The sequence below is a fragment of the Dermacentor variabilis genome, chromosome 11 (assembly GCF_050947875.1).
Source record: "Dermacentor variabilis isolate Ectoservices chromosome 11, ASM5094787v1, whole genome shotgun sequence".
Lineage (NCBI taxonomy): Eukaryota > Metazoa > Arthropoda > Arachnida > Ixodida > Ixodidae > Dermacentor > Dermacentor variabilis.
In genome coordinates, this window is record NC_134578.1 from 61,370,398 (window position 1) to 61,442,213 (window position 71,816).

Consider the following 71,816-nt stretch of genomic DNA (forward strand, 5'->3'; position numbering starts at 1 on the left):
TCGTCGTCACTACGTCGCCGTCATACAGTGGTCGTCATGTATTCGTTGTCATACTATCGTCAGGTTCCTTCGCGGCCATTTAATTGTCATCACTGTAACTTCGACATCCGGCTCTCGTCATGCCGCCGTCGTTCTATCATTGTCGTCGTGCCATCGCCATCATTGCGCCTCGTCCTGCCTTCGCCATGTCATCGTCGTCCTTCTAGCACCTTCATCCGGTCGCTGTCATAAAGCCGTCGTCACGACAGTGTCACCGTGCAGTCGTCATGTCGTTGCCACCATCTCGTCGCCGTAACGTTGCCATCTTTATGCCATCGTTGTAATTTAAATAAGGACATGTCATTTTCATCATGCCGTCGTCGCCCTACGCTTTTGTCGCTAGACCTAATTTCTTTTTCGCCATTCATTCCTCACAGCGTCGGCGCCGCACAGTCATCAGGCCTCCATCCTCATGGAGTACCTTGGCAAGCGACTGCCCTAGCAGATTAGGGTTATATCGCAGTATGGTGTCACATGGCTGAAGGGACAAACGTCCTGTAAATACCACTGCGCGTGATACATTAACGGGACTTCGGGAATATGATATTTAGATACATTGCTCGATTGCTACTCCCATTACTACCGACAGACACCTTGAGGTGAGGTCTACCGTAATTATTTTTATTGCATTGTGTTGCTATTTTTTAGACCACCAGGATGGCTACCATTTTTCCGCAGTACATGTGACGCATAAGTGGCGATCACCCAGGAGCATTGTAGGCACTTCATACTCACTCTGCTGCGTTGCTTAGATGGTTGGGCCACTGCTTCACATCCCATCTCTCGTGCTTTCTCATAGGTTGTATAAGATATCTCTACTACAAGTACAAAACACAGAAATTTTCTTCTGTAGATAGGTCTAAATCGCGAGTGGTGGTTTATAATGTCTTTCATACAGCAGCACATTTTTTATTCGCTCATTTTTCCATAGTAAAACCAGTTTATTCTGCACTGCCTTCCTCAGTACATAGCTTATCAAGCAGAATACCTGCTCTTTTGGTTGCCTTGATACATAAAATGTAAAATACCTTTTTATTTCTATTTATAGAAATGGTAAAACGAACGGCTCAACTTCCGAACAAAGGTGAAAAACAAAAACGTCAATGTACATTTGCTTATGGTATACCATATATTCTTGGAAGAACGAGACAATTTTATTTACGCTACTCAAATCGACCTTGTTGCTCGCAGCCCTGAAATCAGAGCCCTAACGGGGAGTTCTACCGTTGCCCCTTTTTGCACTGAGGAGTCGCGGCGGATGCTTTATGTTGGTGGCCTAATAAATTATGGGACCCTGCTTTACGTTCGCCTATGTGGCCTCTTGCTGTTTCTTTCTCATTTACTTCCCTTGCAATCTTCAACTGTCTTTTCTATCCCCTCCTTCGTAAAGAATAGGCAGGCTTTGGGTACTCTCGGTAGCAGTCGCCGGCTTGCTCATTCCATATTTCCCTCTCTTTGCGTGTGCATGTGTGTTTTGATATATGATGTTTATGATAATGATAATTCGGCTCGTTATGACTGGTCCTGATCTTCGAAAGCATTAGCTTGCAAATAATTGCGTGGTGCGTGCAACATCCGATATTCCGCAGCTGAGACGATTGCGTCTTCCTCCACTGGCAGGTACTCCGCTGGATTCTCCCTCTTCATGGTTTGACTGGGTTTCTAGGTGCACGATAAAGCACTTCTGCAAAACATAGAATAAGGAAATTGTCCAACGGTGAAAAGTTAAACACGTGTACAAGAATAATATTGCAAAGTCATAATACACATTCTATACTATCTGATATAAGCAGCGGTAATGTTATATTTGTACAGGATTTAGGAGGTCTATTGCATTCGTATGGTTGTAACCGACAACAATGGTTTGGTCCTCCCTATCGCATCCGCCACTCACGCTGCAGACAAATTTTCTTTCTTTTCAGCTATCAAAATGAGGCGCAATACTTTTACGGCAATATTTATTTAGTACTAAATATCACAATTTTAACCAAATTAATGTCGGTATGGGCTTGTTATTCGTCTTTTCAACAAAGAAGACAAGCTTTATTGAACTGAGATTCACTGTAAATGAGGATATCGTCTACCGGGAAATAATTTCAATGCGTTCAGCGTTTCGTATAGTATATTCAGCGCAGAAAGTAAAATATTCCTCTACGCAACGCACAGTGAACCTATCTTAATAACTTTTCATATTTCTTTCCAGTGCTAGTATTCGTCTTGATTTAGTACTCAGTTCAACGTTTTATTACAATTTTATTACAATTCTTAGGCTTTTAATTGCTGCTGCAAACGAGATTGGCACATATTTACAGTGGATGTAAGGGTTGAATATCTCTAGAGAGCTCTCGGTATTAAAGTGACGACCTTCTTCAGCTACTTCGGCCACTTTTTATGAACGTTGGCCGTTCTTGCGGAATAAAATTTAGGGAGAAATGATCCATTGACAATGACTGTCAATGGTAAAACAAATAGCCTCTAAACGACGTAACGACACAGCATATTGCTAAAGAAACGTTTATGTGAAGTTTCTAGTAGTCATTATGAAATATTAATTGCTTTGGCTTTTTGATGCATACAAGCTCTTTGGAATCGGCCGAACTTGCTATGACAGTCACTCGAAAGGGTCGGCCTTAAATATCACAATTTGAAGTAGACTCCATGATGACGGCATATTGACGACCATGGAATGACGACAGCAGGATGACGATATTGACTTAATGATTATGCATGGTTTAACGACAAAAGGGTGACTAGGATCACATAGCAATGGAATAATGCGGAGTGCATGACCACGATGGAGTGGCGGTGGCAGTACGACACCGACGATACGACGAGAACCGTATGAAAAAGTTAGTGACATTTCACTTAGTGGACGCAGGTTACGCGCAAGCACATAGCTGCTATTCCCTTTTTTCGCACTGCTCGCATAAATGCTTTCCTTGTGCGTAAGGGTGGTGGGTCTTTCAATACGGTTGAGCATTGGGCGAATGGTATTGCTTTCTAAAACTGGTAGACCGCAACATAGAAAGGAAAAAAAATAGCAACATAGATAGTGGAGGAGGAGCAAATATTGTTTCTTCGCTCGTTTCCATAATCAATGCAAAGGCTCTTGTCTAGTTCACCTGACTTCGCAAGTCGTGCGCAGTGGAGTTAGACAAACAACTGGTGGTTCTTCCTGGTAGTCCCACTACGGGCTTGCGGTTAAGAAGTGCAATAGCGTTAGAACCTCTGCATCCTAAGTTTTCGGGCAGTTCTGCGCTAGACGGCGGCAGTTTATAACCATTTCTATCTCAACCACCACTGTGAGTAGTTCTTCATAACACAGGCTGCTTCGTCTAAGGCAGCGCTTCAGCGCCTCCCTAATTGTCCCTATGACATGCTCCCAGAAGCCGCACCACCACGGAGCTCGTACCGCGATGAAGTTCCACCTGATGAGGTAAGCAGATGCGTGGTCGTGGATGGTATCGCTGAAGAGAAATTTCTGTTGTTTGGAACAGGTGCAGAATGTCATGGCCTTACAGAAAAAACTCTAGACTGTAAAACGACGAAAGCCAAGGATGAAAGATCGCGCTGTCGTGTCCAAGTTTATTTTTAGGTGTATTGCTCATCTCACTGCAAAGGAGAAAATGGCAACATCAAGGTTCGCGGACTTGCATAGAGCGGCAGTAAAGCGGGCCACAAAAATCTACTGCCTCGACGTCGGACGGTGATGCTTTTACCACGCGGTCTTTCGGTAATGGTGCCAACGAGATCGATGCTGGAAACAAACGTATACGACGACTCAGCAAGCACACTTGACGCACCTTCTTAACGCCTCGTCTTGACCTTAGGATCCAAAATCACGACCAGAGGTTTAGAAGCGTAACTTGAACTCCGGCATGTAAAAGTAGGACATGTGCTGCAGATGCAAACAACCATGTAAACACGCGGTCCCTTGGTAACAGGATTGGGTGTTAAGTTCCTCTGGCCCATCGAGTTCCTGAAAGCTGTCTTTATCTCTAAGCAGCTCGTCCTGGTCAATATCCGGCGCTAAGGTCAGCAGGATGGAATTTATTGTCAACGGCTGGTCAGCGTGATGGGAGGCAACCTCGGCTGAGAATGCGGTTTTTTGACCCAACTTGAGCCTATACCACTCCACGTGCTTCATTTCCAGTGACGCAAGAGGCAGAGACAAGCACGGCTGGTTTCGGGAAGCATTGTAAATATACCTCAAAATCCAGCCGGTTACTCTGAGAAGTCTGGAGAATGAGTTGTAGTTTTCTTAGTCCAGCAGTCATATCGGTGGACGTATGGCTTGCGGTGAGACTGCGGTTGGGCACCCGGACGCAAATTCGCGGTTCAGATCATGCATCGTCTGCGTAGCGCTATGTTTTATAGAGCAGTTGCCTTCTAGTTTGGCCAACCACAGACGTCGAGTCCTCCACTTAGTTTCTCGTATTTGAACCGCTACTGCCACTCCGTGCGCCAAAGATCTGCCGGGTTGTCTGCACTCACGCAGTGGCACCAAGTGTAGTTTTGGGTTGAAGTCTCAACGTCACAAGCACGTTTCCTTAGGAAGGTCTCCAAGCGGTTAGCCTCACCATAGACACAGTCTAATGCTGTCGTTGAAGGAGTCCTGGAGAATGCGACAGGTGATGATGCCTCGGGCATTTTCGGGATGTAATGCCATAATTTATCCGCTAAAAGACACGCAAGAAGCTCCAAACGTGGTAGAGAAATCTTGTTCAGCAGTGCATGGTGATACTTGCTATAAGGATCCTTACAGTAAAACTGCCATCGGCTAGTGGCTGGCGTACAAACACTTCAACTCCATACGCATGAGGGCTGGCGTCAGCGATCAAGTGTATTGTCGCGTCTCCATAATCTTGCGATGCCATTGAGATAGTGAAATGTAACGTTGAATGTGGCAGGAAGACAGGACAGACAGTTCCGATACCCATTTCGTCCGCAAGTCCTCAACGTCAACTGGTAGTCTCGTCCCAATCGATGCCCTGCGGCCGTAGACATTGGAACAGGAGTTGAGCTCTTATGTGAAATGGAGCGATGAAGCACGATGAATCGAATAACCTGGCGAATGCCTGTAAGACGGTTCTCTTCGTCAGTGATTCAGTTTAAATGTATGAAAGCACGGCTTGAGTGGCGACGATGATGTCTCATGAGCGGTCGCAAAGCAGATCAAGCACATCGGACTTATAGCTTTGCTCACTAACATTCTCAAGTGAGAGGTCGTAGTTCGGGAACTGGGTGGAGAGCAGGCGGGAATTCGGGCAACAGATTCTCAGTTACAATTCTGCATCGGTAAAAATGGCATTCGCTTGCCGATAAATTTTCAATGCCTCCTCTTCGGAAGACGCACGTATGGCGAAGTCGTCCACGTAAAATGACCGACGTAGGCGGGCTGCAAAGACCGGGTGCGTCGTCTTTCATTTTTCGAGGTGTAGCTGTAGGGTTGCTGGCAGCAAGAATGGGCTTAAAGACACCTCGAAAAGGACCTGTGTCAAGCGCCACTCGAAGATTGGCGGGACGGGATTCCGACTTGTCGGTATCATCATAATCATAATCATCATCATCATCATCATCATCATCATCATCATCATCATCATCATCAGCCTGGTTACGCCCACTGCAGGGCAAAGGCCTCTCCCATACTACTCCAACAACCCCGGTCGTGTAATAAGTGTGGCCATGCCGTTCCTGCAAACTTCTTAATCTCATCCGCCCACCTAACTTTCTGCCGCCCCCTGCTACGCTTCTCTTCCCTTGGGATCCAGTCCGTAACCCTTAATGACCATCAGTTATCTTCCCTCCTCATTACATGTCCTGCCCATGCCAATTTCTTTTTCTTGATTTCAACTAAGATGTCATTACCTCGCGTTTGTTCCCTCACCCAATCTGCTCTTTTCTTATCTCTTAACGTTACACCTATCATTCTTCTTTCCATAGCTCGTTGCGTCGTCCTCAATTTCAGTAGAACCCTTTTCGTAAGCCTCCAGGTTTCTGCCCCGTAGACGACTACTGGTAAGACACAGCTGTTATATACTTTTCTCTTGAGGGATAATGGCAATCTGCTGTTCATGATCTGAGAATGCCTGCCAAACGCAAACCAGCCCATTCTTATTCTTCTGATTATTTCTGTCTCATGATCCGGATCCGCCGTCACTACCTGCCCTAAGTAGATGTATTCTCTTGCGACTTCCAGTGCCTCGCTACCTATTGTAAATTGCTGTTCTCTTCCGAGACTGTTAAGCATTACTTTAGTTTTCTGCAGATTAATTTTCAGACCCACTCTTCTGCTTTGCCTCTCCAGGTCAGTGAGCATGCATTGCAATTGGTCCCCTGAGTTACTAAGCAAGGCAATATGATCAGCGAATCGCAAGTTACTAAGTTATTCTCCATTACCATTTATCCCCAATTCTTCCCACTCCAGGTCTCTGAATACCTCCTGTAAACACGCTGTGAATAGCGTCGGAGATATTGTATCTCCCTGTCTGACGCCTTTCTTTATTGGGATTCTGTTGCTTGATTTATGGAGGACTACGGTGGCTGTGGAGCCGCTATATATATCTCTCAGTATTTTACATACGGCTCGTCTACACCCTGATTCCGTAACGCATCCATGACTGCTGAGGTTTCGACAGAATCAAACGCTTTCTCGTAATCAATGAAAGCTATATATAAGGGTTGGTTATATTCCACACATTTCTCTATCACCTGATTGATAGTGTGAATATGATCTATTGTTGAGTAGCCTTTACGGAATCCTGCCTGGTCCTTTGCTTGACAGAAGTCTAGGGTGTTCCTGATTCTATTTGGGATTACCTTAGTAAATAGTTCGTAGGTAACGGACTGTAAGCTGATCGGTCTATAATTTTTCAAGTCTTTGGTGTCCCCTTTCTTATGGATTAGGATTATGTTAGCGTTCTTCCAAAATTCCGGTACGCTCGAGGTCATGAGGCATTGCGTATACAGAGTGGCCAGTTTCTCTAGAACAATCTGTCCACCATCCTTCAACAAATCTGCTGTTACCTGATCCTCCCCAGCTGCCTTCTCCCTTTGCATATCTCCCAAGGCTTTCTTTACTTCTTCCGGCGTTACCTTTGGGATTTCGAATTCCTCTAGACTACTTTCTCTTCCATTGTCGTCGTGGGTGCCACTGGTACTGTATAAATCTCTATAGAACTGCTCAGCCACTTGAACTATCTCATCCATATTAGTAATGATATTGCCGGCTTTGTCTCTTAGCGCATACATCTGATTCTTGCCAATTCCTAGTTTCTTCTTCACTGTCTTTAGGCTTCCTCCATTCCTGAGAGCATGTTCAATTCTATCCATAATATACTTCCTTATGTCAGCTGTCTTACGCTTGTTGATTAACTTCGAAAGTTCTGCCAGTTCTATTCTAGCTGCAGGGTTAGATGCTTCCATACATTGTCGTTTCTTGATCAGATCTTTAGTCCCCTACGATAGTTTGCTGGTATCCTGCCTAACGGAGTTACCACCGACTTCCATTGTACACTCCTTAATGATGCCCACAAGATTGTCGTTCATTGTTTCAACACTAAGGTCCTCTTCCTCAGTTAAAGCCGAATACCTGTTCTGTAGCTTGATCAGGAATTCCTCTATTTTCCGTCTTACCGCTAGCTCATTAATCGGCTTCTTATGTACCAGTTTCTTCCGTTCCCTCCTCAGGTCTAGGCTAATTCGAGTTCTTGCCATCCTGTGGTCACTGCAGCGCACCTTGCCTAGCACGCCCACATCTTGTATAATGCCAGGGTTAGCGCAGAGTATGAAGTCTATTTCATTTCTAGTCTCGCCGTTCGGGCTCCTCCACGTCCACTTTCGGCAATCCCGCTTGCGGAAGAAGGTATTCATTATGCTCATATTATTCTGTTCCGCAAACTTTACTAATAACTCTCCCCTGCTATTCCTAGTGCCTATGCCATATTCCCCCACTGCCTTGTTTCCAGCCTGCTTCTTGCCAACCTTGGCATTAAAGTCGCCCATTAGTATACTGTATTTTGTTTTCACTCTACCCATCGCCGATTCCACGTCTTCATAGAAGCTTTCGACTTCCTGGTCATCATGATTGGATGTAGGGGCGTAGACCTGTACAACCTTCATTTTGTACCTCTTAGTAAGTTTCACAACAAGACCTGCCACCCTCTCGTTAGTGCTATAGAATTCCTGTATGTTACCAGCTATATTCTTATTAATTAGAAATCCGACTCCTAGTTCTCGCCTCTCCGCTAAGCCCCGGTAGCACAGGACATGCCCGCTTTTTAGCACTGTATATGCTTCTTTTGGCCTCCTAACTTCACTGAGGCCTATCATATCCCATTTACTGCCCTCTAATTCCTCCAATAGCACTGCTAGACTCGCCTCACTCGATAACGTTCTAGCGTTAAACGTTGCGAGGTTCATATTCCAATGGCGGCCTGTCCGGAGCCAGTGATTCTTAGCACCCTCTGCTGCGTCGCAGGTCTGACCGCCGCCGTGGTCAGTTGCTTCGCAGCTGCTGGGGACTGAGGGCCCAGGTTTGATTGTTGTGTTCATATAGGAAGTTATGGCGGAGTACTGCACCAGGGTGGCCAATCCTGCTCTGGCGAGGGAGTGCGTCACCGGTTCTGGTCACCGGGATCAGGCCACACTCCAGGCCTGTTTGTGCAATTTTATCAACAGGCGGATTTTTTTTAATCGGGTGGAAAATTGCCGGCACCGGGATTCGAACCACGGACCTCTTGCACGCGAGGCGGGTGTTGTACCTCTACGCCACCGCTGCACTTGTCGGTAGTCGGTCAGTAAATGGAGACCGCCTCTATTCTGACGGGATGCATATCTGGAGGAACGCCTGCCGGGTGTCAGCAGTGGGAATGAACTTGCTGCATCTAAACTGCAGGCTCAGCTGCAGGGTTTTGGCATCAAGCTTGATGTACTTATCGACCATGCCTTTCAAAGACGGTTCGCTGTATTCATGCGTTGAGACATCAATCACGGCGCAGACGTTTGTAGTCACGGCTTCGCGTCAGACTGCTGCATAATGACGTAGGTAGTACATCATCTGCCCGAGTGTTTTAAGATGGCACTATTCTCCCCAAGTAGGTTTGCCTAAAGTACTTACTGATGGCGGCACTGTATTCCTATTTAAGTGCTGGGTGACGTTCGGACCACTGACGCTGACGCCTCAGCCTGCCTTCAGCTACAGTCTAGTTCGTACATGACCTCAGACCTCTCGTTTTGACCATCAGCGGCTCCACCTAGCTCGCTGCACTATTGTGTACTGCGCTGCGAAAGTGGATGAGCAACGGGTGCTTGTTGAGCTCGTGGCCCTCCTGTCTGTTGGTTATACGAATGCCATCCAGCCGTCACATGTCTGATGGGTCTGCAGGTCGGGTCTCCATTTGCATTGGCGGTACGTGGTGAAAGAGGGTGGCAGACAGCGTATGTTTAATGAGCCAGCTAGATACAGTGCTTACTGCACAAAGGTTGTCGGTGAAACGTTCGACGCATCCGGTCGCTACCTTCCAATAAAAGTCTGAGCCGATTAAAGCGCTCATGCGGCCACAGAGTGTGACGTTTACCCTCTGGCATTGGTAATGCCGGGGGGTTGCAACCGCCGAATGTAAACACGTCCAGTTCTTCATTCCCAGTACTAGGCAGAGATACCTGCTGCGACAAGTATTTATCGAAAAAGTTCCGTTGGCTGCAGCTGTGAAGCTGCAGCCTTACTTCTATGCGGCCACGCTTTCCGGACGCTCATACTTTGGCTGTTTGGGGCAGCACAGATGGCGTGCTGCTAGTAGGAGCAGTGCTTTTCTCGTTTTGTGACCGCCTCTCGGTTTTGAGCTCCAAGAGGAGTAGTTGATGGTGGACTGTGGGTATCTAGTCGTCCCCAAATATCGCACAGTGCAGAAATGTGTCCATCAGTCACACTTGAGCCGCGCTGCCGTTCAGCAACAGTGAGCAATGTATCCCTGCTTCCCGCATCTAAAGCAGCAATTGTTTCCAGATAGCCGTGGGCGCTTTTTCTCTGTTGATAGCACGGCCTGGAAGTCACGCATCACGTGTCCTGTGACAATTCAGAGGGGACACGTAGTCTGTCCAGGCATTCAAGTGGCAACTTGCAATGAAGACCGTTTTACGAGTGCTAGGGTGCATGGTCTATGAGGTCGTAAGCAAACCTTGAGGTTTGCTGACGACCTCCCTGGAGTGGGTTTCTCGCCTCACACTCGACTCCCCTCAATACTATCGACTTCAGCTTGAAGATACTTCTTAATTGCGATTCGCTGATGATATTGCCTTGCTTAGTAACTCAGGGGACCAATTGCAATGCATGCTCACTGACCTGGAGAGGCAAAGCAGAGGAGTGGGTCTAAAAATTAATCTGCAGAAAACTAAAGTGTTGTTTAACAGTCTTGGAAGAGAAGAGCAATTTACAATAGGTAGCGAGGCACTGGAAGTGGTCAGGGAATACATCTACTTAGGGCAGGTAGTGACGGCGATCCGAATCATGAGACGGAAATAATCAAAAGAATAAGAATGGGCTGGGGTGCATTTGGAAGGCATTCTCAGATCATGAACAGCTGGTTGCCACTATCCCTCAAGAGAAAAGTGTATAATAGCTGTCTTACCAGTACTCACCTACGGGGCAGAAACCTGGAGGCTTACGAAAAGGGTTCTACTTAAATTGAGGACTACGCAACGAGCTATGGAAAGAAGAATGATGGGTGTAACGTTAAGGGATAAGAAAAGATCAGATTGGGTGAGGGAACAAACGCGAGTTAATGACACCTTAGTTGAAATCAAGAAAGAGAAATGGGGGCATGGGCAGGACATGTAAGGCGGAGGGAAGATAACCGATGGTCATTAAGGGTTACGGACTCGATTCCAAGGGAAGGGAAGCGTAGCAGGGGGCGGCAGAAAGTTGGGTGGGCGGATGAGATTAAGAAATTTACAGGGACGACATGGCGACAATTAGTACATGACTAGGGTTGTTGGAGAAGTATGGGAGAGGCCTTTGCCCTACAGTGGGCGTAACCAGGCTGATGACGAAAATGAATTGCCTTCACCTGCCCTTCTCTCGAGTGAACTGCAGAGTCCGTCACGTAATGTCCGTCTTCGTGCACTTACGGTACAGGATAACCAAGTGCTCTGGCAATGACCCCTTCAGCACTTGCTGCAAAACAACCGCGTACTCTGCCAACGGCTTGCCAAGGCTGTCCAAACGACCGGTCCTGAATTGGATCTGCTCATGCAGGTCCTGCAGCCTTGATACTCGTGAGGATGACTCGATCGTTTCAATGGCAAGCAGGTTGCTTATGTGGCCACTGACGAGTACATCCTTTCGATTATAGCGTTGGGTGAGCACTTTGACGGCAATATCGTGCTTCGCTTCAGTCAGGCGCACTCCTTCGACGGCCCACTTCGCAGTGCCGGCCAAGTATGTCTTCAAGTAATTAAATATTTCAATGTCGTCGATGTCGGGATGCATGTGAATGGTCGCCTCATAATGTTCCAAAACTCCTGCCAGTCACGGTTCTCAGCGCTAAAGAAGGTTATATGAAGCTTCGGCAAGGCGACTCGCAGGTCTGGTGATCGAGACCTAGTGTGATTATCGAGGGCTTGACCGATGACCTCCAAGTGAGCAGCTCCCATGGCAATGATGGATCCGTTATCAGGCCCCGCATGTGTTGGCTGGTTGTGTGCGACGATTGCAGGACCGGCGGATGCACGTGAGTTCAGCGCGGCCGAAGCCTACTGACGGAGCTCATGATCTTCTCGTGGTAATCCGTAGCGCCCTAAAGTATTCGTCAAACTCCTCACCTTCAAGGACGTCGGTGATCTGTTTGCCCAGTTCAGTGAGAGCAGAGTCTTTGTAGCGAAGCCCGTCGATTTTTTTCTACAAATCGGCGGATGGCGGCTGAGTGCCTTGCAACTGGATCTCGCTGGTCACGGAAGTGGGTCGAGTAGTAAAACCACGAAGTACGCCTCGATGCCTGCGCAACTTCTCCATCCTCGCTGCGGCATCGGCGTGTAGGATGCTGGCCTTCTCCAGTGCTTCAGCACAAATAATGTAGCAACAGAGAGGATACCGACCACCGCGTTGCGCTGATCTGAAATTTATTTCTTTCTTTATTGCGCGTTCACGAGCAGCCCCGCTCACCGCCCGCTTAGGCTTCGTCCTCCCTGGTTGTTTTGTGCTACGCATGGCGCTTCCTGGCACTGCTTTCCCCCGGTATACTCAACAATCACAACGAATGTATAAATATAACTTTACAACCACACAATAATGCCAATGTAATGGAAATGGCGCCGTAGTCATGACGAAAATTATTACTATAAAATGACGTAGCAATGACGTGATAAAAGGAAGACGGCAATATGACAACAACGCCGAGATGACAATTCGATGACGCTTCGCAGATGAGGACGACGTTACGATGACAGCGTGAAGATGACAATGCAGCCATGGCATGACGACGCTGGTGCCTCGACGGTGACACGATGATTATGTCGAGATGATTGTGGCTTGGCATCGACTAAAAGAGGAGAATCGGACGACTAAGCAGGAATGACGGCGATGGAATTACCGATATAGCATCACTACATGGTGATGATGTATGCAAGACGATGGAATGACAAGAGCAGAATAATCAGAATTGAATGACGATGTCATCATTCACTTCTATGAAGGAAAATGAATGACACCGATGGAACGAGAATGATGGGGCCACACTGAAGGACAACGTTACATGATTATTACTGTTGGACGAGGATGCAGTGCTGACAATGGCGTGCCAATGATGATATAATTACAATTTTAATTAGCTCAGAATCTTTCGAACGGAATTAAAAGAATAAAGGTGTGACGTCGATGAATGGACGAAGATACTATGGCGATGACAGCATGACCAAAGCTTAACAATGACGACATGATGACAACGGGATGACGACGACTGCATTATGGCAATGGCGTGACAACAACCGTGTCATGAAAGTCGCATGACGAAGTGGGAATGGGGATGGAATGACCACAGTGCCATCATGAAAACGAGCAAATACGGTTTCGTCTAACACAGAATGGGTGTCACTGTTGGCGTAAACCGACCGACCGGCCGACACACACACATACACACACACACACAATATATATATATATATATATATATATATATATATATATATATATATATATATATATATATATATATATATATATATATATATATATATTGCCTGAAGCAGACAAATAGCGATAATCGTAACGAAATGGGAAGAAAAAATCAACTTCTGTCATTGAGCATACTCCGCGTGGTGCATTTTCAAACGAACAGGCTAACGGCAATGGTGGTGAAATGGTGAAGCATCCGTCTCGTGTTAGGGAAGTAGTGGGCTCGAATCCGGGTGCCGCCAGAAACCAACCGGTTTTTTGTAAAGGTTGGAAGCATATCAACACCTGGCGTTTGGTTGTTTGGTATGAGTTCCCCTCTGGGAGACCAGCCCTATAGAGGTTTGCATGCCTCTCTGGGCATCGCTTCTCCCCGACACAGCTTTGCTAAAATAGTTGAGAATCTGCCACGGCTGTGGGAGCAGACGACTGCTGCCGGCGGGTACCTACTGGTAAATTAGGTAAAAGTGCGATCCTGGCCGAGTGCTCGGCTACTACGAGAGTTCGAGACACTTCGAAATACAGCCGCCTATAAGGAAGTTGGTGGGCTGGGATTGCCAGACTCCCCAACTTTTCCACTGGCGATGTTATATTAGCGTGCTCACATTCTTGATCAATCATACTGTTTGAGCCCTGCTACTTCATAGATAGCCACTGCAACACAATGACATCCAAGATACTAGGAATAGGGGAGTTTCTACGGAGTTTCGAATGAAGCGCTACGATTGCAATACCATATATTGCGCTATGGCATCATTTGGCATTGTGGCTGACCACGATATTAAAAGCTAGCGTGCCTTCTGATGGGCCCATAAAATTTTTGTGGTTCGAAGGAGGCAAATGGATATGCAGGAGGTTCCACAAGAAGGCTATCTTTGACTTTGACGCTCATCTTAGAATGCTTCTGCCCCAACATTTTGTAGGCACATGGCCAACCAGATTTTGGCTGCCCTAATTGTGGAAAGAAATCAGAATTGACCTTTTTTACCTGAAGGTATATCCTGCATAGCAAATCCAGTGTTGAAAAGAAAGCGTGGGTTGCTTGAAATGTGTCTTTCTTTGATAATAATATGCCCTAATATGGTGCCTTGAGATACTCTACTTCTACAGGATGCCGAAAGAATAGGCGAAAACTCTATATTACGATATTATGTCTTCTACAAAGCTTATCAATTGAACTCCTATCTGAAATTCAATTGAGACCTAGTGTTGTAAACTATATAGCAGGGAAAATAGCTGTTTCTCAGACGTTTAGTGTTACACAGCCATAATCTTGCGGTTCTGTATTTCTGGAGAGCCGGAAAAAATTTTAACCGCTACCAGTCTTGTCGATTTGCACACCTATGACGAGGAAAATGTTACGTGGTAGTGATCCGCTCTTTCTTGCCTAATAATAATAAAGCAGAAAATAGGCGCACAAGTAAAGGTTGCATAATGGATTTTCAATTGCCAGCGCGAATTTCCACCACCATCCAACAACCCAGGATGATATTATAGCAGACCTGACAGATGGCGAAACGTGACGTTTTAAGCCTTTCTAGGTACGGAATGGTTATGGTGAATAGAAATTCACAGGAGTGAAATTTCTTTAGACCGATCGCTTTATTTAGCGGCTCTACCCCCCTCCCCGTCACCCCCGTTCCCACGCTATAATTTGTACGTTGCTGGCCATTTAGATGACATTGAGGATTTATTTCACACATGCTCTTATTATTATATGACACGCGCATTCAGCATCTCTCTCATCTGCTTTTTTCATTTCCATCGCGTGACGCATTGCTCTACCTGTGCTTGCAAGTTCACAGCATTAAAATTGTTCTGAAAATGTTCAACTCGAGGATACCGCGGTCAAACGTTTTCATTTCAACGAAGGGCTATCTTATAGATTTTATAAATTATTCAAAGAGACTTCGCTATACTTACGATGACATTTCCTCCGGGAATAGCTGTATTCATATAACTTTTTCTTTTCTGGTCCACAGCCGGTGAAAAGCAGTATTAGATCCATTTTTCCTGCCTTTGTCATCCTTTCTTCAAACCATTTATCTTGACATCTTGCCCCCCATGACATCCAATATCTGCAGTTTCTTTTGTTGCGTCTAGGTTTTCTTGCTTGTACTGCGAGAGAAAATCAAAAGCGCATGCCCGTTCACTAAAAACCATCTGCTCACTACAGGACACACGAACTACCTAAGTGAACGTTTTCGTACAAGAAGCAGGACAGACAAGAACCCGAAACAGACAGGAGCTACCAATAACTGCTTTTTGATTATTCTGGTTTGGCCCTTTTGGGAAAATTTAATTTTAGAAATCAAGCCATATTACACCATAGCTAGATCATTCTACTTTATGTGACTGCATGTAAAGTGCGCGTAGTTCGGCTAAGGTTGTATTATTGTCTTATTGCGGGAAGTTTACGTCAGCTAGGACAAACACTGATGATAGTCACTCTACATAATAAAGAAAGGGCGCAAAGTTGGTAAAAAAATAACGGGATGCTCAACAGTGAAGCTGGCTTCCAGCTATATCTCTTTCGGCCTATAAATTTTGCCACTACTCCATAAAGATGATGATGATATTTGATGTTTTATGGCGCAAGGGCCAGTCTGGCCAAAGAGCGCCATGTCCTTGGTAATGAGTTCGCAGTGTAATTATGAGTTCTATGAAGTTGGTGCGACGTGGCTCTAGAGGGGCCTTAAAAATGGTCGCGCTAAAGTGCGTAAAATCTGTATAATAAGATTATGGCGATGACTTATGACGTGTACTATGAACATTAAGACGCATATAGAAATAATGATATGATGTCTAAAAATATATCACGTTATATAACATATGCTAGAGCACTACTGCCTCCTTAGAGCCCTTGAAACCCAAGGGCCTGGAGGCATGTGCTATTCAAAACAATTATGGCAGCGGCATCCTCTGGAGCGAGGACGCTCTACGAATTTAATGGGCTTATAACGTGCAGAACGACATAATATAAGAAGTTGAGGACTGCCTTGGTGTTAAAAAGCGGTTCTTTACCCAGAAACATAGACGGGTGTAGAGGTATGCAATAACGATATGCAAGAGGAAAATGCTTCTTTCTTTCAGGTTCGGCTTTGCGACTCTCGAAGAGGACGTGGAGGACGGTCAGCCTCTCACCACATCGACCACAGGTTGGCGGTTCATTTGCAGTAAGCAGAAAATTGTGGGTACCAAATGTGTGCCCTATTCTGAGGAGACAGAATAAGACATCTGTTCGCCGAGATTTTGTCGGAGAGGGCCGAAAACCTAACTGTGGCTTTATAACGTGCACTTTATAATTTCTTTCTGCGTTCCACATGCGCTGCCAGTGTTGTCGCAGTTTCCTTCTTAACAAAGGCCTCAGACCTGTGACAGGGACAGCAGCTGTAGGAAAAGTGGTTAGTGATGTGAGTGATGTGGCCATTTTGTCAGCTAGCACATTACCCTCGATGCCCCTATGGCCAGGCACCCAGCATATTATTAAGTGTCTATGTGATAGATAAATATTGCATAAGAGCGAGTAGAGTTCAATGAAAACAGGATTTGTATGCTTTTGTAAAGAGTTCAGCGCTTTTACAAGGCTGAACGAGTCTGTAGATACTATTGCTCTGTCGAGTTTTAATTTATTTATATGTTTTACTGCAGACAGTACGGCATAGGTTTCTGCAGTGAAGATGCTCATTAAGGGGTTCAATAAATCAGATTTAGAAAAAGAGGGACCAACAGCAGCATAAGATACACCAGAATGTCATTTTGATGCATCTGTGTAGAATTCGGAACAGCAGTATTTCGATTGAAGTTCACAGAAATGCATAGCGATTTCGAGGTCAGGAGCATGCTTTGTGACCTCCACAAAGGATACATCACAGTCTATCACCTGCCACTCCCAGGGCGGTACTAGCTTAGCTGGAAGCATTAGGTGATGTTCGAGAACTGGAACATCCATTTCCTTGCTAAGTTCTATTGCACGCAGTGAGAAAGGAAATCTTATAGAGGGTCTATTATGAAAAAGTGTTTCACACGTCAAGTCGTTAACGGTTGTGAAACATGGATGTTCCTTATTAGAGCGAACCTTGAGAAGATACGTTAAGCTGATGTTTGTTCTCTGAAGATGCAGTGGCCACTTATCTGACTCTACATATAGACTTTCAACAGGGCTTCTCCTAAATGCGCCAGTGGCCAGACGGATACCCAGATGGTGAACGGGATCTAACATCTTAAGCGCGCTCGGTGCGGCAGAGTGGTATACTACGGCACCATAATCGAACCGTGATCGAACTAGGCTCCTGTAAATATTCAATAAACACTTTCTGTCGCTACCCCACGTTGTGTGGCATAGGATTTTGGGTAAGTTCATTGTTCTGAGACATTCTTCTTTAAGATGTTTAATGTGAGAAATGAAAGTAAGCCTGGAGTCAAGCATAACACCAAGAAATTTGTGATCTTTGTTTACAGGAATTTGTTGTCCGCCCAGTTCTACGCAAAGATCTGGCACCAGGCCTCTCTTTCTTGTGATGAGAACACAATAACTTTTGTGGGGGTTGACTTAAAATCCATTTTGGTCTGCCTATTTGGACACCTTCTTTAAGCCCTGCTGGACCTGTATTTCGCATACTGTGAGGTTGCAGGATTTGAAGCCTATTTGTATATCGTCTACGTATACGGAATAAAAAATGGCAGGTGGTAGTGAAGCACGTAGTGTGTTCATCTTAACGATAAAGAGAGTGCAGCTGACCACGCCTCCCTGGGGTACACCAGTTTCCTGCGTGAAAGGACGTGATAGTGCATTGCCGACATTTACACGGAAGGTGCGATTGGACAAATAGCTTTCAATTATTTTCAACATATTTCCACAGATGCCCATTCCCGACAAGTCTCGCAAGATCCCGTAACGCTATGTTTTATCATATGCCTTCTCCATATCGAGGAATATCGAGAGGAAATCCTGTTTGTGTATAAAGGCATCGCGAATGTATCCTTCAATGCGCACAAGATGATCGGTTGTTGACCGCCCTTGTCTGAAGCCACACTGATAGGGATCGAGTATATTGTTGAGTTCAAGGAAGTGTATGAATCTGTGATTAATTATTTTTTCAAAGAGCTTACACAGACAATTTGTAAGAGCTATCGGACGATAACTTGCTGCCAAGGAGGGGTCTTTTCCCTGCTTCAGGACAGGAACCACAATCGCCTCTTTCCATGTAGATGGGAGGTATCCCGCAGCCCACAGAGTGTTGAAAAGTGTAAGCAGTGTAGCTTGTGTGTCAGTATGTAGGTTTCTGATCATGTCATACATGACTCTGTCAGGTCCCGGTGCAGTGCTTTTGCATGTGTTCAAGACAGCTCTGAACTCGGCAATACTGAAAGGCCGGTTATAGGGTTCATTCTGTCTGCATTTTCTAATTAGTGGCTTACATTCTTCTGTTTGCTTATATTTGAGGAAGGACTGAGAATAATGGGTTGAGCTCGACACGCTCCCAAAGTGCTCCCCAAGTGAGTCCGCCTGATCTTGTAGGGTATCGCCTTGTGTGTTTACCAAAGGAAGTGAATATGCTTGTCGCCCTCTTATACTCTTCACCCTGTACCAGGCTTTGGCCTCATCTGTAAACGAGTTGATACGCGATAGAAACTTCTGCCAACTTTCTCGTCTGGCCTGTCGGCAGGTTCGCGTGCCTTGGGATTTTACTTTTTAATGTTGCTAAGATGCTCCGTAGTGGGAGAAGCGCGTAGCAACCCCCATGCTTCGTTCTGTTTCTTACGGGCGATCCTACAATCATCGTTCCACCACGGGACTCGTCGTCTGCATGCCAAGCCACTTACTTCAGATATGCATTTAGATGCGGCATGTATAATGAAGGCTGTAAAATACTGCACAGCAGCATTAATTTCTAACGAAGACGTCATCCCATGATATACTAGTTAAGTTTCGGAATTTCTCCCAGTCTCCTGTGTCAATCTTCCACCTGGGAGCCTGTGGTGGATATTCGTTTTCTTTAAGTCTTCTTAACAGTATGGGGAAGTGGTCGCTTCCGTAAGGATTGTTCGTAACTTTCCATTCGAGTTCAGGAAGTATGGACGGGGAAACTATGATCAGATCAATTGAAGAAAAAGTATTGTTTGCAATACAGCAATAAGTGCGTTTCTTCTTATTCAGAAGGCACGCACCGGAAGAAAAAAGGAACTGTTCAACAAGACGACATCGCGCATATATACGAGAGTCGCCCCACAGGGTGCTGTGCGCATTGAAATCACCAAGAACAACAGAAGGTTCTGGCAATTGATCTATAAAAGATTGGAATTCGTGTTTCGTTAATTTGTAATGTGGGGGTATGTAAAGAGAGCTAATGGTGATGAGTTTGTTTAGGAGAACAGCTCGAACCGCCACTGCTTCAAGGGGCGTTTGTAGCTGCAAAGCTACAAACGTTTGTAGCGTTTGTAGCTCACAGGAAATACTTTTATGAATAAAAATGGCAACACCACCTGATCATACGACAGCGTCATCGCGATCTTTGCGGAACTTGACATACGGTCGGAGAAAGTTTCTGTGTTGTGGTTTTAAGTGTGTTTCCAGTAGACACCGTACTTTTGGATTGTGTTTTCGGGTAAGCTCTTGCACGTCATCAGGGTTCCTAAGAAGACCTCTGACGTTCCATTGAATAATTTGTGTATCCACATTGAAAGTAAATAAGTGCTGTGTGTATGGAAACGGAGGTGATGCCTTAGGTTACGTACCTCTTTGGAGGCCCTGTAACGGGGGTTCTGCCTTTTCTGGAGCGTTCGAGGGAGCCTTGCCTCTCCTTAGGCGTTTGGTGCGCCTTGAGGACAGGTGAAGTGTCCATTGCCTCTTGTGAGGCGCCGGACACGTGCTCTTGCGAGCGAGAAGTTGCAAGAGAGAGTCCCGCCTTGGAGGGCAAGACCCCTGCGCCCACCAGCCCGGAGGTCGATGGGGCTCCCTGTGGGATTTGGCTGCACCGGCTGTTGCCAGCGCTGGAAGGGGCCGGGGAGGTTGGCGCAGCCTCGGCTGCGCCCACCTTCGGGGTCGATGGCCCCGTTTGCTGTGTTGGCGTAGCAGCGTTAGCTGCAGCCGCCGCGGGGGCCGATAGCGTCACTGCCGCCTCACTGGGTGTGGTACGGACAGCCGCCGGAGACCGTTGCGGCGCTGGTCCCTGGCGCGTCACATCGGCAAAACTTTTCTTGGGCAGGTATGAAACCCGCCTGCGTGCCTCCTTGAATGAGATATTTTTTTTACTTTGATAGTTACGATTTCTTTTTCTTTCTTTTAGGATGGACACGACCGCGATTACGCGGCGTGCTCCCCATCACAATTTACACAGTGGAGAGATTTCTCACAAGCTTCAGAGGAGTGTTAATGCGCGCTGCATTTCGCAAAAGTTTGGCGGCCTCGGCAGCTCTGCGAACTGTGGCCAAAACGCTGGAACTTGAAACATCGGAGGGGATTCGGCACATAGGTCTTACACGGAGCTTGATGTACCCGGCCTCGATTGACTCGGGAAGGACACTTGAATTGAAGGTGAGTATTAGATGTTTGGTCGCAATTTCTTGACCATCTCACCTCATCTTAATTCTTTTGACATTTATAACATTCTGTTCACTGAAGCCCTCCAAGAGCTCAGCCTCAGTGAGCTCCAGCAAATCAACGTCCGAGACAACGCCGCGTGAGGTATTCATTGTGCGGTGCGGGGTTACTACTACTTGGGTCTCCCCAAATGATACTAGCTGAGGCCGTTTCTCAAATTGCTTCTGATCGCGGAGCTCCAAGAGGAGGTCACCGCTAGCCATCCTCGACACCTTATATCCTGGACCAAAAACTTCGGTAAGAGAGATACAAGGAACGGGGAGATTGTTCGCACTTGTTTAGCAGGTTTTTCTGCGTGGATCACATGGATACGAGGAAAATTGTGGACTTGGCGTCCGAAAAACTGAAAGACCTCTTCGGTGCGCCCTCGTTTCTGAGGGCGATCAGGGAGTTTAGGAAAAGTGTTTTCCATAAGTACAGTTGGGTTTTCAGCTGCGATGCCGACCACCTACCATGGCGCCCAACAGGGGGACGTGACAGAAGTTCCTGCTAGAGAAACCCTGCCGACGCCAGCCCTACATCGCTGCTATAACCAAATACAGCATAACCAAGGCTGGCTAGCTACACAAGGTTAACCCTTGCCGCCGGGAAACTAGGAAGTGAGGAGAAGTGACGAGAAGAGAGGAAAGATGAAAAAGGCGACAGAGAAAGACGAAGATTGGAGAGGAGGACAGGAAAAGGAGACTGCCGATTTCTCCCAGGTGGGTCAGTCCGCGGGTGCCATCCACGTAAAGCAGAGGCCAAAGAGGTGTGTGCCTCCACCGGGGGGCCTTAAAGTTGTGAACACCCGGCATCGGATCAACCTCCAGGATCCCCCTTTCCCCGGACACGGCTAAGCCGAGCACGGCTACACGCGGGCGGGTCCAACCCTCGTGTGCTCGGGTATGTAGTGTCGCAACACGCTCCGTTAAGATGGCTCGGAAATCAGTGCCTATGTGATCTATTCCCTTAACTTTTCTCCCCTGTTTCCTTTGCTTGATGTCACACGTCGTCACCGCTACCGGCCCAGCTAACAACCAATTTCTAGTATATCCTAATGATTTCCACTGTGCTCATCAGATTTGTTTGTTGCAGCAGCGCCAGAATTATGAGCCCAATGTAAGAATAAAAAAAATTACCGATGATTACGATACTCCCTAAAGCAAAATTTGAGGCTTGCTGTATACGTGTTTTCCCTGTGCTATATAGTGGCAGTCGCTGACAATCTGTCTCGTGGGGCACGTTGCAAACTGAGCTCAGTGTGGCGCGTATGCCTCACTACTCGGCAGATCACAAGAGGAAGCGCGTGGTAGGCGCGTGGTCGCCAGTCACAGCAGCCGCCGCAAACGACCTCCGCCGATCGCTTTGTTTCCGTACTGACGAGGGGCGCAACCCTGGCGCCATCTCGTAGCCATTGTCGGCGCACAGCCCCTGGTGCGCGGTACTTCGCTTTTCTTCTCTCTCTTTCGCCATAACGTCCTCCTCCGCTTTCCTTCTCGCGCTCTCTCCGCTCTCGCCGCTTTTTTCATACCCTGCTGCGGTCCACGTTCGCTCTCATCTTTCGCTCTGCTCTTTCGCTAGGTTACCGACTATGACTGTGAAGCAGACACTCGCCACAGGAATGGGCGCCCAAGAGTTGCGGTCTAAAAACTGTGTGAATAATTTATTGTGAACTGCTGTTAAATATTTCTTGAGAATGAGCTTTTGTTTCTGTTCATGCAAGTTGTCCAATCCTTCATTAGTTAGTTGATAATCTTCTTAAGATATTAGCTACGCCACTTTAGAGCCATTTTGAGTCCCCTTCATTTTTCACGATGGTTAAATGCTTTGCGTCAGGTTTTGATGTAATGTACATCATGTGGCTAAAGGTTTGTGTGTATTTGAGGCTGAGCACTCTAGCATGTACTTTCTCACAACTTTCCGTAGCAATGAAAGGAAAGCAATGAAAGGAAAAGGCATTTAAGAACGCTCCTGAAAAAATCTACATTCTCATCCGCGTCAGTTTAAGATGGGTAACAGCAAACATTAATATCCTATTTACAACATGGACATGAATATAGAGTGAATTACAATAAAGTGTTCAATCTTAAATTACTTTATTGCTTTGTCTTCTGTGCTTGAACTAATTAGGTAACATTGCATGTGGAGTGTGTCAACATTCAGAGAATGGTTCAAATACCCTAAAACTATCAAATGCTACCGGAATACTTGGAGCACTAATATGTGCCGAATCTTGGCCCATGTTGCTTTCCCTACATTTCCGTAGAAAACTACCCGCAATTTTAATTGAATTCTCCTTCCACGGCAGCGACATTGTAAGAAGTCGGGTTAATGTAGGAGAAACCTTTAATCAACTCAAGGTTTGGAATGAAACTGATAAACTTTTTGCTGCAATACCTTTACAGCGAAGGTGTGGTTTTAGGGCTTATTATGCGAGAGGCCAACTCCTATAGTATGGTTGCTGCTCACAAGCCGAAAAATGCAAGCAACCAATGTTAGCCCCCCTCGCGTGTCCAGGAGCCCGGGTTTATCAACGCCTTCGTAATGTTGATGCAAGTTTTAAGGTTCCGTGGTGCATAGTTAAAAGTTCCCTGAATAAAATATTTAAGACCATGCGAAACCCCCAAACGGACAGACAAAGCAATGCATACGTGCACTGATCCTTGTCAAAGATACATTTGCCATTGTTCGCGTTTAAGGTTGACCGCTACAGATGTCATGCAGTGTCGTTAGAGAACGGGGTAATATGCAGAATAAAAGCGATGCACAATACATCAATACATCAACATTGCTTGCTTAAGACGCCCTGTTAGACACAATATACAGAGGTGTCGCATCATTAGTTATTGCTAACTTAGAGAGCTGCCCACTTGATAGTTCCGTTTTCAAAAATCTTGCGGTTTTCAACTGCGCTCGTTAAAAATTTCGCGACATAAACAGAAACTTCGCAGCAACAGTGAACAGAACTTTACACTTTTTAACTTCAACAAGCTTCATTCATGGATGCGGGTGCGTTGGTTGCCGAGAAAGAAGGATTTCTTCTTTCTCATGTATTTATATTGGAAACCATGAACCAAAGCTCCCTCTTGGCGAGAAATGTCGGACGTGCATCCGTAAAAACAATGCCATATCCATCTAACATACCTCTAAAAAGAATTTGGTAGCGACGCGACTATCGCCTACAGAGCCGGTGAAGAAGAAGATCACGGCTCACGTGCAGGTCACAGGAAAAAAATAATACGCTAGCGCGCTAGACCTGAGCAGCCGTGGTACGTGCCTCTCCCGAAATGCCACGGCACCCTGGCTGGCCCTCCTAAATAAACCGTGGCTACGGCGGCTACATGTTCGAGCCATCACTAACAAATTGGTGACACCGGACAGCCGAGCCCAGCCATGCCAGCGTCAACGCAGTGACACTAACAAGGCGAGAGGGACGTGGCCTCACGCGTTCCCGCAGACCCCACGCGGTTGTAGGGCGTCCTGGAATTGTACATCGACATGCCGGACATCTGGTTCATCCAGCTGTACAGTCGTTTCCGTCTCAAGAAGGTTTCGGGCCCCGTCTGCGTTCCAGGCTCCGGCTGCCACCCCCGGCCCCGACCTTCACGAGGACTTGCGGGTAGCCGTCCTTGCTCACGAAACCATCTCGAGTGCTTAGTCACAAGGTCTCTGGCCATTTTAGCCGTTGCATAAATCCGCGTCTTCTCGCTCTCTATCACCTGCGTCCACCCCTGCCATTCGTCAGCACGCAGGGGCCCCAGCACCAGATCACTAATGGGACCATGGGCCTCCTATCGAGCTCAAAGGCAGCTGCGCAACGACCATTCCAAAGGAATCCACTGGGCCATACCCAAACACTTTAGGCTATTCCTTGTACGTTCCCGCAATCTGTTCGCTTTCCGTACGGGGGTGCCTCACCAATCACCAATACAGAGGCCCTCCCGACGGCTCTAATAAATGAAAATTTCATTCTCGAAGGGCCACCGAAGCCACAAGCACCACCTTCGTGATGCCTTCAGCGACAAACGTCACCCTGATACTATCGTCATTCGAGATTTCACGGCAAGCGGCAGCAGGCGAGCCTAGCGATGCTCTGTGCTTGATCTTTCCGCGGATGCATGGCCTACCGAAGTTTTACAGGAGCAGCACTGCGATCTGGTTTCCTCAGCTCGTGAATCACTTTTGCGTCAAAAACGTGATTGACCAACTCTTGCGCTATCAGCACACAAGTCGCGAGCTGCCAAACTGTATTGTTACAGAATTCCGAATTCTACAGACAAGGGCCTCTACCAGATCTTGGGGCAAGTCGCAAGACCGCACTACGGCATCACTGTGGAGGCGCCTCGCTTACAACTTACACTACCAACCACGTCGTCTATACATGAAACAATGCGATCTGTGTCCGAACGTGGTGTTACTACGGCGCCGTCTGCACATTTTACCTGCACTTTTTTACCGGAACTTCACCTGGATCCCTAATGGACGCTACTCAGTTATGAGGAATCGCACTTCGCACTATTAAAGGCCGCGCTACAGCGGCGTGACTATCGCCTCCGGAGTGGGTGAAGAAGACGGCTCACGTGCGGGTAGCTCGTCAACAAGAAAACGCTGGCGTGCTCGACCTCAGCGGCCCCCGTATCGGCTGCTCCAGAGATCCCGTGACACCATGTTCCCGCTGGCTATGCCTGGCCAGCCTAAACAGCCGAGGCTACGACGGCTATGTCTTTTGCTGTCTCTCACAATTTGAAAGGAGTCGTGGGATGCACGTTTAGTCACAGCCAATAAATAAACCCCAGACGTTCGAAACCAGACGTGGGCAGTACAGCAAGCCCGTGAGGTGACGTTCAGACAGGCCTTTGAGGTTCCCCCGTGGGAGACATGAGCCCGTGTCGCGTTAAACCTTACCGGACGTACAAGACAGTTGTATTCATCTATCGATCCGAAAAAGCAGTGCTTCGTCATGGCTGCACACCACGTTGAAGCATTGCGTAATTTTGCATCCTTATTGTGAAATATGCTTATGTTTATCGAACACATCGAGTCCAAGTTTTGCATTAAACCAGTTCCACAGGTTTTATTGAGCGGTGCACAGACCTTGGAAGAGCTAGGTCACTTAACCTGATCCATTGGCAGTATCTTTGCGCCACTAACGCATAAAACTAACTCCTTTCGACACTTTCCAAAGATTTAGGCGTATTCAGCATTCTTAAAAAAATAAATTTCTTATTCTTGTCTAGCAATGAGTTTCAAGCTAAAGTTAGACTTGTATTTCGGGCGTACTTACCCATTGAGCAGATTTTTGTACAGTCATTTTGATTTTCAAATCTGTTCACACAGTCCATGCAAACAAAGCCTTTCTCGCATGTTTTGTTTTCACTGTTATAGCTCCAGCTTAGTAGAATGGTATCGCAGTCTTCTACTGTAGGTTCCTTTAGGCACTTTGAGTTTAACGTCGGGGCACCTGGGTAGAGTTTAGAGGCAAGAAACATTTGAAATATTCTTAGCAAGGCACAACCAGCCGCTCACTATAATAAATTAAAATAATTAAACTGTGGGGTTTAACGTGCCAAAACCATTTCCTTATTATGAGGCACGCCGTAGTGGAGGACTCCGGAAATTTCGACTACCTGGTGTTCTTTAACCTGCACGTAAATCTAAGTGCACGGGTGTGTTCGTGTTTCGCCCCCATCGAACAGCAGCTGTCAAGGCCGGGATTTGATCCCGTGACCTTCTGCTCAGCGGCCCAACACCATAGCCCCTGAGCAAGTACGGCGGGTTAGCTGCTTGCTAAACCACCGCCATTAATTTTACAGCTAATTCACGTCATCAGCATTTCTTGGGGCAAAATAGGTCTGATTATACACCAGGACACTGTCTAATGTTAATTTCATTTCGATGAAAGTTGTTTTGAAGGGATGTGGAGCAATATCTTCAATACCTTCCGACCAACCCCTTTTGATTGAAGAAGCCTTTTAATCAATCCTAACACATCTAACTACAATTAACGGCACGTTCCGTCTTTCACACACACTCCTGTGGTACTTAAGAGCATGGCCGCTTCTAGCAAGCAAAATTTAGCACGAATGAAATGCCACTACAAGCCTGTCACTAGGTTAGAAGACGACCGTTCTCACCTTTTGCGTCGACGTTTGCGCAGTGGGATTGGGCGACAAAAGCAAATAGGAAAAGATACGCTACTTGGGCGAGAATCATTCCAGCAGGTGTGCATGCCCCAGGAGCCCGTCACGATAAAAAGTTCTTGACTTTACGCTGCACAGTTCACTCTTGTTGTGCCCGAAAATTTACGAGAAACCGGGCTCAGGTCCTATGCTCGCATAAAAATGCGCGATCGATACGTTTTCTAGGTTGTGGGCTCGATAGGAAAGTGCAAGTGAAGGATATGTAAGCGTGCAGCAGTGCGAGCAAGCCCAGTGCCACAAGAATGTTTTAAGCGCGATCAGTCATGATATATTTCCGACCTGTTGGCTTCGGAACAGCTGTTTTATAAACAAAGAACATTGCCTGGGCTTCGTAAGTTGACGTGCGTTGATGCAAAGGCAGTATAAAAAGCGCCGGCGGCTAGCGGGTGCCCGGGCAGCTGCCTCGGAAACTTGCGTCTTCAAAACTGTCATCGCATGTCTTACGACCGGGCATGTTCTGCACCATAACATGACGTTTGAAGCTTGCGCAAAATTGGTTGCTGCAATTGTTTTGTGCTACGTCTTCATGCTTTTTTGGGTTCGGAATAAGGTATTCTGACATTATTTCGCAGAGCTCATGATTTAAAGGAAACAAGATTCTTGTGCGCTGTGATGACGAAGCAAGGCTGAGTACGGGCGGAGACAGGAATAGCAGGAATGGCGGTGCTCTTTTTTCGTTTCTTTTTTCAGTTTTGTGTTTGTCTGTCTCCGTCGCTAGCGCTCATGCATCATAACGGTAACACATGCTGCTCAGGTTTCAATCTGTTGTGCGCGCTTGTTGTTTTGTGGATGTAAAAACGTGGATGTAAAAAAATTATGATAGTTACGCTACCTCGATCAAGGCAAGTGATCTTCAAAGGTTTTATTGACATGTCTAAATTTTAATTATTAAACAGAAGACGGAAATAAGAAGATGCAACGCACATGTTGAAGTAAACGTGAAGCGAAGCTTATTTACGTTTATTGAAAAGTGAAGAAAGTTTCATGACTAACTGCGTTGCGTACCATATTGTTTAATTTCATCTCATGCGCGTGAATTCATGCAATGTTCAAGTTTATCCACCACAGAAGTCCCAACTTTATTCTGATGAAATATTTACGTATATGCAGTGAATTTCCCTAGAAAATTATGCCATAATAAGAACTCCAAATCAAGTGAATGCACAGTATGAGAGCTCCACGCAGGGACGTTACAGAGACGGAGGAGTTGTATGATGCTTTTTGAGGTACGAATGGTGATGACAGGTCCCGCACAAATCAAAATAATGAGCTATTTCACTGTGTGAAGGTGCGCTGGTAATCCACTTCTTGAATATCACTACAGCTGCTGAGGTGGCCATGCAATGCTTTATGGCTTTAGAGTAATAGAATTAGTGTAACAGTCGTGCTCCCCATGGCGCATGCGTTGTGCGTAAACGGTTTTGGATCTCCTACGTACGAACGCTTTTATCGGGAATTAGCGTTGAACGCTAACGCACGTTGCCATGATGCCTTACGTAAGGCAACACAGAGGCGCCATTCGAAACGAGAGCTGCCCACTGCTTTGACAATGGCGTACTGGTGACAAATGGGCGCGTTGTTTTGAGATACGTTCTCAATTAGCGGCGCGGTAGGCTTAACGAGAGAGTATGCTCATGTTTGCTGTAGCCGCGTCGAGATTGTGCCAAAACCTGTCTTTCGCTCATTCGCCTTAGTCAGGCATCTGCGGACTCGGCATTGGATCAGCTCGACATTTCGTATGGATTTGGCTTGCCAGTACTTCGTAGTTTTATGTGTCGGTGACGCCATATGCAATTGCATTAGCGTTAGCATTGGCATTTTGCTCCGTTCCAGTGTTTTAAGAGACTAGTTTGTGCCGCACAGTGCAGCCTTTCTTAGCGTTTGCGTTGCATCACATGCTAACGGTAACGCTAGGATTTTGCAGTCCAGTAAAACTTACCGGGCAGCGTTAGCCAGGAGCGTTAGGTGCTTCGCGTCGCTATCCCTAGCGCCTTATCATCAATTGCACTGTAAAATAATTTACACCCTAAAAAGGGAAAAGGGTGTAAATGTGTCTATAACTCACACCCTTATGGTGTCCGGTATATAGATAACACCCTAAGAGTGTTAGTTATAGACACATTTACACCCTTCTTCATTTTTAGGGTGTAAATTATTTTACAGTGTATGCTTTTTTCATAGCTTTTCCTTTATTGAAACATATGCTATTCTGTAGGTTGTGTGCGTGATTCGAAAGAGTGTAAACACTGTTCGCTGCACTTTGCGGAGCGCTCATAGCGTCTGCTTTACACGGCCATGAGCCATTACGCTTATTGCTCCATTAGGGTGTATGAGCCATTATATACGATCGTTTTTGTTTATTGAGAACAAAAATACACGAAACCCTAGCCATTTAACGCTTCGCTGTAAACGCATTACACATATTATGCAATATTTAGAGATTCTCTGCCTCTTGAGTCGCAGTAGCAGGTAACCTTTTTGTTGAATTGGCCATAAATAGCCGTATATCCTGTTGTGCATACCAAATAACTTAGTCAAGAAAATTAGGCAAATGAAATAACGGTTGAATGCAATGTGCTGTTGCAATTAAGAGGCCATTGTCATTTAGAGATGCCCATTAAGTAACATTATTGTTGAGGCTTTATGTGAAAATTCCCTTCTTAGTTTAGCGAAAGAGCGCTTACTTGCACAATTTGGTCGGTCAGCGTGAAATCCTTTTTAGGGCCATCCGCTTATACTTTCATTAGGTGAAAATTGGACCATGGTATATATATATATATATATATATATATATATATATATATATATATATATTCAAATCATAAGGAGCCAAGAAATAATGACACGAATGACAGAATAGGTGAAATTCTTTGTAGTTTCTATTTGAATTTGAGAAATTATTATTAAATGAAAATGAAAGCTGATGCAAAAAAGATTGCCTGGGAAAGCGGCGCTGCGGTAACTCAATTGGTAAGATCGTCGCACGCGTAATGAGATGACGTGGGTTGGTATCCCACCTCCGGCCAGTTGTTTCTTCATCGACTATCATTGACATTTATTTATAATATATTTCATTCAATTAAGGACTTCAAATTATTTACTGTACGCTATCCTTCGTGTCATTGTTTGCTAGCTTGTTACGACTGGACTAAGAAAATCGGGGCCCTCAGTTGCCTTTCTTCAAGTTCACACACACACACACACGCACACACACACACACACACACACACACACACATATATATATATATATATATATATATATATATATATATATATATATATATCTGTGTGTGTGTGTGTGTAAACCTGATTTAGATTTGTATATTGCTGGTGGCTTCCTATATTTCTTGCTGCTACGTTTTACAATTATTCCTTTAAAAGTGTTAAGGAAGTTTAAATGTCAAAACGCAGAGGGGAAGAGTGTGCGCACATTTACAATCATTGCGAATTGTTGCATTTATAACGCCATATTTTTTGTTTGAAACATATTCATCAGCAAATGGACAAGGCTTCTGGAAGCTCACAAACAGACTTTTAGGCGAACAGATATGCGTTCATCAATCTCATGTTATCTGAACGGCCACACTTACGGGCCCCATAGAGACTAACTAGTGCCATGTTTCCCACTAGTGTTTTTTTTTTTCAGGGAAACTATGCAACGGAGCTCACTGACCACCTCTCTTGTTCAACAACTAGGGCGTGTGCTTTGGAAGTTCATTCGAAATGGCTCGTGAGAATAAGTGTACCATATGATAGTTTTACACATTTTAAAAGGTTCTGTGTTAAGATTACGCGGATCGCATGAGACTGCCAATTTAAACGCAACGCTGCAACACGTCAATCTTGTTGATTCAAAGTAGTTTGTCACTGCTTTCGAAGAAATCTGTAGCTGGTCTGCCTGCATTAATAAGTGTAACAGGGTCAAGAGAACTGGCGGGACATATCGAGTGCTTCCACAACAGTCTGCAGCAATACTAATCGCTCTGCGTGGCATAGAAGACGCATAGAAAAATGTAGTATTACTATATTAAGAGAAGCGATATAATTATATTTATATACATAAGATATTGTGTGATTTAAATACTATAAATTCATAAATTTCATAAAGTAATAATAATAATAATAATAATAATAATAATAATAATAATAATAATAATAATAATAATAATAATAATAATAATAAATTTAAATTCATAAATAAATTCATAAAAAGGACGACAAATAATTCAGAGCGGAGCGATAACCAAGAAACCGTCTCGACAAGAAATCCACACCGCACACGCACACGTACGCACTGACAGCTATCAGACAAGCAGAGGAGCAGTCCAAACTAACGTGTTTCCCGCGATAACAACGCTCAGTTTTGCAGGAGGACCGCAATCGCGGAGAATCATGCAAATATCCATTTATTTTGCGGAGCCGAACGCATCGACACAGGACATTTCTAAAGTTCCAGCATGGCAGGTCGACCGACCGTGTCATGAAAGCAGCCGTCACGCAGCGATGAAGCGCGCGGCATGACAGGAAGGCGGCGCGGACGTCATACCCCAGCTGACGTCACACGCGAGAGGCCGCTGCTCAAACTTCTTGGACTTCGCCGACTGCGGAGTACCGAAGTGAAAACTCCAGGTGTGTTGAGCGTGCGCTAGCGCGTCACAGTGGGCTCAAAATCACATGTTTGCAGGGGATACGAGGCATAGAAACGTCGTTGTGATAAATGAGCGTGTGCAAGGTCATTCGCGACGCACTTTTGCGCCGCTGTCGAGACGTCACAATTTGGCTACGCTATCGCTTACGTGCTCTTAGAGGCTGTTTTTCGTGGCGCTCTATTTTTTTGGCCTTTATGTTTTTAATAACGCTACTACCATAATGGACAACTTGGGAGCTGTAGGTATTTGTAATAGAAAATAATAAATACTTAGAAATTTAGCAGTGCTAAACTACATCCTAGCTTTTTTTTTTCTTCTTGGCAAAGACGGAATTCGGCATCGTGATCTGTATCAACTTCTATTCAAACAACAGCAATCAGTGCCGTCCGCTTCGGAGTCCGTAAGTTTTTTCCTTGAAGCGCAAGTGCCAATTGTGCTAAAATAAATATTGCCTTGCGTACACCTCATTCTGACAGACTTCATTGTGTGGATTTCTCGGCCAGTAATGCGCAATTTTTTTTTTCACGTCGTTCGTTAACCTTCTCAACGTTAACGGTTCAACGTCACTATGTACGACTCCGACGGTGAAGCCTGATGGTCTGGTCTAGCAATGCAGCCTGTGCTGGAGCTCCGAAGTAGACAGTGGAACAGGGCACCTGTCATAAATCACCTCTAAGAATGCCAGCGAATAGACCTCCTTGCAGTTTGGACGACAGGTGTGATAACTCGCTTTAGCAGCTTCGCTGTCTTTGATGTATCAATTGCTCAGTTTGGTATCACATCTGTGCAGTAACTTTTTTTAAATTTGGCTACGGCGCATCATTTTGTTAGGTTTTGATTTGAGTTCCGGCTGTGTGCGTTTCGCTTCTCCTATTGGCTGCTGTCTCAAGTGAACAAAAGTGAAAAACTACTTCGACCAAGAAGGGCTCGGTCTTACAAGGAAAAAAATATGTGATTGAATATCCAAACCCCCACACATACTTATACCAATGGAAGGATACCCGTGAATCTACGCTTTCAGGCCTGTATCTCGTGTTAACCATTCGCTTCACCAGAAAGCAACAGGGTTAGAGATAGAGCCTATACTATATGAACTCGTTTCAAGAAGTATCTACAGATAGCACAGGCTATAGGGATTTTAGGTCTGGGATGCGCCTGCTGGTAGGCACCCACAACACGTAGAAACAAGAAAAAACACATATTCTCGCTCTGAAAACTTCATCAAGAAACTTTTTATAAAAGAGCCAAGGTGGCTCAGTGGTGATGGCGTTGCGCCGCTAGGATTGATGTCGTGGGTTGGCTGCTTGCCACATGGGCCAAATTTTGATGGGTGTTAAAAAGAATAGTGCTCGTGTACATATGTTAATTCGCACGTCAACTAAACCCGGGCGCGGAAAATTAATCCGGAGTCCCCCAATATGGCGTGCCTCATCACTAGGTCCTCGTTCCGACACGTAAAACCCCAAATTCATTTAAATAAATTTCGTTAGCAACGTGGTGAGAAAATAGCAAGGTTATTTCGTACGATTTCATTCAACGGAACCCGAGGCGGCCGACATTGACGCGGCTTGGTTACACTCATGGAAGATCCTTGCACGATGAGATGCAGGCAAGAACAAATCTATCGACAAAGCAACAGTACTCAAGGCTGACGTGTCGCTAAAACAGCATCGGAATATTCTCGACTGTATGTCCTTGGAACAATCTCGGATCTTCGTCTCCCATCTCTTCTGTTTCACTGTGGCACCGTCTCATGGACGCGTGGGTTGAAGGATTTTATCATGGGCATCGCGCGCAAGAGCAGTGACAACTTTCAAAATCAAGCCATAGCTACGGATGACTTACATAAGGCACAGTCCAGATACAGTTCTGTTTCTTGATGATGATGTTTGAGGTTTAATGGCGCTAGGGCCAGGTATGGCCAAAGAGCGCCATGCTAGTGGTAATGAATATGTCGTGGTCTGATGGGCTCTGTGAATTTAATGTGACGTGGCTGTAAAGGGGCCTAAAAGAGTTTGTGTAAATTGCATAAAAATTACACGTAATGCAATTATGGCAACGATTAATGGCATGTACTATGATCACTAAAATCCATTAGAAAAGAATAATGCATTATATAAAATACTCGAGATGCTAAAATTGTCTAACAGCACTACTGTCTCGCAAGAGCCCTTGAAACGCAAGGGCCGAGAGGCATGTGCTATACGGAATAGCTATCACAGCGGCATCCTCTGGAGAGAGGAGACGCTACGAACGTATAGGGCTAATTACATGTAACACAACATCTTTCAGGAAGTCTAGGACTGCCTTAGTGTCAAATAGCGGTTCTTGGCCGAGTAACATTACAGGATGAAGGGGAATGTGCTGCCGGTATGCTAACGGAAAACGTTTCTTTCTGTCAGATTCGGCTTTCCGACACTACAGGAGGACATGGAGGACGGTCAGCCTCTCACCGCATCTCCCACAGGTTGGGGGCTCATTTCCAGAGAGTAAAAAATTGTGGGTGCCAAATGTGTGTCCTATTCTTAAACGGCAGAATAGGACATCTGTTCGGCGTGATTTTGTTGCAGAAGGCCAGAACCCTAATTGTGGCTTTATAACGTGCAGTTTAATATTTGTTTCCAGGTCCCACGAGCGTTGCGAGTAGTTTCGCAGTTTTCTGCGCAAGAAGGGCCTCAGATCTGTGACTGGGACTGCAGCGGTAGGATTTACACAATACGATGCAATTGATGTGGCCATCTGGTCCCCCAGAACATTGCCTTCGATGCCCCTATGATCCGGCACCCAGCATATGATGACATGCTGGTTACATATATACGTTTTACATAGGACGGAATATAGTTCATTGATTACTGGATTTTTGTGCTTAGAAAATGACATTAAGGCCTTCACAGCACCTAGGGAGTCTGTATATATAACTGATTTCTGAAATTTCGATTTATTTATATACTTTACAGCCGACAACAGTCCGTAGGCCTCAGCCGTAAAGATACTAGTTCCCGGATGCAGTACATCAGTTTCCGAGAAGGATGGACCGATGGCTGCATAGGACACCCCGTCGTGTGACTTTGATGCGTCTGTGTAGAACTCCGTGCAGGAGTACTTGTACTGGAGTTCCAGGAAATGCATTCGGATTTCGATATCTGGGGCTTCCTTTGTAACTTGTAGGAAAGATATGTCACATTGTACTAGCTGCCCCTCCCAAGGAGGTAGCAGCTTGGCTGGATGCATTAGGCGAAGCTCGAAGAGTGGGACATGCATTTCTTCACTAAGCTCCCTCACACGCAGCGAGAAAGGGACGATTGCGAAAGAGTGTAGAATATGTCATATCATTAACGGTATTAAAACACGGATGTTGAGGATTAGAGTGCACTTTCAGAAAATATGTTTGGCTGATGTATGTTCTCTGCAGATGAAGTGACCACTCATTTGATTCGACGTATAAACTTTCAATGGGACTTGTTCTGAAAGCGCCCGTGGCTAAGCGGATTCCTAGATGGTGGACCGGATCTAGCATCTTTAGCGCGTTCGGGGCGGCAGATTGATAGATCACGGCACCATAATCTAATCGTGACCGAATCAGGCTCTTATAAAGATTCATTAGGCACGTCCTGTCACTATCCCACGTAGTCTGCAATAGAAGTTTCATTAGGTTCATTGTTTTCAGACATTTTTCTTTAAGATGTTTAATGTGTGGGATTAAAGTGAGTCTATTGTCAAGTATAACACCTAGAAATTTGTTTTCTTTGTTTACAGGTATCTGTTTTCCGCACAATTCTAACCAAGCATCCCGAGCCAGGCCTCTCTTTCTTGTAAAACAACACAAGAACTCTTGTGAGGATTGATTTTAAATCCATTTTTCTCTGCCCACTGGGACACCTTGTTCAAACCATGCAGTACCTGTCTCTCGCAGACTGTGAGGTTACAGGATTTGCAACCTATTTGTATATCATCTACGTAGACGGAATAGAAAATAGCTGGTGGTAAAGATGCACGAAGCGTGTTCATCTTTACGACAAAGAGCATGCAGCTGAGTACGCCACCCTGGCGTACCCCAGTTTCCTGTATAAATGTATGCGACAGTGCAGGACCTATTCTCACTCCAAATGTACGGTTCTCTAGGTAGCTCTCTATAGTATTTAACATATTGCCGTGGATACCTAGCGCGGAAAGATCGCGCAGGATGCCGTTCCGCCAGGTTGTGTCGTACGCTTTTTGCATATCCAGAAATACAGATAAGAAAGATTGCTCGTGCACGAAGGCATCGCGAATGCTCGCTTCGATGCGCACAAGGTGGTCGGTTGTAGATCGCCCTTCGCGAAAACCACATTGAAATGGGTCAAGCATTTTACTGGACTCTAGGAGATGTACGAGACGGTGATTGATCATTTTATTCAAATACCTTAGAAAGGCAACGTGTCAGGGCTATCGGGCGGTAACTTGCCACTGTGGAGGGATCTTTGCCTTGTTTCGAAACCGGGATCACAATGGCTTCTTTCCATGCAGTCGGGACGTATCCCGCAGCCCAAATGGTGTTGAAAATTGTGACTAGTGTAACTTGGTTGTCTTTATGTAAGTTTTTGATAATTTCATACATGATTCTGTCAGATCCCGGTGCAGAGCTCTTGCATGCGCTCAAGGCAGCTCTCAACTCGGGAATACTAAAAGGACAGTTGTATGGTTCATTCTGTTGACATTTTCTTATGAGTGGCTTAGATTCTTCTATTTGTTTATATTTCAGAAAGGATTGCGAGTAATGGTTGGCACTCGACACGCTCTCAAAGTGTTCCCCAAGTGAGTCCGCCTGATCTTGTAGGCCCGGGTATCGCCTTGTGTGTTTACCAAAGGGAGTGAATATGCTTGTCGCCCTCCTTACTATTGACCCTGTTCCAGGCTTTGGCCTCATCAGTAAACGAGTTGATACGCGATAGAAACTTCTGCCAACTTTCTCGTTTGGCCTGTCGGCGGGTTCGCCTGCCTTGGGATTTTACTTCTTTAATGTTGCTAAGATTCTCCGCAATGGGAGAAGCACGTAGGAACCCCGACGTCGTGTTCTGTTTTTTACGAGCGATCCTACAACCGTCGTTCCACCACGGGACACGCCGTTTGCAGGCCAAGCCTTTTACTTCTGATATTCATTTAGATGCGACATCTATTATGAAGGCTGTAAAGAACTCGACTGCAGCATCAATTCCTAACGAAGACAGGTCAGCCCATGAGATACTAGTAAGAGATCGAAATTTCTCCCAGTCAGCTGTCTCAATCTTCCACCTAGGAGCGCGTGGTGGATATTCGTTTTCTTTAGGTGATCTTAGCAGTATAGGGAAGTGGTCGCTACTGTAAGGGTTGTCGGTAGCTTCCCATTCAAATTCAGGCAGTACACACGGGGAGACTATGCTAAGGTCTATGGAAGAATAGGTTCTGTTTGCAAGAGAGTAATATGTGTGTTCCTTTTTGTTCAACAGACACGCGCCAGAAGAAAAAAAGGAACTGTTCGACAAGACGTCCTCGCGCATCTATACGAGGATCGCCCCACAGGTAGTTATGTGCATTGAAATCGCCAAGAACAACATAGGGTCCTGTCAATTCATCTATAAAGGACTGAAATTCATGGTTGCTTAGATTATAATGTGGCGGTATATAAAGTGAGCAAATAGTGATAAGCTTGTTTAGCAGAATAACTCGAACCGCCACTGCCTCAAGAGTCGTTCGTAGCTGTAAACGTTGACAGGCTATTCTTTCTTGAATTACAATTGCAACACCGCCCGATGATGCGAGAGCATCATCGCGATCTTTGCGAAACGTAACATACGATCGGAGAAAGTTTGTGTGTTTGGATTTTAAGTGTGTTTCCTGTAAACACAGCACTTTTGGATTCTGTTTTTGGCTAAGCTCTTGTACGTCATCAAGGTTCCTAAGAAGACCTCTGACGTTCCATTGAATAATTTGTGTATCCATATTGAATGTAAATAAGTGCTGTGTGTATGGAAACGGAGGTGAAGCCTTAGGTTACAGAGCTCTTTCGAGGCCCGGTAACGGGGGTTCTGCCCTTTCTGAAGCGTTCGAGGGAACCTCGCCGCTCCTTAGGCGTTTAGTGCGCCTTGAGGACAGGTGTAGTGTCCATTGCCTCTTGTGAGGCGCCGGACACGTGCACTTGCGAGCGAGAAGTTACAAGGGAGAGTCCCGCCTTGGAGGGCAAGACCCCTGCGCCCACCAGCCCGGAGGTCGATGGGGCTCCCTGAAGGATTTGGCTGCACCGGCTGTTGCCAGCGCTGGAAGGGGCCGGGGAAGTTGGAGCCGCCTCAGCTGCGCCCACCTTCGGGGTCAGTGGCCCCGTCTGCTGGGTTGACGGAGCAGCGCTAGCTGCAACCGCCGCGGGGGCAGATGGCGTAACTGCCGACTCACGGCTTGTGGGTCGGACAGCCACCGGAGGCCGTTGTGACGCAGCCTCCTGACGCGCCACTTCAGCAAAGCTGGCCTTAGGAAGGTATGCAACCCGCCTGCGTGCCTCTTTGGATGATATGTTTTCTTTTACTTTGATTGGGACTATTTCTTTTTCTTTCTTCCAAGACGGGCATGACCCCGAGTATGCGGCATGCTCGCCATCACAGTTCACGCAGTGGGGAGCGTTTTCGCACGTTTCAGAGGCATGGTCACGGGAACTACATTTTGCACATGTCTGCCGGCCTCGGCAGTTCTGGGAACTGTGGCCGAAACACTGGCATTTGAAGCAGCGGAGAGGATTTGGAACATACGGCCTGACCCGTAGCATTACATAGCCGGCCTCGAGTGTCTCAGGCAGAATGCTTGAGGAGAAAGTCAGTACAAGATGCTTGGTTTTTATCTCCTTGCCGTCGCGCCTTAGCATGTTTCTTTTAACATTGATCACGTTTTGCTCACTCCAGCCTTCCAACAGTTCGGCTTCTGTGAGCTCCATCAAATCGTCGTCAGAAACAACACCACGGCTAGTGTTCATAGTTCGGTGTGGGGTTACTGTTACTGGGATTTCCCCAAACGACTCAACTTTAGGAAGGTTTTCAAACTGTTTTGGATTGTGGAGTTCCAAAAAGAGATCGCCGCTTGCCAGTTTCGATGCTTTATAGCCTGTACCAAGAGGTACAGTGAGATAGAGACGAGGAAAGGAGAAATCATTCTCATGGCCTTTTCAGGTTTGTTTGAATGAATTACGTGGAATTGTGGGAAGTTTGGCGGCTTGTTTCCAAGAAATTGGAAAATATCTTCGGTGCGCCCTCGTTTCTGAGGGCGATCAGGTAGTCAGGGAAAAGAAGTGGCCATTAGCAGTATGGTGTTTTTCGGCAAGGGATGGCCGCCGCCCACCATGGAGCCCAACCACGGGACGACACAGGACGGAAATATTCAGTTCCGCGCACGCCAGCGGTACAACCCCGCTGTAACCAAATACATATACCCCAGACTTGATATAATGCACAAGGTTAACCCTCGCTGCCTACGAAGCCGGAAGTAATACGAAACTAAAGAGAGGACAGGTAAGATTAAAAGTGAGAGAAAGACGAAGATTTGAGGGAGAAAGAGAAAGGAAAAGGCAATTACCGATTTCCCCTGGGTGGGTCAGTCCGGGGGTGCCGTCAATGTGAAGCGGAGGCCGAAGAGGTGTGTTGCCTCCGCCGGGGGCCTTAAAGGTCCAAACACCCGGCATCGGCTCAACCCCCAGTATCCCCTTTTCCTCAGACACGGCTAAGCCGCAAACGGTTACACGCGGGAGGGTCCAACCCTCGTGTGCTCGGGTACGTGGTGTCGCAACACACCAAACGCCTGCTTACGCAGACGCCCCTGCGGGGTGTTCTGCTTCTTGGAAACGTTCAAGAACTTGAAATATAAACGCAATATGAGTTTGATGGAATTAAATTCTACGTATTTCATTGTCTTAAGTGCGTTTGCGCACTGCCAGCAGCTCTAACACATGGGTTGCCCCCGACGTCACTAAAGGCGTCAGGAACTGTTGTCCTCAGACGGGTTGCTGCAAGCCATATTGTTGGCATACAGGCAATTGCATATAATCAACCATACTGTAATATGAATGACACTGATTTGAAACACCTTGCATTTTCTCTATATTCATGATGCCAACGCGATCATTGTTTAGCAGACGAGTTCGTTTCTTGTTAGCAGTGTGCTTGTGGTTTTGTCTTTGAGGCATGTCGTTTCGCATCTTCAACTCCACTCATAGACAGCAAAGAGCGCAAACTGGCGATTAGGTGAAAGTATGTAGGTCGCAAGCAAAAGAACAAAAAAAAACACGTCCACTCTTTAGTGGTTGCTTGGCTTCTACTTGCATCTCTGCGAAAACACCCCAATTTATTTGGGTTCACTTAGAGAGGGCACACCTAGAATATAATAGAATGTCTCTCATAATAAATAATTCTGTTCACACCGTGAAAACCAAAAAAGGCCGTATCCCCCCTCCCCACTTCCCCAGAAAGATGGTGCTGCTCCTCAGTCTAAATTTCAGTTGGAGCGCGTAATATACCTTGGACACAACACAATGGCCTAAGGAAAATACAGGCGACGTCAGGAGATAACGGGGTGCTTTACAGTAGTGTGAATGATTAACAGCATGAGCAGACATTATCTCTTGGAGAGCAACTACGGCAGAAAACTGCACTCCACATGCCTTCAGTTATCTGATGGCGATGCCCGAAAATACGTGAACGAAATATTTTTTTTTTGTTGTCGCGCTTTTTAGTGCTTCTTTATGCTCCTAACAGCAGTTACGCCACAACGACCGCCGCTAAGCTTCCACAGAAACTTGCGGACCGTCAACGGTAGACCCCGTGATCAAAGTATAGTTACTTGTACCTGTGGTTACTGAGTGAACGGGGGAGACCTCGAAATTGGTTTAGCTGCTTACAGCTAACTTCTTCCGTTTTCCCATATTTCGATAGAGAAATGTGATGCCATAAAGGAATCACGAGTTTTCAATACAATGCATAGCCATGGCTCAATAACTGACGCAGTATTACGCACAGAAAGTACGGCATTTGTTATAATGTGGGGGGACATCCTTTCAAGATACCATTCAAAGGCACGCGCAACGACTCTGATTGCGAGAAGGAAATTGGCTTCAAAGGGGGCTCTAAAATTTGGAGGACGTTTAAACTTCGCCTTTAAGAGTGGAACGCGATAGCACTCAAAGATCCCTGATTGCGTCACAGGCTTCACGGCAACTAGAGCATATGTAACCCTAATGTTTACCTGGAAATGCTTGCCGCGAACGCTATTCACGAAGGCGAGCTTTGTGGTGGAACCACGGCCTTTTGCGTTGGCCGCGATGCGGCGAAGGCGATCGCCAACTGGAGTTAATGCAAGGAACCGGACGTGCCACTCCATGGCCCCCAGGACACCCATCGCGCCGGTGCGTGCAAAATGGCGGACGCCGCGGCCGATCTGTAAACGCCGCGGACAGTTTGTGTGGTGAAGGGGTTTCTCAGTTCTCGCGTAACAGAATTATGGTTTCTCGTAGAGTCCAATTAGAATCCGAGAGCTATCATGTCTCCAGGTCATGAGTAAGTCGTACTTTATCATTTTTACGTAGTTTAGCTTGAAATTTTCAATTAGTTGAGTCAATGCCTTGCGTCATATGGAAGACTTGAGCATAAGTGGTGTGAAAAGCTTTGTGCGGATGCGACGTCCGACTTTAGTCCGACGTGGGACGCCAGATTTTCTGCGACACGGCCTCCTCAACGCGGTCGCGTTAACAGCAATTCGCCATCATTTGTAGAGGGTGGGGCTCTCCTGTGCTAAATAAGTGGATAGACACAATTTGTTGCTTCTCTTTTCTAGCCATCCTTTATCTTCTCACCGTTACTTTCCTTTAAACGTTATCAACTCCATGACGTTTTCTAGACATTTGCTCCCCGGGTGATTATTCCTTTGGTAAAGCATAGGCAGAAGCGCAATATAACGCGCAGTTGCGCCTTGCAGAGTCGGAGTGGACGATGATGTTGATGGTGAAGATGATGCTGAAGTATTGAATTGTTTGTGCTGTTTCGGTTGGACTAAGAAACATACGCGCTGATCATTCACTTGTCAAGAAAAAGAAAACATTATTCGGCGTTGAGGTAATGATCCCCGGCAGTTGCGGCGGAGAGACACGGCTATTCTTTTCTGCTATTTTCTATCCAAATGTGACATTTTTCCGCTAGCCTAAGGCCTTTCACCTATGTACTGGCCTTTAGGTAAGCTGCAGAGCGTGACGTCTTGTCTGATTGTCATAGCAGCTAGTGGTATGACAACGCATTGTAGGCGCAGTAGTTTGCCCTCTGAAGCCTAGGTACATCCGCTGATAGCTAAAACTGGACGACTGCTGCTCCGAAGTACGATGCTTCAAAGGCACTCGAGGTAGTGCGGAATTTGTTCTTTTTTGTTCAAATGAAATTCGCAAAACCCCTTCGTATTCCTGCGACGGACGCCAGTGCCAGTGACGGACATCACAACTAGGGAAGTGAACGCAAAAGAGCTCTCGCTGTAAAAAAAATTGTGTCTGCATCTGACCGCAGTACATTTTTTTACTTTCGGAGTGCATTATGCGCGCCAAGACATTTTAATACAGGAAAATATTCTGGCAACGGGCATATGCCTAATTAACTTATTTCGCAATATACAATGTGCTCTCCAAGACGCAAGGAGAAATATGGGTGATGGTTCTGTGGGACAATGTGGCCAGAGCAATGGCTTCTAAACCAGTAATTATGCTTTTTTTGTCTGATTGTGACTTTACTTTGAACGACATTGGCAACAATGCTATATGTCGCTTAGATGGGACGCAGCGATAGTGGGCAACGGTTTAGTACTTCAAGAATTGTATATCATGCTGTAACAGTGCTTCATTGTCTGACAGATTGCCTCCCGTGAGATGGTGACCTAAACATCCATTAGGTAACTATGGTTGTGTATGACCTCTGGGCAAATACAATCCGCGAAAATGCCCCGATCTCGAGACATTTCGGCAGAACCCACCTCGAACCAGCGTTAATGCGTTTAGTCGTGACCGACTGTAGCGAAACAACGTATTGCCACCGCTGAAACGAGCCTTGCATTAGGTGTTTACTGCAGCTCGGCTCGTCTCTCATCCTTCCCACTTGACACGCTGCGCCATCTAGTGAACGCGTGGTGTGCACTTAAGTATATATTCAGACGCCTTGCTCTGAATACACAATACGCGTTTCGATTCGGACAGCACCAACAACATGTTGAAGGGATTCTTTTCGTCCATTAAACACTGACACATACCATTTCTCACATACCCAGTGACCGAAGTTGGAAAAGATTCGTCGCGGAGCGGCACACACCGAGTGGTGCATACACAACGACTCCTGCTGGCGCGAGAGAGGTTCACTGAAAAGCGGCACATAGCCACTGTCACAATTTGGCGTGAAATGGGTTCATTGAAGAGCGTACATACCCACTCTTGCACACCCAGTGAATCAAGCTCATCTGCTGCTTTGTTTTGAACACCGTTTTTTCGGCGCAGCATCACCCGATGTTCTCCCCATTAGAATGTTTACTACCCTGCCATCCAAGTTGTTTTTATTTGCATCTTGCATATTTATACCGGTAACCCCATACATCTTTACCCTCCTACAGATGGGGTTAACTGCGGGAAAAAAGTGTTTCGTGGCAGCTTGACGAGTTCCAAGCCTCTAAAGTCAGTGCTTGGCCGCCTCACAAGGTCGAACATACAAAGCTAAAAGCTGTTTTACAGCGGGACTGTTCAGGCCTAGTTCTGTCAGGATCCTGTGCGTGTGTCGCCGCAAAACTCGCGCTTTCTCCTCCGGCTTCCTCGTCAGACGCCACCCGCGTTCGTGGCGTCGAGTACGAGCCGTGATTGACGCGGCCCTACTAGAATAAAACGTCGCTGTATCACCAACCAATCGTGTTTGTCGCGCGTTACGTGACGTTGAGATCGCGCCAGAGCTCATATCAGTTGCTCCTTGGACTCACGATGGCTCGCCCGCGTGCCGTTCGTTCTCAGGAAGAAAAGCGGGGACGCAAGGAGCGCCGACTTGCCCAGAAGCGCGAATGTGCTCGAAAACGTCGCGAGAGAGCTTACCGCGCCCATCATACAGCCAGCAGCGCTACGTACAGTGGTTCGGAATCCGTAGGTGACGACGAGGCCGTTGACCAAATACGGCGCGCACGATAGCAGTCGCGGCAATGGGAACGGCGGCAGCGGGCCAACGCCACGGAAGACGAACGTGCCACCGAAGTCCAGTGCAAGCGCAAAGCGCGTCAATGGTAGGCCACCACGGCATTGGAACAGTTCCCGGGTGCGACGGCGAGATTCCGCAGGGTTCGTGGAGAACCTGTCCGGCTCAACGTATGCAATAATGATATTCAACTTTCACAATACACAGACTGGCTGGTCTTCTATCTTGGCCAGAGTGGAAGGGCAGACCGGTTTTTTAAAGAAAAATAAAAAAAAATGTTACCAAGGAATCAGTCATACACAATGATAGACGCATAACTAGTCAAGCAATTCGACACCGGAATATGCGTGAAGAGTCCTAACAATACATGCCAACAAAAAACATTAAAAGAGATAATAAACATAAAAAATCCAGCGGAGCCAATCTCATGAAGAATTTTGACTTCTCTGTAATTAGGATTGAAACAATGTATTTACACGCCGTTTCGCAAACTCAGAAACGCGTCTTGCATGTAGCATGTATACAGCTGGGACGCTCTCTGACAGTTCTATTTATGAACGCTGCGCCAACAAGCGCCACCGAAGCGAAGTCTCCACGAGGCACTTGTATGAGGATATGCCCAGATAAAATTTTTAATATATTTATAACGCCGGTTTCACTCCGCCCAAAGCATGAGAAGCTTAAACGTTCTTCTGTCATTTGAAGAGTACACGAGCTGTGGGCATACCCAGCGATCCAAGTTAGCGTAAAGGTCGCGACAATTGGGATTGAACGACACACACCCAAGTACACACACCCAGATACCCAAGGTGATATCCAACAGGTTTACAGAAGAGTCGCAGATACCTTGTGGTACATGCCCACTGGCGCACGCCCAGTCATCGGAGATTGTGTTAAGAGGAAGCTTTAGCTCGGGCCCAACTCCGACGCGGCCTATTCAAGTACATGTGAAACGCAAATACATTTTCTGAGATAATCCCTGGACCAATTTTAATGAAATCTGCTAAAGTTGAGAGTGAAAGTTAAATTATAGTGACTGTTGGTCGCGGAATCTCGATTTAGGGCCTAAATTTTGTTGAAAGGATTGTCAAAAAATTCGCAAGCTTGGAAATAAGAAAAGCACTAAATTTAGAAATTAATAGCTCTGCATCAAGAGCAGATATCGCGGTTCTTTTAACGACATCCACTAAATCATTAAAAGCAAACAAACTGAATATGTCATTTTATATGTTACGTCGTGCACAAGCGTTCTGCAAAAGCTGTATTTCCATATAACATTTTTTTTTGTTTTATGTGTGACATATCACTTTTGCCTGCTTTAGATGTACTATTCGATGCAATTCACAGGATTATGATTTTTTTATTGCCGAGTTACAGAGTTGTAAACTTCATAGTTTTTTGAAAATTTTTCTCTTTTCGCACATTTTTAATAAAAAATTGATGACCTAAATAAAAAATTCGAAAGTAACAGTCTCTAGATTTTAAGGCTTACTTTTAAATGCAACAATCCTCGTCAGATTTGGTGCAGTGGGTTGCCGAGGAAGACGAATTCGCCTTTTACATGTATTTAGATAGGGGCACCCGAGCTAATGTTTCCTCTTGTGGAGGTTCAATGGAGAGCGGCAGATAGCCAGTTGCGCGTGTCCAGCGAATTCTTTGAAGTGTGGAACATACCTAGCTTCACCTATGTCGCGATCAAAGTTGGGGTAAAGGGCGTTCGTGGAAAAGCAGCAGATAAACAAAGGCACGAGTATTACAAGTTGGGGTGAAATGGTTTCACTCATGAGTGGCACATGCGCAATGTCGTATACCCGTGACCTCAGTTGGCCTGACGATTGGTTTCACACTTAGTTCCATATCACACCAGCCTTGTGGCCTTACTAAACCATGGACTACCCAGTGGCCGAAGAAGGCGGGAACAGCGTTACAGACACTTAGAGACAGCCAACACCGATACGAAAAAAGCCCCCGAAAGGTGTGTGAAGTGTCCTCAAAACGGTAATCGCTATACTAGGAGTAAGGCGGCCTTCTTTGCCTCTTTCTTGCAATTTCCGAGTTCAGACTCCTGCTGTTGAATGAAATACGTAGCGACTTGGGGACTAGGTATGCACTACTGTGTATGTTCCCCAATAGACTATTTGAGCTGGTGTGCACATACAACTGGGCATGTTTCACACTGGGTATGTTTCCCAATAGGGAACTTGGACCAGTTGGTATGTGCAACTGCGCGAGTGGCATTGGGTAGCCTGCAGTTGGGATTGAAGCAATGTATCTACTCGCCGAATTGCAACATGAGAAACGCGTCGTGTATGAGGCATGTATGCTGCCGCGATGCTTTTTAACAGTTGCGTTGCCCACACCCATATGTACCACTGGGTAGGTTTCCAAACAGACAAGCCGAATGAGAGGCAAGAAGTCCATAAGTCGGCAACTAAATAAAACAAAGTGAGCTGAAATATGTAAATTGCAGGACGGTAAACACTGTTTCCACCACAACCGAGAGTACTTTAGTCTTAATTTTTCTGCTGGGAGCATTCTTCTGTTAGTAATTTTATTAAAATTGCACTGACTGAATATGCCACGCGAAGCTCTCTGCCGCATGGTTATGACTGAAAGACATCTTTAGAAGTATGCTCAAATAGGGCGACGAAACCAAGGGTCCTCGTTTCATCGCGCTATTTGTGCATAGTTGTAAAGTTGTACCAACTAGTCCTTACCAGGATGTTACTAATGTTGGACATATTAACACTGGTATTTAAAGGGTTCTTTTGGAATGTGAACTGCTCCATGTTTTTTGTGTAATATACAGGTAGTCTGGTGGGTAATGTAGTCGACATCACCCACCAGATTTAGCGGGTTAATATACAAGATATCTGTGATCAATTTGGCGTTTTGCAGAATCTTGAGTGTGGTAATAGAACCGAGGCATACTATTCGCAAAGAAGGAAAATACCTTATTGAATAAATTGTTCATTTTAAGCACTTCTTGTTGGAAGGGTAAAACAGGCAGTACTCGTCAACGGTGCTAGTGCGGGACATCTTCACTCGGTCGTTTGTTCTGTGTTGCCGTTTATTCACCTCTTCCACTTGCGGGTCTACGAACCTCTAGAAAAGAAAGACACGTTTTTATGAATTATTCACCCTTTGCTGTTGGCTTTACCGACTACGGCATCTTTATTTATTCAATTTACCAGCTGTCCCTTACTCCGCAAGACATGTGAATAATAAGATTACACCATGCAGGATATATACCCCAAAATGCCTTTATTTTTTACGTTCAGTGTACCAAGGTTTCAAAATGCACTTATTACAGGAAATATGCAAAATAAAAATTGCCAATTAATTTTGCACAGTGTTAAAGCCATACTAAGTCCAATTTCCAACTTTCCTTGCGGTAACTGCAAGTCCCAGACATCTAAAACCAGAAAAGATGCTCAGTAGACTAAAGTGTCATAAATATTCTAAAGTGTGCGTTTTTTTTCAAGTAATTTTGGTTTATTTTCATCATTTCGTGACGCCTGTAATATAGTCAAATCGGAGCAGGTCATTGCAACATTTTAACGCTTTTAAACAACATTCTAACGCTGTTTTGAACAGGCGTAAATAGATAACATTTAGATACGTATATCTATATTTGCAGCAGTTATTATTGTGCTATCTTATTAAACTAGGAATAGGTGGCTGAATAAGGAACAGCAACTAGAGACACATGTGCCTAATTATGCCTGGAAGTGAAAAATAGAAAAAAAAAGCCAATGTCCGTTTTATTTTTTAATGTCATTTCGGACCTTCCCACTCAAGGTATTAGCTAAGAATTGTACCTAAGTTAGCCTAGTTGAAGTTTTATCATTTCCGAAAGAAATTCAGCTTTACCACAATGCTGAGGGACTTCAAAATTCGAAACCGTCAATGTGAATTAACATTTTCTTACCACGGCATCTTTTCCAAAAGAAGTCGTATGCAAAGTGCCGATGCTGGTCACTGTCACATCCAGTATAAAAGAGCACTCGACGCTTAACTCCAAAGAAGTCTTTTTTGAAACCGAACCAATGTTTCTGGCATTCCCCTCCTTCACTAAGCCAGTACCGGCAGTTCCTTATTCGCATTCTTGGTCTCCTGCCCGGTACTGCAGTCGAGAAAGGAAAAGAATATTGTATTGTTTAATAAACACAATTAGAGCAAAACTTACGCCATCACAACAATCGTAGATAGACATATAAATGAAAAACGTTGACTTTTTTCATAGAAGTTTTGTTTGCTAGTCTGCCAACATTTCATCTTCCTTCGTTCAAGCCACTGCCTTCGTCGCTCTGACAACATAATCAAGCACGTGTTATTTTTATGTTTTAGAAGGGTTTTCTTTATTTTCTTGATCTCTTCAGGACACGTGCTTAGGTATCGGACCACTCGAGTACAAACCGAATAACGTACTTTCTACGAGATGTTTTCTATTTCCGTCTTGAAGGCTATTGTTATACTGACCAAACCATGCTTGACCAATTCATCGTTTCTCCATTTCACGTCCTGGCTCTCCGATTTTAAGGTGTGCTTCTTTTTCGCATCATCAGGTGTGCTGATCTATTGTTAAAGATATTGATGTCCAATTTTCTAACGGAGTGAAATTATTGTTAAAATTTTGGCTGTAATGCTAGTGTCATCATTTTTCTGTGAATAAATCTCCATTGTTAGCATGCATGAATTTGCAATGAAAGTGTGTACGCCAGTTTGATCCTTTCTAGAAATCTGGCTTATATCAGTGCGTAAGGGGAGCTTTCGTTGAACGGTCTGCTTTGATATTGCTGAAGTTTCGCGAAATATTCACTCACTGGCACATCTGTTTTGAACATAAAAAATATGCTTTATCTTCCTTTTTCCTTGTGATAGACGTGTTACCCAGGCCATTTCCAGATGACCAACCCAGCGTTCCGCATTTCTACTGGGATAACCTTTTTATCATTGGGCTCGCACAACTGTACTGATTTCTGCCAGAGTGACGTTTCCAACTTAAATACGGGGGAATCGTAACAGACATTGGTCGTGTTTACTCGCACAATCGATAATAAGCAATCTTTCAGAAAACAGGCCTATTCAACGATGCATATTGTTACATGTTCAATGTTATGGCCCTCTAGATCTGCGGCCACAATGTAGAGTATAGGAAAACTTGCACAACGTTCTTCTTTGTGACGTAACCGCAAGGTGGAGGTGACCCTCTGATCTTTGTGAATCTAGCCAAGTGACCTCAGCTTGTGGAAGTAATCAGCATCTGAAAGTTGTGGTTTTTCGTATTTAAAAAAATGCATTGCAATTTACCGCAAATGTAATGTCGCAAGGTGTGTTTGACGAAGAATTCATATATAGCTGGCTTGATCGCTTTCGGCTTCTCTAATGCCTTTTTCTAGCTTTCTACGGAGGATTCTCTTTGTTGTCGCTTGACGTACTATTATGAACTTTAAACGGGAAAGAACGGGGTTAAGTGAGGGGCCCGATTTTTATTGGTCATATCATAGAAAGCCAACAAAGACTGAGACCAAGGACAGCATGGGGGAAATTACTTGTGCCTAATAAATGAAATGAAGATATGATAAATAAATGGAAATAAAAGTGAATGAAAAAACAACATACGACAGGTGAAGTTGTTTACGAAGGTTGTGGGATCGTTCCCCACCTGGGGCAAGTTGATTTTTCATCCACTTTCATTACCAATAATTTATCGTTTCTTTATTTCATATATTACGCACAAGTAATTTCTCCTATGTTGTCCTTGGTGTCGATGTTTGTTGGCGTCTTAAGATATGAGCTTTAGTAACATAGCTTCCTTGTCAGCGCTAAGCACTACACTACAGAGGCACAGAAGCGCCGTCACGGAATTCGAATGCGTTAGCGATAAATCTCCACTGAATATTTTTCATACTTTGGGGGCTTTTTCTCGATCTTTGAAAAATAGCCGTGAAAAACTAAAGAGCAAGCTGAGAACATTGTAGCAGTGCGACTATCGGCTCTAGAGCGGCTGATGAAGATGGCTAGACCCACGTGCACTGAGCGAATCACGAAAAACACGATGTTGATCACATGGTTCTACATCTACAACACCATCGCGGGCCGACTTCAATAAATCGTGGCTGCAGCGGCTACCTCGTCGTGTAGCCTCCCACCACTTCAGTGGTTATGTCTACACCCGCTCAACAACTTTTCAAATGCGGCCTCTTGCATAGTACAAATACTTCAAAATTGACAAAATTAATTCGTTTTCATTTCGTAATCTGTCGCTCTTGAAAAAGTAGTGTAAGTAACCGTAGACTGTTGCTTATTATACACCTTTGGCCTGGTTCACTAAGATGTACCATTCAATTTTGGGAATTTGGCTCCACTTACTTTATACAGCTGGCAAAGCGAGCCACCTATACTGCCATTGCATGTGTGTTGATTAGCAGCTCCATTTTCTTCGGACTTACGAAATGAAACCACAAACGCAACATAAGTATCTTCTTTGCAAAATAATATTCTATAACATACGCTTTTAGAAACATCCGCCTTTCACCCTTCACTTACATTAACAATATACCATGTGTCTTAGTTAATGCTACACAAGCTGTTCAATGTAAAAAAAAAGAAAGCTTCAAAACCCGGTAGAACGTACAGTTACAAGGCCTGCAATGTTTGATCGTCAGAGGTATGACAACCCAACGCCGTCGGTCTTAAAATTGTACCTTGACCCACATTTTTTATAGTATCTTTGTATCGGTGCACAGCTTGGATAAAGTTAGCTGGAACACCCTATATTTCGTTTGCTTCACCACAATACTTGCCTTTAGCTAGCAATGTGAAGATATTTTAAGAATAAACCGTAGCATTTAAGAACCGATAGCTCTCACGCTGCTGCTTGCAAGTTGCTAATTTTTGGACATTTCCTCAACCAATCAAAACTGTCTGAACAAGTTTTTGTTTAAATAATAGGCGCTTCGAAAAAATCGTCCGAGGAAAAATTGTTTACCATGCAACAAAACCTGTGCATGTCAGTAAGAAGGGTAGGCTCTCCATTGCCAATATCTTAATATATGAGCCTCACCACAACTTCTTATAAATGTTCCATGCACGAGAAAGTCAAAAGTATTTAACTGGCAAATGCCAGATCTCAAAATCACAGTTTGGTGACTGCGCAAGGCACAGATGACTCCGAACTTTCCGGTTATGCTATATCTCTCATCATTAGATATAGCTTAGATTATGTGAACACAGAAAGAGCAAAAGAAGGTATGTATTGCGTTAAAATTGATAGGCTTTCCGATAAAAAAAAACGCGACGTTCAGATATTGAACCATACTGGCAAAAGAGAATCTTGAGGTTTCCTTTCTGCCATCAATCTGGAGCTAATATTCAAAAGCTACAAATGTGTTTCTTCACAAGGATCTAATCCTACTCAAAGAATACTAAGCTGTGAGTATTCGGGCAGCCAAATCCATTCCGGCCACCCTCAAATTGCGGCATTATTCAAGGTTTTCAAAACGCGTGTCTCAGTTTTAACCGCGTTAGAAAGGGGAGCACAGTCAACTTGCGCAGGGAAAGCTTGAAGTGCGGGTAGACTCGATTACAATATTTCGCATATCTCCACTGCTTACTGATACTGCTGCTAAAGATAAGTTCACAGAAAATACTCACTGGGCGGGCAAAGCTGTGTACATTCCGCTTGACTAGCAAATCTGTTGATATTGTCTGAGCAGACAAATCCTTTAGCACATTTATTGGAGGCCTTGATGAAGCTCCAGCCTAAGAGGACGGTTTCGCAGCCTTCTACTGTCACTGCCTGCAGACATCTGCGGTCTCTTGCATTGAAGCCTGAGAGAGCGGAACAATAGAAACAACCTACTGTTTTACCATGAAAGTATGATTTTCATAATAGGTGTCATATAAAAATTAACGATGCGTGACTGTCTCAGAGCGAGTGGCAAATAAAGCTCATTCTGTGCCCACACACACAAATGCATGTAAGTATACCTTGCGTATCTTTAGGTCCCAAAATTTTTAAAACTTGCCGGTTGCAGATGGCACAATTATAAAACTTGATCTAAATTACTCGATGAAGCGGGCATTCCACGAGAAATCAAAATGAATAATTAAATATAACATATGTATGATGATTAACTTTTTAATTAATTACCTTACGAAACATACTTTTTCTTTTATTTTAGAATTACTGCCAGCTTTCACAGAAGGCCTTAGGCAGGAGTGGAAAGTGCATAGCAAAAGAGCAAAAATGCACAGCAAGAAAAAGAACCAGCTTAACAATACGTGAATCAAGCAAAACATACATAATAGAAGAAAAAAGAGAAGCAGTCTAATAACACGTGAACATAAGAAAATCAGACATGATCAACCCACTCAAGGAGCGGGTTTGCGGCAAATAAAAGAAATGAGTCGAATGACCCGCACGTCGGTACACTGTTCGTACAGTAAATGTGACAAAAAGCAAGTAATATAATAAAGGAGCACATGCATATGAAACCAAACGAACTAAAACAATGCGCAATATAGAGCCACCACACGTGAATAGATAAAAACTGGCGGTTCAATTTGACTGAAACACTAGAAAATAGGCCGAATCCCATTTCGATAAAGAAATACAAAAGAAATAAGTATAGAGGAAGTATGTAGAAGAATACTGGGAATAAAAGCAGACAAATTAAACCACAGGGACGAAAAGCGCCAGACACCACACACGAGCCGATTAACGACGGTGTCTATATTGTGGTTTTTAAAAGACGCGAAAGTCAGGCATTCCACAGTATCAGCAGGAAACTGTACTAGGAAAGAAATAATTTTTATAAGCGTCGGTTTTAGAAGTCTATCCTGTCGACTGTGTTGAAATTATCTCCGCGCGTATATTCCGCGATTCACGTATATGTAGGGTCTTGATTATACCCGGTTTATTATAGTATGGGAGATGCATATATTTGAGTCGTTTATAAAAGCGTCGTACCTCTAAAGGATCTAATTGACCTTTTAGAACATAAGCGGTTGCCGAAGTGTGCGATAGAAGTTTTAATTCTTGGGTCGATTGCCGAAAAGTTCTTCTCAAATAAACGAGTTTTTGCATAGCCTATTTTTTATGTAATGCACATGGTCATTCCATCAAAGATCACTGGTTAGAATTGGCTTACAAATCTACGAATGATAGCCGATTACTTCACAAGGCGTATCCACTTGGAACAGATTCTCCGCACTATTTCGAGATATTATTTTCAAAGTGCCCCATGAAATGCATTGACTTTCCACTGCATACAATGCTCATAAAACCGTACCCATAGAGTTCAAAAGAAGCTGCGTAGGTCCTCTAGTGCAAACGTCGTTATTAATCCACACTGTCTGATCTCAGCGGACACATTACTCAATGCCTTCCTTTTAATTTAGTCAAATATAGGCAGGGTGGCTTCAATATTTCAATAAGATATCGAAGAAACGTCATATCACAAATCAGTAAAAAAGTCAGAAATGGAACGAGGGTTCAATACATTTTCACAATGCTTTCTTTCCCGCTTGACATTCCCAAATTTGCGTCAAAGTGAACTTAACGTCGGTCATACTTTCGCGCAATTTCAAGTCAGTGTCTCTTGCCATTGTTTTATGACTACCAGAAACATTGTGCATATAGCAGCGGGACATTCTGGACCGCTTGTATGAGTACATTTATACAAAAGCTACATATAGCCTAAAGCGTGAAAATTTTATTGTTTGTCAGTCACGACATAACATGCTTGCTAATTTAATCCAAAATCAGGAAAGGGGCTGACAGACACCACAGATACTTTATACCACAGACACTGTGGTATAAAGTTTATATACAGGGATAACGTGCCTCAGAAACGCTGGCCAACGTTTCGATAGGAGGACCTGTCTTCGTCAAAAGCGGCCTTGTTATACTCGGCATGTTAGTGTTAAAGGGTTAATGCAGTGACGTCACGTGCGGTTGTTGTCGGTGGCGGTTGGTTATAAAAGAAGAGGCTTCATAGATAATGAGCGCTGTCGCCTCACGTCTGTGAGTGTGGTTCCCAAGACGAGGGGGCAAAAGCGGGAGAGTGGTGGGTAGGCTGGGAGAAAAGAAAGAAAAGGAGAGAAAAAAACATGGAGTATGTGACACCAAAGGGGAAATAAGAGAAAAGAAAGAACAAGAAAAAAGGGGGGAGGCATGGGAGGGCGTTGGGGAAGCAAGAGGTTAAGGAGCATTCAAGGGTGTCGTTGGCGGCATGTTTTTGTGGCTTTAGAAGGGCCAGTCAGGCTGTCAGTGCGCGAGTAACAAAAAAGCCCTCCCCCGCGCCCCCCCAAAAAAAACATGACTTGAAAGAGTGACTTTCGTAGCGTAGCAGCAATGCGTCGAACAATCTTGAAGTGCTTAAGAGAGTCCATGGTGCAATGCATGGGGTAACTGGAAGGCAGTGACATGGTCTTTCATGGAACGTTAGCCCCAGTAGCTCAAGGTAGGTGCCGTTACGGTGGTATACAGAAATGGCGATACCCTGTGTGGCTGAGGCGCCGAAATAGGTATACTAACGTCTGGGACTTCGGAATGGGTTGGCGAGGGTGTTTCAAAAAATATATAATAAAAATTAGATAAAAAAAGAGAGGGAGGGAACCGAAACCAGAATAACAAATAGAAGGGTAACGTGTTCAGAAGCGGGCGGGGGCAGGTGTCCATGGGTAAATGGGGGTCGTACAGTTGATATAAACGCAAAAACATGAACGAGTATACTAAATTGAGTAGTAGGCAGGAAAAAATTTACAAAATAGAGGAGTAGGTGAGGTTAAGAATTCAGGTTAGCTGCTGGCATAATGTGTTTTGTGCCTAGGTTCACGATATGAGAATTTCAGATTTAAGTTACCGCTTTTAAAGATTCTAATTTGCCAAGTGCCAAATAACTTCCCGTCGTGTGTAGTCAATTAAACTTGTGTATGAGGTATGATTCCGCATATTTACTTTCGCGAGGTGAACGAAAATTTGTTTGTAGTGTATAGAGCCTTGTTCTGTCGAATATAGGACCATGTTCATTAAAGTGGCTGGCTACTGCTTTAGGTAAATTGTGTTTTGTGTCCGTGCGGAGACAGCTGAATCTTGTATGAATTTCTTGTCCAGTCTCACCTATGTGTTGTTTGCTACAAGCGGCACATTCTAGACAGTAGACAACATTGCTTGATGTTCAGGTAAAATGCTAAGTTACGTTGTGTGCGCAATTCGACGCTGTACTTTTTACTGTAGTAATAGATTGAATATGTTTGTATGTAGAGCACATGGGGTGGCCACAGGGACCGGTTCCAAACTTCGTCTTTGTCATTAGTTTGGCATGCACAAGATTGACTTTAAAATTAGTGTTGCGTCTGTAGGCTACTCTGGGCGGGTCGGGAAATATCTTAAGTCCCTGGTTGCTGGCAAGAATTGTGTAGTATTTACTGATGATGTTATTCACGTTAGGGAGTGCGTTTGAGAATTTAGTAGCAAGAAGAGGCACTGTTGTTCTTGTTATCCTCGGGCGGGGCTTGATGACCTCGGCTCGATCAAGCTTGGTTGCACCGGTGTATGCTTTTTGAAAATCACTGTTTGGGTGGTTTCTGTTTGATAGGGTTTCTTTAAGGTGATCCAGTCTATCTATGTAATCATAGTTTTCAACGCAAATGCGACGTAGTCGTGTGGCTTGGTCTTTAAAGATGCCTTGTTTGCAATGTCTGGGATGGTGGCTCGTATATTCTAGGTACTGTTGTGTGTCGAAAGGTTTCCTATACAGCGTTGTCTTTAGCGCCCCATTGTCATTGTATATTGCTCTGTCCAGAAAGTTTAGGTGCTCGGTTCAGGATTCTGATGTGAATTTTATTGTTAAATGAAAAGAGTTTAGAAATGCTAGATATATATCTATACTGTTGTGAACATGTCCCCATATAATGAATATGTCGTCTATGTATCGTAGGTATGTGTGGGGCTTGTCAGTGCAGCGTGATAGGAAATATGTTTCTAGAACCCCCATAAATATGTTCGCCTAGGTTGGTGCAAAAGGCGTACCTATGCTTGTACCATGTATCTGTAGCTGGTGTGCATTGTGTTTAGACAGCGCTTGTTTTATCGAAGGTAAACCATCAGGCATTGGAATGTTGGTGTACAGAGCCGTGATGTCTAGTGTTGCGAATATTATGTTGTGGGTTAGTGTGCCGGTAGTATTAATGTCCACCATATTTCTCAGCAGGTGGGGCGTATCTTGTACAAATGACTGAAGGCCTTTTGGCATGTAACCAAGGAATTGGTTAAGGAATGGGAAGATGCTCTCTGTCGGGATGTTGTTGTTTGATACTATCGTGCGACCTGGGATAATAGCGGTGTATATTTCAGTGGATGGAACTTTATGAATTTTCGGAAGGAGGTGGAAACACCTGGCAGATTTGTGCCTTGGTTTAAAAAAACTGTATTCCTACGGTGTTATCGATTCATCAGTCAAAAGGGATTTTTGCCTGTTGGTAATTGTCACTCTGTAGGATAATGTCGGATTGTTATCTAGCTTACGGTTATGTTATGGGTTGTTTAGTTGTCTGTAAGCCTCGTGCTTGTATTTTTCTACTCGCCACATAACCATAATAACACCCTTATCTGCTTCATTAGTAACAATGTCATTCCGGCAACTAAAATTCGAAATGATATGACTCTCTGACGCAGTTATATCTTTAGGTCGTTCGGATGTCTTGGATTGACTTATCATTTCTTCACTGACAGTTTTATGGCATATGTCAAGTTCTATGGCTTGTTCTGGTCAGGGAGCCCAAGTGGATTGGGCTCTAAGTGGTGGCGTCGCGGTGTCTGGTGTGTTGTTGTCGACGAAAATGTGTCTAATACGCATTCGTCGGGAAAATTCTGAGAGGTCCTTGTGAAGCTCGAATTCATTTATTGTGATGTTCGTGGGACAAAAGTTTAGGTTCTTGCTAAGCACGCCCATTTCTTTTTTACTTAATGTTTTTGAAATTTATACAACAGTTGAGTGGTTTAAATTTATGGAAGTTTCCGCTACGTCTGGTATTTCTAAACTCGAGGTCCCTCTTGTTGGCGTAAGGTGGCTGTTTGCCTGGAAGGTTGTTCTTTGATTAAAGTTTGCTTTCTTCCTTTGTTGTCGAACCGATTTTCTAGGCTGTTTTTCGTCGTAAAGCTGTAAATCTTTCTTCTCATCTCGTGTCCGAGCTATGTTCAGAAGTATGTGGCTAAAACTTTCGATTTGTTCTTCGCACTGTTCCTTGATGATATTCAAAAGTGAAAGTGAGGCATTGTGCAATGTTGTTTGCCAGTTTGCACGATGGTGTGGTGGGAGTGTTCCTAGAGCTGGTAGAGCCTTCAGTGTTAGACCTTTAGAGATCATGTTCTTCTCTGTGTAGATTGTGTAGCTTTGTGTAGGTGTGGGTGTAGGCTCGTATGTTTTTTTTTGGTAAGTTTAAAACTAACGTGCGGAGGATGACGAGGCCGCCTTTGACGAGGACAGCTCCTCCTATCGAAACATTGGCCAGCCATTCTGAGGCACGTTATCCCTGTTTATGAACTCGCTAATTTAATTAATTATAAGCATCATGCCTTTCGTACATGAACGAGTAAACTGTGCAAAAGCAAGTGCGTGCATTAGTCAGTGCAGAAAATTAGGTGACGAGTATTCAGCACGTATTTTACAAGCAGTTAATTAACCTACATATTTGAAGACTTCAGATCGTGCTGCCCATAGACGCGCCCCCAATACAAGAAAAATACGAATCTCTGCCAAGTTTAGTCCGCACAGGCAAATGGAGAAATTTCGAAGCGTTTCACATATGGCCTCTAAACGGCCCGAAAACCAATGGTTTAGCAATTCTTCAGTAAGGCTCTAATTGACCCAAAAGGTCCAAAGTTTGCCTGCAGATGGGCCCTATTGTTCGCGACACCTTGGGAAATATAAAGCTTGTGAGTTTAATTGTTTCTTCAGCAAACAGTGAGTAGTGGAGTCTAACCTTTTCGAGCACCTTCAAAGCCGCTGTAGTCGCACGAACAGCTTTGTTGTAAAATCGCTAACACCGAAGCGTTCGAACTATCACGTTTGAATCACTGATCACTACGTTCCCTTAAAAAACATTAGGGGGTTTTACGTGGCAAAACCACTTGCTGATTATGAGGCGCGCCGTAGTGGGGGACTCCGGAAATATAGACTAGGTGGGTTTTTTACCGTGCACCTAAATCTAAGTACACTGGTGTTTTCGCGTCGAATCCGGCCACCGTGGCCGCGATTCGATCTCGAGACCTTGTGCTCAGCAGCCCAATACGCTCTCTTGAGCTAACTGCCAAGTTTCATCAATATATTTTGAATAAAATACGGCACACAAGAAACACGAAGTGCTTACATTGTGGCTTTTCGTGTGTCCTTGTTTTGCTTTTTCGTCTGCGCTCTGTTAAGTGGTCGCGCATCTTAGGCTTCCTAAAGATATCACGCGTGACCCTTCAGTAAACAAAGTCGCGTAAGCAAGGGTTTTCGTAGAACGCACTACGCTTTGTGAATGCTATGTGTTTTTATGAAGTAGAGTAAGCATATACACAAATCTTATGCCTACAAGACCAGCTTGGCGTGGCGCAACTGAGGAAGAGGTCGACAACTGTGTTCTGAAGGTGAAAAATTTGGAGGACGCTTAACCCTTCCCTTTGAGGGTGGAAAGCGATAGCATTCAAAGATCCCTGACGGCTTCTCACGCTTCCCGGAAAGTAAAGCGTATGTAACCGTAATGTTCAACGGGAAACACTTGCAGCGAACGCTATGCACGAAGGCAAGCTTTGGGGTCGAAACGCGGCCTCTTGCCGGGGCCGCGATGCGGCGGAGGCGAGCGCCACCTGGAAGACTTTCAAGGAAGCGGGCGCATTGCACCGTGGACTCTTCAGGTAATTTCGCCGTCTCTGGTCTGTTCATTGTAGAAACGCTCTAAATGGGGTTTCTTTGACTTTTCGCGTAACAGAATTATGTTTCCTCATATATTCAAATGACAATCCGAGAGTTATCATGTCTTTAGTTTGTGTAAGTCGAATTTTAGGATTTGTTCACGTATTTTAGCTTGAGAAATTCAATTAGCTTAGTGAATTGCTAGCGTCCCGTGAGCGGCCTGGGTATGTGTGGTTTGAAAATATCTTTGCTGTTGCGACGTCTGATGCCGGATGCGGGACGCCGGAGTTTCTGCCACATGGACTCTTTAACGGGGCCTTACCCAGGCCCCGCAGTAAATTTTGGTTATACACTGATAGTCCTTACACATATTCTAGGGAGCGTTCTGCCGAACAATTTTTTTCATATCGGCTTATTAATACCTGAGATAAAAATATTTCAGTGCCGCGAACCAAAGATTTCAGCAGGCGGGCTCCACTGCCACGCAAGACGCTCTCTCCACTTGCCCTGTCTAGCCTACGCAAGCGCCATTCTTTCCCTGCGTTCTCCCATACCGGACCTCGAGGATCGCGAGACGCGTATGTCGCAAGCTCCGCATTCATGTAATCTTTTTTCTCGCTTTGTTTTTTCGGCGCTACGCACTTCCGCTGACGGCGTCGCGCGCGGGCTGTTGTCTCGTTCGCGAATCGAACGATTTTGCCCGCTGTGCACGAGGAGACTTGGCTAGCGGTATAATTCAGTGCTACATGAAAACTGAGGCAGAACAAGCGGATCGCAGAGCATGATCACGTGCTGGAACACGGTAGGAAATGGCATAGTTTCTGTACCTGAGGACGTGACCGTGCGGCCGGGGGAACAAGCACACGAAGCGGAAGTATATCTCTCTTGCTTCGGTGCGAAGTAAAACAAAAAAAGACACCCAGACATTTCGTTTGCGTGTTTTTTTATGGCTCTAAACCTCAATTCGTCCATTCAAGCAACAGATCACACAGATAACAGATGTTGTCTGGAAGCCACGAGTCACCCCGAGCGACGTCACACTACGGACATCAGTACGTAAGCGCAGGTACACGAGTACGTCATCCACCGGCTTGGAGCGCGGCGGCCGTGAGAAGGAAAAATGGCGTTCGGTTTTAAATTTCTCATCTTTCCGCGGCGCGTAACGACGCAATACATTGCAGACACGATCGTTATCGCGCAATGTGTTATCGCGAAACCTCAAATTGGCAAGACCTGGTGAGGGTCCCTTTAACGCTACCGCGTTAAAACGCACGCGCACCATGCGAAGAGGCAAGACCATCTAGATAATGATTGAGCGCGCGTTAACGAGCTCCGAGTTTTGCAACGATAATCCGAAACCTTCCACCACGTACGTAGCTCATTGTGGAGCATCGTACGTCAAAGAACACAATTAAATTTTTTATGTCGCTACAGTTACGACTGAATCTCCTAATCTCGCAGTTTCTACTGATGTATTGTGCATTTTACCTATATTAAATTAAACAAAAAATTATATATTCACTCACTTACCTCTAGCAAGAAGTTGACCCGGTAAGAAACATACAATGACAACAAGCTGTAATCCATATGCCCAGCTCATTTCTGTTATTCCTTGTACGCCGTGGCTGTCAATACAAGAACACTCAGGCTGCTCTCTTGATATGCACGCGTTTGAGCTGCAAAAGTAGCCAACACACCGGCTGAGTGGCCAGAGTCAATGTACAGGCACACAACGGTTAAGACCCACCGGTTCTGTCCTCCTGTTGAAGCGCGCTGGCCCACTTCCACCTGAATATTTTACTAAATCCAACGCAGCGTCTCTAGAGAGAGAGAGAGAGTGTGTGTGTGCGTGAAGGAAGTGGCCGCCCTATGTATTATAGGGCCGGGCCCTTAGGTTCAGAGGTTTCGAAACAGTTGAGTACCGGGTTACGTCACAATAGGCGTAATGGAGTTTGCTTGCTAACGTGCTTTCACGCAAACGACTAGAAAATGCTTGCAAAGCAGCCGCGTATCATTGCGATTGCGCGCGCGATTTTTGTTTTTTATTACTCTTTGCTAAACGTTATCCGAGAATTTTGCCGCAATTGTGTTTCGTGCTACCAGCTTGCCCGTAAGACCTGCTTTCGTCGCAGTTAAACACCTGTGTGGCGTGGGCAGACGAAGACAGGTGAATGGGCATGAAATCTGGGGCATACAACTTGGTTAAGCTTAGGCTATAACGCTTTCTTCAAAAACGGGATGCAAGAATCGCGAACAACTCTGAGCATTACAAACCTAGCAAGCCTTTGGTCCACACAGCACTGATTCTACCCTTCGACCTCTCGCGGAAAATAAAACTAACTTTCGCACCACTGTAAAATACCATAATCAATTTCATTTGTAGTTATCTTGCGGGCCATATCCTGGTGCTAAAAAACTATGTTTTGTAAATTTGAACTTTCCTCCTGCCAATAATCCACAGTCACGATGAAAAGTATGCAAACCAAGGGTTGTGGGATACAGCCTAATTTCTTCACAACTCGGAATGTCAACAGAAAACTGACGAATGGAACTCGATCTTTATAATACCAAGTCTGAACTGCAGTCTTCTGTTTCACGTTACATGCCTAGGTATGAAACAAATTTGTTTTCGTTTCTTCACAAGCTCTCTCGTCCACACGCTTTTGATCACGGGTGTACACAGTGAACATCTACTGCGATTTTGTGGTAATAAAGTCTCGAACGCTATTATTTTTCTACTAATAAGTTCAGCTTCTTTTCCTAACCCACTAAAACAACACTATACAGGATGATAAGTAGGTCTTTGACATAATCAAATATTTAGGACATGGACTGCTTTGCATTTTTGCATGAGCATTGCGTGTTATCCCCAAAGTTATTTTGTATAGTGTACATTTTAATTCATTTTATATTTGATTTGATAGTTGATGATTGCATATTAATAGCCTTCCTAAATCTTCTCTCGCGGGGCGGCAGCGGGGTTGGAGGCGTCAGGGTGCGTCCATGGCTGCGACGGCAACATGGACGGGAATTAGTCAAAGTACATTCCAAACCAGGTTCCTGCGCAATAATATAACGCGAACTATACGTTTCGTTATTTGAGCTCTACGTCTCATCCGTTAAACTCGTGCGACATACTCAGAGCGTTCTAGCCACTTCTCTGCGTCTGCAAATTTGTCGCCGTGCAAAGACTCTGGCATCATCGGTGAATTCACCACCATGCCAGGTGGCGTGACCAAAGTTGCTATAAGGGATAAGGCAGAACAGTTATTTAATTAAGAGACAAGAATGAAGAGCGCTGGTGGTTCTGTGTTCTTCCATGTGAAGCCAGAGAGGGGACTCATCAGTTCAGAAGCCCTACCGCTGCCGCTGGCGACCTGACCCGTCACACCAGCTGCTGCTGGTCACGCTGTTTTCAGCTGGACAGAACAGCTTCTCATTGTTCGGCTGTTGGGTTCGCGATTAGAAGAAGGTTGGGAATGTTGCGGCACGCCAAAGTGGCGTGAAACAACGAGGCATACTCATCGCAGTGCGGACATTTCCGGGATTATAGGGTGGGTTGTACGGCGTGATACAGGCTTAGGTGAGGACGGATGGTTGTTTGTAGTTACCGCCCGGGCAAATGCTTCCTCCTGAGTGGGGGTTTTATGAGTAGGGCGAGTGCAGTTGTCCTCTCGGTAGCCTTTTCGTTGACAGCTGTTGACTCCCCGGTGGACTCCCGCTGAACGAAAAAGGTGGGCTCACTACGTCGGTGGTCACTGGCGCAGGGGAGAACAGGAGTCAGCTGATTGGGTCCGAGTCGCCGTGAGTCTAGACTGCTTTCTCCGACTCGAGAAAATTTTCAAATCGCTGCCCTGCGCCTCCGGCGGAATTGTAACACACAGTTGAGATATCGCAGTTAAATAAGTTAACGATGGGTGAACTTGCGCTCTACCAACAGCTAAGTGAGAGTCTGGCCCCAACAAATACCCTTTTCCAAGATTTTTACAGCGCTTATTTTATTTCTCATGTCCCATGCCAACGGTACGTTGCTGCCATCGCACGTGCATTGTGAGTGTATGCTTCCCGCTTCACTGCTGTTCCCTTTTGTACGTAGCCGTAAAGAACTGGAAGGGTGTCGGAAACGGCGTCATTTGCAGCCAGCCCCAGCCTTTGTCAATATTTGATTTTGTGCAATGTTGTTTACCCTGTGCCAATTAGTATTTTAAAAGAATACTTCTTGAACATATTGTTACGTGTAGCTGACGTACGAGTCTACAATATATTTACACGAAGACTAGCGGTGGCAATGATGGCGACGCTATATCAAGCGGTGGCCACGTCGTCTTCCTTCTCCTCAGTGCAGCCACACTGTGGCGGCTGTTCCGTAGCATCACCCCCGGCAGTAGAAGCGCCGTCCCGGTGCTTAATCTACACATCCGCGGCGAAAGGTGTGTGATATGGCTGTAGTCTCGCCACGTGAACGATGTCACTTGCAGCCGACGATGACGCTGAGAGGCTGGCGGGGATGACTTCATACGTGACATCGGTCACTTGTCGCACCACACGGTATGGGCCAGTGTAGCGGGACAGCAGGTTTTCGGAAAGGCCCACACGTCGAATGGGGGACCAGAGAAGCACCAGAGAACCCGGAGTAAATTGTACGTCGCGATGGTGGCAATCATAGAGGCGTCTCCGATGCTCACGGGAGGCCTCGAGAAGGGTGCGGGCGAGCTGGCGCGCGTGGTCGGCGTGTGCGATCGCGTCGCGGGCGTATTCAGTGGTTGAACGTGTGGCCGAGGGCAACAATGTGTCCAAGGGCAACGCGGGTTCTCGGCCATATAGGAGATAGAATGGTGAATAGCCGGCGGTGTCGTGACGCGATGAATTATACGCGAACGTCACATATGGTAAGTGAAGATCCCAGTCGTGGTGGTCGATCGCGACGTACTTGGATAGCATGTCGGTGATGGTCCGGTTGAGGCGCTCCGTGAGGCCGTTGGTCTGTGGGTGGTAGGACGTGCTGAACTTGTGTTTAGTCGAGCAGGAGCGGAGGATGTCCTCGACGACTGCCGACAGAAAGCTGCGGCCACGGTCAGTGGGTAATTGGCGCGGGGCACCGTGCACTAAAATGATGTCATAGAGCAGGAAGTCAGCAACGTCAGTAGCACAACTTGTCGGGAGGGCTCTGGTGATTGCGTACCGCGTAGCATAATCAGTAGCGACGGCGACCCATTTATTTCCGGAGCCCGAGAGAGGGAACGGTCCAAGAAGGTCTAGACCAACACGGAAAAAGGGTTCCGGTGGGATGTCGATCGGCTGAAGGCATCCAGCTGGAGGTGTGGAGGGCTTCTTCCGGCGCTGACAGGGCTCACAAGCGGCAACGTAGCGCCGCACGGAGCGAGCGAGACCCGGCCAAAAGAAGCGACGGCGTACACGGTCGTATGTGCGCGAGACGCCCAAGTGTCCAGCCACGGGAGCGTCGTGAAGTTGTTGGAGGACAGTCGACCGCAAGTGGGATGGAATTACGAGCTGAAGGTCACGGCCGTGTGGATCGAGATTGCGGCGGTATAGTGTGCCTTCCTTAAGGAGAAACATCCGGAGAGAGGCGTCGCCAGGCGTTGACTCCAGATGGTCGATGAGGGCTCGTAAGGAAGGATCGCGGCGTTGCTCATTGCCGATTTCGAGCAACTTGGACACAGAGAAAACGCAAGTGATGGTGTCCGCATCAGCCGGGTCGTCGACGGGGTAGCGGGACAAACAATCGGCATCCTGGTGCAAGCGTCCCGTCTTGTATACCACGGAGAAGGTATATTCTTGCAGGCGTAACGCCCAGCGAGCGAGTCGTCCCGTGGGGTCTTTGAGCGAGGATAGCCAGCAGAGCGCGTGGTGATCAGTGATGACACAGAAGGGGCGTCCGTACAAGTATGGGCGAAACTTGGCAACAGCCCACACAAGAGCGAGGCACTCGCGCTCTGCGATTGAATAATTGCGCTCGGCGGGTGATAGAAGTCGGCTGGCATAGGCTATAACGCGATCATGTCCACGCTGGTGTTGTGCTAATACTGCTCCTATGCCGTGACCCCTGGCATCAGTTCGAACTTCCGTTGAAGCAGACGGGTCAAAGTGGGCCAGAATTGGAGGCGTGGTAAGGAGAGTAGTGAGCTGCGAAAAAGATGCGGCATGGTCAGGTCCCCAAGAAAATAGGGCGTCTTTCTTCAAGAGGTCGGTAAGGGGACGGGCGATGGTCGCAAAATCCTTCACAAAGCGTCGGAAATATGAGCACAGCCCTACGAAACTACGAACGTCCTTGGTAGACTTCGGAACAGGAAAGTACGTAACGGCGCGAATCTTGTCCGGGTCAGGTCGCACGCCTCTGGCGTCCACGAGGTGTCCAAGGACGGTGATTTGGCGGCGAGCGAAGTGACATTTTGACGAGTTGAACTGGAGACCGGCGCGGCGGAACACGTCAAGAATCGCTGAAAGGCGGTCTAGATGCGTGTCAAATGTGGGTGAGTAAACGATGACGTCGTCCAAATAGCACAAACAGGTGGACCACTTGAACCCCTGAAGCAAAGAGTCCATCATTCGTTCGAAGGTGGCGGGCGCGTTACAGAGACCAAAAGGCATCACCTTGAACTGATAAAGGCCGTCAGGGGTAACAAATGCAGTCTTCTCTCTGTCCATGTCGTCGACGGATATCTGCCAGTATCCGGACCGTAAGTCGATAGAAGAAAAATAAGTGGCATCGTACAGGCAGTCTAGAGCGTCATCAATACGTGGCAAAGGGTACACGTCCTTTTTTGTGATTTTGTTCAGGTGGCGATTATCTACACAAAAACGCCACGTTCCATCCTTCTTTTTGACAAGTACGACGGGAGAAGCCCAGGGACTATAGGAAGGCTCGATAATGTCCTTTGCAAGCATCGTTTTGACTTCCTGTTGGATAACAGCTGGTTCTGACGCAGAAACACGATATGGATGACGGTGAATAGGGTTCGCATCGCCAGTGTTTATGCGATGGGTCACGACGGACAGAATGCAGAGGGCAGAGGGCAGAATGATGGGCAAGAAAATCCAGACCGAGAATGAGTTCGTGAGGGCAATGCTCGATGACGGTGAAGAGAACGACGGTGTGTCTCTCAGCAATGGTGAGTCGGGCAGAGCACATGCCAACAATAGCGACAGTCCCTCCATCGGCGACTTGCACAAATCGGTTCGGGGCAGGCGTCAGAACTTTCTTGAGCCGACGGCGAAGAGCAGCACTCATAATGGACACATGCTCCCCGGTGTCAATCAACGCGCACACAGGAACATTGTCGACGAGAACATCCAAAAGATTCTTGTTCGTCGGTAAGGTGAAGCGAGGATTTTGAGCCAATGTCGTCTTTGCAGCTTCACCTCCAGAAGCTGCGCTGTCTAGTTTTCCGGTCGGGGGTGCGGCGAGTAGGTCGGAGAAGGAGCACGGCGAGACGGAGGCGAGCGAGATTGACGACGGGAGGAAAAGGCGAGCGGGAGTAGCGGGGTCGTGTCAAAGGCGTCGCAGGGTCAGATGATGGGGTGGGCATAGAAGGGGCGAAGGAAAAGGACGCACTAGAGGGGCGAGGGTGGTAATTAGGAGAATAGCGTGTGGGGGAAGTCCAGCGGCTGCGGCAGTGGCGAGCGACATGTCCAATGCGTCGGCAGTTAAAACAGATCGGCTTATCGTCCACGGTTCGCCATTCGGAGGGGTTGCGCTGTCCATAAGAGTAAGAGGGGCGCGGTGGGGCCGTGCGTGGAGAGAGAGGTTCCGAGCATGCGGAACGAATGGAGTGCAGGCCGACGTTGGATAACTCTTGACGGACGATGGCCTGGATCAAGGAGATTGTGACCGGAGAATGATCAGGTGACGGAAATGAAGGAGCCGCCGGTTGTGCCGCTTCGACCTCACGACGAATAATGCGGGTCAAGTTGTCACATCGCGACGGCTGGTGGAAGAGGTCGTCACAGGATGACGTAGCAGCTGTGTTGGGAAGTCGCGTGATGTGCTGGGATAACCGGCGGCTTTTAGCATGCTCAAGACGGCGGCACTCCTTGAGGATCGTATCGATGCTGGTGACGTTGGTAAACACCAGTAAATTGAAGGCGTCGTCAGCAATTCCTTTGAGGACGTGATTTACCTTATCGTCCTCAGACATGGTCGGGTCAGCCTTGGCACAAAGGGCCAAGACTTCGAGAATGTAGGACACGTAGGACTCGGTCGACGTCTGTACACGTGTGGCTAGGGCTTTCTTGGCATTGACTTGACGACCGAAGGGATTGCCAAAAAGGTGGCGGAGCTTCTCTTTGAAGAGATCCCAGCTCGAGATCTCCTCTTCGTGAGTCTGGAACCATGCAAGTGGAGCTCCGTCGAGGTAGAAAACAACGTTCGCGAGCATAATAGTCGAATTCCACCTGTGACTGGTGCTGACACGTTCGTATAAGCGGAGCCAGTCGTCAACATCAGGACTGCCGACTCCGTTGAAAACACCAGGATCCCGAGGTGGGGAAATGGCGACGTAGGTCGGGGCTGCAGGCGGAGACGGTTGCGTAGAGGAAGTGCCGCCAGCAGGAGCCGAAGTTGCACTGTCGCCGTTGCGACCTCAGCGAAGCTCCATGACGGGTACGGGGAACGTCCACCTCCACCAAATTAATGTTACGTGTAGCTGACGTACGAGTCTACAATATATTTACACGTAGACTAGCGGTGGCAATGATGGCGACGCTATATCAAGCGGTGGCCACGTCGTCTTCCTTCTCCTCAGTGCAGCCACACTGTGGCGGCTGTTCCGTAGCAATATCTAGCGCTATGGCTGAACCCAGAATTTGCAAATTTGGTGTAAAAAAAAGAAAAAATATGGAAGTAAATGAGTCAAGCAAACTCCCCGAAGAATCAACCAGCCTACCACAATATTAGGCGTAGCGTTGCAATGGCTAACACATTTGTTCAGCCACTGTGAAGACGAACGTAGAAAACTAATTCCTGGATGCCGGAAACGGTACACATTTTAATAAAGTACTTCTCGCTTCTCTGAAACTGTTGCTGAAAGAACTGAAGAAATTGCATAGGAGCGCTGTTTATTGAAAAAAACGTAGTTTTCTAATGATGCAGTACGCAACAATAGAATTGTCGTAGCTGTTTTCGCACTATGGAGCAGGTCGTTTTTTTTTCAATGGTAATTATCGGAGAGATGTTGAACGCAGAAAAAAGACGCTGCTGACTGTGCAGATGGAATTTGTCGGCGTAACGAGAAAACTGTTCATAAATATGTAACAACCAGTATTTGTTTCAAGTAGCGTTTCCGACTTACGCTGTATGTTTCTAAGCATATAGTTATACTGCGACATTGTGTACACGTCAGTAGACTGAAAGCGCTTGCTGACATTGAGTTGAAAGAAGTATGCGTTCGTACACGCGTACTCTTGTGGCGGATCTACTCGGATTCAATTCGATACCCGCCGTGGTTGCTCAGTGGCTATGGTGTTGGGCTGCTGAGCACGAGGTCGCGGGATCGAATCCCTGCCACGGCGGCCGCATTTCGATGGGGGCGAAATGCGAAAACACCCGTGTGCTTAGATTTAGGTGCACGTTAAAGAACCCCAGGTGGTCAAAATTTCCGGAGTCCTCCACTACGGCGTGCCTCATAATCAGAAAGTGGTTTTGGCACGTAAAACCCCAAATATTATTATTATTATTATTCAATTCGACCACTGGGCACCTAGCTTTTCTTTTCATTGTGCAAGAGCATGTGCTGATCCATCAAGACGAGGAACCCATTCATTGAGCTGTCGTTGAACGCACATCGCTAAGGTGTAGAGGCGCCGTCTGTTGTAAACGAGAGAACATAACTTATGACGTCACCACGAAACACCTGCTGACAACACTAACTGCTGCAGCGTGGAGGCAACTCCAAAGAGAAAGGACGCACAAACCGACAGGGCGTGTGAGATTTCGCACGCCCTGTCGCGAAATGCGCAATTGCCGCCGGAACACGACGCCGCCCTCGCTCCAAACCCCGCACGGCCTTTCGCGCGACGGTACACTGGGCGTTTCATCTCCGCTTTCTTCGTTCCCGCGCGCCAGATTGTGTCGCGATAGTCGGCTTCCCTTGCGTGCTTTCACTCGCACATACAGCACACGACGCGAGGCGACGGTAACATAGCCCCTGGACAGAACATGACGGCGACGCCGACGGATAAAATTGCGCATCGAGTGTCCATATAATTGCTATTGCAGTCATAATTTACTTTCTGCCACTGGAACGAAGTAAACGCTAAAACGAATGTAAAAAGTATTGAGGGGGTTCAGAGAAAGGCACTGCGATTTATACACCACGCCTACGGAAGACAGGTATCGATATCTGATCTTCTTAGCCGCTCCGGTCTTCCCACCTTGGAATCTCGTCGAAAAATGCACCGTCTGAAGATGCTATTTGCAATCATTAATGATCATACCAAATTAGAATTCCACACTTACATGCAGTACAACAGAACCCGACAGACTCGACACAAACATGACAAAACAATTATAATGCCTCAGTGCAGAACCAACACATACAAGCTGTCGTTCTTTCCAAGAACGATAGCAGACTGGAGCAAGTTGCCCTACGATGTGGCCACCTTATCATAACCCGATGCATTTTTTTCAGCAGTCAGTTCTAGCCAATAACCTTTGTGAGCTCGTTTTTTTTATTTGAATGTAACGTGTTTGCATCTTGTGTTGTTTGTTTTGCTTCGCGGTAACCTTACTGTGTGCCTATGTGGTTCTCTGTCGTAACTGTTACTGTTGTTGTTTTCTTGATGGACCGTTAATATGAAAAGCGTCATGTACCCACTCCTGCCCTGGCTACCAAAAGGCGGCCGGCAGTATTGAATAAATAAAAAAAGTAAAGCAATAATGTTCCTCTTACCAAGTGCGCCGCGGCGTGGCTTTTGTGAACAGCTGGTCCTGGGCATTGCCAAGACCATGCAGGGTTCGAAACTGCCCAACAGGAGTCACAGAGTATATTCAAATGTGTACATAGGTGCCGCTCTTAATTTAACCTGTAAATGCTGGCATGGTTGGTTCCACTGTGCGGAGAAACACTTTGTCGTGGACTTGGAGCACTGAGTATATACCACTCGGGCTGTGAAATCTTTAATGAACATTTTTGACGCGAACTTGAGTCACTATCTGCCTGTATACCTGTGTTCCGCTCTTCAATAAACTGCATCTGACACCAACTTGAGTAATTAGGTAATTACGTAGGTGCCACAATGAGAATGCGGTGCTTTACAGTGATGAAAAATATCCCCTAAGTTTACACCATACAGAGCGGTAGCAAACCAACATCAGAAGGGATCCACAAGGCTGTGGGCAGGCTGTACCGCAGCTACACTGTGTATGTGCCGCTTTTCAACGAACGCTTTTCAGAGCGACGCTTCAGCAAGCTGCGCCATTAACGTTGTGGATACGTGAGGCTTCTGAATGAACCTCTCGCCAACTTGATTCACTTATTACGCGCCACTGAGCGTGCTGCGAGCGAGGGAACAATTTAAACATTTGCAGGCACCGGCGCGCCCTGATTCTAGTCTCGTGGACCACGAGCGGACTTCTCGGCAGTGCCACCAGATGTCGCAGCGTGTCTAGAAAGGAGCACCAGAGTGAAGACCAGCTGCCGCATGACTCATTTCTCAGCGTTAGCGCACACCGGCGTACCATTAATCTCGGAGGCCACGCGTACGCTTCCCAGCAGCAATGCTAGATAGCGCCGAGCATTCTTAGCGAAGTACAAAAACAAAGGAGTCAGGCTGCAGTAAATTCCCCATACATAACTCGTTTCGACAGCGCTAATGCGTTATGTCGTAATATAGATTCAGGGCTACCGCATTACTATCCACTGTCACCGTTAAATGGGTTCTGCTGCATTTCTTTTCCTTACCTAAGTTGCAAAGTTGGTGAAGCATACACAGTCCTGAGTGTTGCGTCCACGGCAAGGCGGCTGCTGGGGGACAAAAAAGAAAGTAGGCGGAGCAAAAACGCGCAAGGGGACAACTGTTCCCCTTGCGTTCAACACGGCTCAGCACGAGTTCGCCTGCAGCCCACCCCTTTATAACCACAGCATGTGGGTGAGGCTCGGACTGCGTCCCTGCTCGGCTCTCTTTGTATCTACAATTGGCTACACTGCCGAACTCTAAAGTGTTATTCTCGGAAAAATAGTGAGGACGCGCATTATATTAATAAAACTAATATTGCAGCCGCCAGCGCTGCCATGTCTGCCATTCGAATGATGTTTCAGTCTTTCTGCCCTGCCAAGCCTAGACTCTTGTTCTCGCCGCACTAAGCACATTTTCGATATGATGAGTCACCTGTGAATAAGCAGATGTGTTAATTCTATTGAGCAATTTGCCTACTGACTTCATCACCAAAGCTCGAGTCTTTATTTTGACGGCTCAGTCCAAGACTCATGACGCCACGCTGAAGGAAGGCGTGATCACATTCCCTTGAGTTTCTGGCAAAAAGTGTCTTTAGGTGCTGTTCGTGGCAGAGAAGCTCGGTAAGTTGGATATCAACGCACTTTGGTAACCACATGCAAAGCATTTTGTTGAAATGGCCAGCACTGCATTTGATATATACGGTCATCTTTCTTGAATTGTTTCTGCTTCAAAGTTTGACTTCTACAAAAATGCGGTCCCTAATGATGCATGCAGTTATAGGGTGGCGTGTCTATGAAGTTTGAGCAAGAAATTGATAAAAACCTCGTATCCTCTAAATAGAACTCTTTTGTCATCGTGGGAACATAGTGTCCAAATACTGTAAATATCCTAAAACACAATGACGCACTGAATATTGTTTGTCTCTTATGCAGCAATAGGCTTTTCATGATTCTGAATGAATGTGAGTGGTTTAGTGGGGCAAGGGCCACAGATGGCCAAAGAGCGCCAAGACAGTGTTAGTGATTTCGCGGTGGAATGATGATTTCTGTGAAGAAGATGAGACTTGGCTGTAAAGGGGCCTAAAAATAGTCGCTGTAAAGTGCGTAAAATCTACGTGCTATAAAATTATAGCGATGACTAATGAAGAATACTATGATCATTAAAAACCA

The 71,816-nt window shown here is 45.9% G+C and overlaps 2 protein-coding genes across 5 annotated transcripts; both read right to left on the reverse strand.

The window, feature by feature from the left end:
- Window positions 1–932: 932 nt before the first annotated feature.
- On the reverse strand, window positions 933–39,387 carry LOC142564837 (uncharacterized). Of its 2 annotated transcripts, none has more exons than XR_012824687.1 (4): window positions 26,921–27,242; window positions 26,071–26,247; window positions 15,128–15,322; window positions 933–1,723 (listed from the first exon to the last, which is right to left on the reverse strand). XR_012824687.1 is itself a non-coding variant. In XM_075676016.1 (4 exons), the coding sequence occupies exons 1-4, from the start codon at window positions 39,313–39,315 to the stop codon at window positions 1,683–1,685; spliced, it is 519 nt and encodes a 172-aa protein (XP_075532131.1). In that variant the 5' UTR covers window positions 39,316–39,387; the 3' UTR covers window positions 933–1,682. The 2 variants fall into 2 exon arrangements, 1 of the variants encoding a protein (XP_075532131.1); XM_075676016.1 differs by lacking the exon at window positions 26,921–27,242 and adding an exon at window positions 39,210–39,387.
- Window positions 39,388–46,758: 7,371 nt separating this feature from the next.
- LOC142564830 (uncharacterized) lies at window positions 46,759–60,625 on the reverse strand. 3 transcript variants are annotated; one of them, XM_075676008.1, is made up of 5 exons: window positions 60,482–60,625; window positions 60,265–60,410; window positions 51,485–51,661; window positions 47,757–47,951; window positions 46,759–46,930 (listed from the first exon to the last, which is right to left on the reverse strand). In XM_075676008.1, exons 2-5 carry the CDS (start codon window positions 60,332–60,334, stop codon window positions 46,896–46,898), a joined length of 477 nt encoding a protein of 158 aa, XP_075532123.1. In that variant the 5' UTR covers window positions 60,335–60,410; window positions 60,482–60,625; the 3' UTR covers window positions 46,759–46,895. The 3 variants fall into 3 exon arrangements, with proteins under 3 accessions (XP_075532123.1, XP_075532122.1, XP_075532121.1); XM_075676007.1 differs by having other exon boundaries at window positions 60,265–60,434; window positions 60,482–60,602; XM_075676006.1 differs by having other exon boundaries at window positions 60,265–60,577.
- Between the last annotated feature and the right edge of the window lie 11,191 nt (window positions 60,626–71,816).

Bases quoted from the DNA above. Each gene is read 5' to 3' on its own strand.
- LOC142564837 (XM_075676016.1), bottom strand. From the start codon at position 39,315: ATGCCGGGTGTTTGGACCTTTAAGGCCCCCGGCGGAGGCAACACACCT. The intron at 26,248-39,209 runs GTAATTGCCTTT...AACTCTACCCAG, and splicing joins GACCCACCCAGGGGAAATCG to GTGCCCCGACGTTAAACTCA. The intron at 15,323-26,070 runs GTAAGTACGCCC...TTTCTCTCGCAG, and splicing joins TACAAAAATCTGCTCAATGG to TACAAGCAAGAAAACCTAGA.
- LOC142564830 (XM_075676008.1), bottom strand. From the start codon at position 60,334: ATGAGCTGGGCATATGGATTACAGCTTGTTGTCATTGTATGTTTCTTA. The intron at 51,662-60,264 runs GTAAGTGAGTGA...CCGCTCTCTCAG, and splicing joins GGGTCAACTTCTTGCTAGAG to GCTTCAATGCAAGAGACCGC. The intron at 47,952-51,484 runs GTGAGTATTTTC...TCTCGACTGCAG, and splicing joins TACACAGCTTTGCCCGCCCA to TACCGGGCAGGAGACCAAGA.